The sequence below is a fragment of the Barbus barbus genome (assembly GCF_936440315.1).
Source record: "Barbus barbus genome assembly, chromosome: 1".
In the NCBI taxonomy this organism is placed as follows: Eukaryota; Metazoa; Chordata; class Actinopteri; order Cypriniformes; family Cyprinidae; genus Barbus; species Barbus barbus.
In genome coordinates this window covers 3,494,692-3,566,780 of record NC_136729.1, presented here as the reverse complement: position 1 = coordinate 3,566,780, position 72,089 = coordinate 3,494,692, and the positions used below count along the sequence as shown (strand labels likewise).

The 72,089-nt window shown below is 40.0% G+C and overlaps 3 protein-coding genes and 2 long non-coding RNA genes across 5 annotated transcripts; 3 read left to right on the top strand and 2 right to left on the bottom strand.

Annotated features, from left to right (window-relative positions):
• The first annotated feature begins 6,453 nt into the window (after positions 1–6,453).
• LOC306878628 (coagulation factor XIII A chain-like) lies at positions 6,454–21,843 on the top strand. The gene is made up of 15 exons (XM_079431074.1): positions 6,454–6,562; positions 8,863–9,137; positions 9,983–10,171; positions 11,338–11,586; positions 11,978–12,096; positions 12,633–12,740; positions 13,468–13,645; positions 13,723–13,861; positions 15,929–16,032; positions 16,127–16,215; positions 17,590–17,743; positions 17,831–18,106; positions 18,196–18,356; positions 20,806–20,942; positions 21,477–21,843. Exons 2-15 carry the CDS (start codon positions 8,909–8,911, stop codon positions 21,616–21,618), a joined length of 2,274 nt encoding a protein of 757 aa, XP_079287200.1. The 5' UTR covers positions 6,454–6,562; positions 8,863–8,908; the 3' UTR covers positions 21,619–21,843.
• Positions 21,844–34,814: 12,971 nt separating this feature from the next.
• Positions 34,815–37,871, top strand: LOC306876652 (low affinity immunoglobulin gamma Fc region receptor III-like). Its single transcript, XM_079427986.1, has 6 exons — positions 34,815–34,918; positions 35,795–35,830; positions 35,999–36,238; positions 36,353–36,625; positions 36,976–37,092; positions 37,201–37,871. Exons 1-6 carry the CDS (start codon positions 34,888–34,890, stop codon positions 37,239–37,241), a joined length of 738 nt encoding a protein of 245 aa, XP_079284112.1. The 5' UTR covers positions 34,815–34,887; the 3' UTR covers positions 37,242–37,871.
• A 1,091-nt stretch (positions 37,872–38,962) lies between these two features.
• Positions 38,963–43,439, top strand: LOC306856479. The gene is made up of 3 exons (XR_013783020.1): positions 38,963–39,152; positions 39,666–39,700; positions 40,087–43,439. It is a non-coding gene; the product is annotated as an uncharacterized lncRNA (long non-coding RNA).
• Positions 43,440–52,121: 8,682 nt separating this feature from the next.
• LOC306876623 (protein mono-ADP-ribosyltransferase PARP15-like) lies at positions 52,122–55,402 on the bottom strand (the record flags this gene model as incomplete). The annotated part of the gene is made up of 6 exons (XM_079427936.1): positions 52,122–52,890; positions 53,320–53,500; positions 53,819–53,955; positions 54,287–54,332; positions 54,696–54,915; positions 55,341–55,402. The coding sequence occupies 6 exons, from the start codon at positions 55,400–55,402 to the stop codon at positions 52,610–52,612; spliced, it is 927 nt and encodes a 308-aa protein (XP_079284062.1). The 3' UTR covers positions 52,122–52,609.
• Positions 55,403–65,370: 9,968 nt separating this feature from the next.
• On the bottom strand, positions 65,371–69,349 carry LOC306868683. Its single transcript, XR_013784118.1, has 3 exons — positions 69,148–69,349; positions 68,602–68,636; positions 65,371–68,212 (listed from the first exon to the last, which is right to left on the bottom strand). It is a non-coding gene; the product is annotated as an uncharacterized lncRNA (long non-coding RNA).
• Between the last annotated feature and the right edge of the window lie 2,740 nt (positions 69,350–72,089).

Sequence of the window (72,089 nt, the reverse complement as noted above, 5' to 3'; positions counted from 1 at the left end):
TACAACACAACTGAAGTAGTTCAAGCCTTTTATTGTTTTAATATTGATGATTTTGGCATACAGCTCATGAAAACCCAAATCTCAAAAAATTAGCATATTTCACCCGACCATTAAAAGAATGGCCATTATGTTCAGTTATGCACTAAATACTTGGTCGGGAATCCTTTTGCAGAAATGACTGCTTCAATGCGGCGTGGCATGGAGGCAATCAGCCTGTGGCACTGCTGAGGTGTTATGGAGGCCCAGGATGCTTCGATAGCGGCCTTAAGCTCATCCAGAGTGTTGGGTCTTGCGTCTCTCAACTTTCTCTTCACAATATCCCACAGATTCTCTATGGGGTTCAGGTCAGGAGAGTTGGCAGGCCAATTGAGCACAGTAATACCATGGTCAGTAAACCATTTACCAGTGGTTTTGGCACTGTGAGCAGGTGCCAGGTCGTGCTGAAAAATGAAATCTTCATCTCCATAAAGCTTTTCAGCAGATGGAAGCATGAAGTGCTCCAAAATCTCCTGATAGCTAGCTGCATTGACCCTGCCCTTGATAAAACACAGTGGACCAACACCAGCATCACTGACTGTGGGTACTTGACACTGGACTTCAGGCATTTTGGCATTTCCCTCTCCCCAGTCTTCCTCCAGACTCTGGCACCTTGATTTCCGAATGACATGCAAAATTTGCTTTCATCCGAAAAAAGTACTTTGGACCACTGAGCAACAGTCCAGTGCTGCTTCTCTGTAGCCCAGGTCAGGCGCTTCTGCCGCTGTTTCTGGTTCAAAAGTGGCTTGACCTGGGGAATGCGGCACCTGTAGCCCATTTCCTGCACACGCCTGTACACGGTGGCTCTGGATGTTTCTACTCCAGACTCAGTCCACTGCTTCCGAAGGTCCCCCAAGGTCTGGAATCGGTCCTTCTCCACAATCTTCCTCAGGGTCCGGTCACCTCTTCTCGTTGTGCTGCGTTTTCTGCCACACTTTTTCCTTCCCACAGACTTCCCACTGAGGTGCCTTGATACAGCACTCTGGGAACAGCCTATTCGTTCAGAAATTTCTTTCTGTGTCTTACCCTCTTGCTTGAGGGTGTCAATGATGGCCTTCTGGACAGCAGTCAGGTCAGCAGTCTTACCCATGATTGCGGTTTTGAGTAATGAACCAGGCTGGGAGTTTTTAAAAGCCTCAGGAATCTTTTGCAGGTGTTTAGAGTTAATTAGTTGATTCAGATGATTAGGTTAATAGCTCGTTTAGAGAACCTTTTCATGATATGCTAATTTTTTGAGATAGGAATTTTGGGTTTTCATGAGCTGTATGCCAAAATCATCAATATTAAAACAATAAAAGGCTTGAACTACTTCAGTTGTGTTGTAATGAATCTAAAATATATGAAAGTCTAATGTTTATCAGTACATTACAGAAAATAATGAACTTTATCACAATATGCTAATTGTTTGAGAAGGACCTGTATATATACAATATACACTGAACAAAATTGAGCTGAACTCAAAGATCTAAGACTTTTTCTATGTACACAAAAGGCCTATTTCTCTCAAATATTGTTCACAAATCTGTCTAAATCTGTGTTAGTGAGCACTTCTCCTTTGCCGAGATAATCCATCCACCTCACAGGTGTGGCATATCAAGATACTGATTAGACAGCATGATTATTGGACAGGTGTGCCTTTGGCTGGCCACAATAAAAGGCCACTCTAAAATGTGCAGTTTTACTGTATTGGGAGGTCCGAAGACCAGTCAGTATCTGGTGTGACCTCCATTTGCCATCTCCTTCGCATAGAGTTGATCAGGTTGTTGATTGTGGCCTGTGGAATGTTGGTCCACTCCTCTTCAATGGCTGTGTGAAGTTGCTGGATATTGGCAGGAACTGGAACACGCTGTCGTATATGCCGATCCAAAGCATCCCAAACATGCTCAATGGGTGACATGTCCAGTGAGTATGCTGGCCATGCAAGAACTGGGATGTTTTCAGCTTCCAGGAATTGTGTACAGATCCTTGCAACATGGGGCCATGCATTTTCATGCTGCAACATGAGGTGATGGTCGTGGATGAATGGCACAACAATGGGCCTCAGGATCTCGTCACGGTATCTCTGTGCATTTAAAATTCCATCAATAAAATGTACCTGTGTTCGTTGTCCATAACATACGCCTGCCCATACCATAACCCCACTGCCACCATGGGCCACTCGATCCACAACGTTGACATCAGCAAACCGCTCACCCACACAATGCCATACATGCTGACTGCCATCTGCCCTGTACAGTGAAAACCGGGATTCATCCGTGAAGAGAACACCTCTCCAAAGTGCCAGACGCCATCGAATGTGAGCACTTGCCCACTCAAGTCGGTTACGATGACGAACTGCAGTCAGGTCAAGACCCCGATGAGGACGACGAGCATGCAGATGAGCTTCCCTGAGACGGTTTCTGATAGTTTGTGCAGAAATTCTTTGGTTATGCAAACCTATTTTTGCAGCTGCTATCCGGGTAGCTGGTCTCAGACGATCTTGGAGGTGAAGATGCTGGATGTGGAGGTCCTGGGCTGGTGTGGTTACATGTGGTCTGCGGTTGTGAGGCCGGTTGGATGTACTGCCAAATTCTCTGAAACGCCTTTGGAGAAGGCTTATGGTAAACTCTAAAGAGTTTGGACTCCACAAATCCACAGTCAGACGGATTGTGTACAAATGGAGGAAATTCAAGATCACTGTTACCTTCCTGAGAAGTGGTCGACCAACAAAGATCACTCCAAAAGCAAGACATCTAATAGTCCGCGAGGTTGCAAAGGAACCAAGGGTAACTTCTAAGCAACTAAAGGCCTTTCTCACATTGGCTAATGTTAATGTTCATGAGTTCATCATCAGGAGAACACTGAACAACCAAGATGTGCATGGCAGAGTTGCAAGAAGAAAGCCACTGCTCTCCAAAAAGCAGTTTGCTAAAGATAATGTGGACAAGCTAGAGGGCTAATGGATAAATGTTTTGTGGACAGATGAGACCAAAATATACCTTTTTGTTTTAAATGAGAAGCTTTATGTTTGGAAAACAAAAAAAAATAAACAACAAAAAAACACTGTCTTCCAGCAAAAGAAACCTATCCCATCTGTGAAACATGGTGGTCCTAGTATCATGGTTTGGGCCTGTTTTGCTGCATCTTGGCCAGGACAGCCTGCCATCATTGATGGAACAATGAATTCTGAATTATACCAGCAAATTCTAAAGGAAAACATCAGGACATCTGTCCCAGAACTGAGTCTCAAGAGAAAGTGGGCCATGCAGCAAGGCAACGACCTTAAGCATACAAGTCGTTTTACCAAAGAATTGAAGGACAAAATTAATGTTTTGGAATGGCCGAGTCAAAGTTTGGACCTTAATCCAATTGAAATGATGTGGAAGGAGCTGAAGCAAGCAGTACAAAGGCAGAAACCCACCAGCATCACAGAGTTGAAGTGGTTCTGTACTGAGGAATGGGCTAAAAGTCCTACAAGATATTGTGCAGGACTGATCAGCTGTTGAAAGAAACTTTACCTGCAGTTCTTGCTGAAAAATGGGGTCACACCAGATACTGAAAGCAAAGATTCACATACTTTTGCAACGCACAGATATGTAACAATGGATAATTTTTCTCAATAAATAATAAAAAAAATAAAAAAAAATTTTTTGTCTCGTTTGTTTGATTGGGTTCTCTTTGTCTACTTTCAGGATTGTTTTGGGTCATACTGATGCAGAAATAGAAAATTGTAAATTGGGTTCACAAACTTTCAAACAGCACTATATATATATATATATATATATATATATATATATATAAAGACCTGGGTAGATTAATTACAAATTGTAATCCATTACTGATTCCAAATAACATGATAAAAATTGTAGACAGTAACGTAATCCATTACATTACACATTTTAGGTAATATAATCAGATTACTTTTGGATTACTTTTGACCTAACTCGTTTATCAAATTGATTTAAACAGGATAATCTTGTAACATAAAAGTGAGAAAATATATTCCTTTCATTGTAATTAACAACATGAAGTGCATTAAACATTATATTGGATCAAGGTTTCCCAAACTGGGGTTCGTAAAGGAACTGCAGGGAGTTTGTGAGTTTAATGAAAGGCAAAAATGTTATTAAATCATAAAAGTGTAAAATTAAAATATATAATTTTAAAATAACAATTAAAATAATTAACTTCTTAAAAAAGAATAAATATTTTATGTTTAATAATTATTAAAATATTTATTTTAAAATCTCAGGGGTACTTAAAGGGGTCATTGATTATGATTTCACTTTTTAAACGTTAGTTAGTGTGTAATGTTGCTGTTTGAGCATAAACAACATCTGCAAAGTTACGATGCTCAAAGTTCAATGCAAAGGGAGATATTGTCTTTTACAGAGCTGCTGATTGACCACCCGTTTAAAGTAAATATATTAGGTGAAAGAGGTTCAGATGACAAAAAGTTTGAGAATGTCTGCAAATAAGAAATAACAAGAATTTGTGCATTTTAATGAGTTTGAAGACAAAAGCCTTTAAAAACAAACATAATAATACTTGGTTTAATAATTTACTGAGTGATCATTTAAAAAAAAAAAAAGAATGTGTTTATCAATAGTTGATGCAATGTTGAAACACTTCTTAAACCTGGAAGGATTTTTGTAAATCCAGCGGTCAAATGCTGAGTCGCCACCTGACTAATGACTAGTCTATGTGTGAATGTCCACAAAACTGGACTTTCTGAATGCATATAAGTGGTAGACTATTTTAGAAAGGAAAATTTAAAATATACAAAAGAGGAATTAGGGAGAATCAATAAATGATGAATAATTTATTGCAATTGTGTGAATAATATGTAATCATGTAATCAATAAAAAAATAACTGTACGAGTTTTTAAAATGTAACTTGCTCTGATTACAAGTACTTACATTTTGGAATCTGTTACTACCCAGCTCTGTATATATATATATATATAAACACACACACACACACACACACACACACACACACACACACACACGTGTACGTATGACCTGCAAGTCCCATCAAACATTTTTATGAAAAGCCCATTTATAAGATGTAGACTGTGTCCAACCTGTGTTATGCAAGTAGATTTGACTTGCTTGTTAATCTGCTTTGACAAGCTCTCATATTGTAGCAAGGCATTACATCTTCTGCGTTAAAGTTCATGGTGAAAGAAAGTTGCCTGTTATCCAGTGCTTCTGCTCAATCTAAAGGTGAGCTCATGACTGTGACTCATACTCTCCCAAAGCATCTGAAGGGGTCCGAAAATCATGTTTCCCCGTAGAAACTTTGGCAAAACAAGATATTTCCATATAGAACGCCTGAAGCAATGATGCAAACTGCCAAGATGCTCTATAATGCCATGCAATAAATAGTCATTTGAGAGTGGAACAAGACTAAATGCATTTAAAATAAATTAATATCTTATTTAACATCTGTTGCCCCTCATGTAAATCGATCTTGTTTTAAGGATGTTTACTGGAAAGCAAACATACTGAAAAAAGATTCTCATTTTTACTGTTTAAATAGTGGGATATGTTTGCTGTAATAACCTCTATCTCTACTTATTCTGCCTTACAAATGCAATATGCATAACGTCCGTCAAGACTGTAACTGAGGCAAAAGTAGCTCAAGTGTTATTCGAGTGAATGATGATTTGAGAGAATTTGACTCATTTGATATCAGTTTTCATGGAGCCACAACCGTCCGTCACAGGCCATAATTCAATTTTGAAAGTTACTGTTTTGCTATATGCAAGCTTTAAAACAAAGAAACCTTGATGTGTGCATCCCACATTGCATGTTGTGAATCAGTGCCTTTATGCATATCACGGTTTTAAGAGCTCTACAAAAAGTCCATTAATCAGTTAAGTGTTATGGATTATGGACTCATATTTTGGCCAGAGGCAAAGGTTTAAAGTTAAAACATCTAAATGATGGATTAGTTTCTTACAAACATGCAGCTTCTGGCTTCATAAGACATTAACTGTTAGACTGGAGTGGTGTGGATTATTGTGATGTTTTTATCAGCTGTTTGGACTCTCATTCTGACGGCACCCATTCACTGCAGAGCATCCATTGGTGATGTAATGCTACATTTCTCCAAATCTGTTCTGAGTAAGAAACAAACTCATTTACATCTTCAATGGTCTGAGGGTGAGTACATTTTCAGCGTATTTTCATTTCTGGGTGAACTATTCCTTTAAATCTGCTCTGCCCAGGCAGAAGAGACGGACATGATACATTCCACACTTGTGTCTTTATTCGGCCACATTTCTGTTCACCACAAGCGACACAAACGCGGTAGTTTGCACTTCCACTCTAATATCACACATACACACCCTCTGCTTTTATAGTGCTAATCTGCATACATAGACACGCCCACCATGATGTGTGATGCAGCTCTTACACATATGCAGGGTTATTCCAGCCCTATATATAAATTAAGGCAGAAACTGTCTTGACGTTCTCCCAGACTCCAGGTTCCAGTGTCTGCAGACCAGGGCCACCGTTCTATCTCAAAATAAACCAGGTTAGTGCACCTTAACATGTTTAATACTGTAAAGTTCACACTGGAAGATGGAAATTGTCAACTACTGTTCAAAAGTTTAAGTGCTCACCAAGACAGCATTTATTAATATTGTGAAATATTATTGCAATATAAAATAACTGTTTTCTATTTGTATATGTGTTAAAATGTAATTTATTCCTGCCATGCAAATCTGTATTTTCAGCATCATTACTCCAGTCTTCAGAGTCACATGATCTTCAGAAATCATTCTAATATACTGATTTGCTGATCAAGAACATCTCCTATAATTATCAATGTTGAAAATAGTTGTGCTGCTTCATTTTTTTGTGGAAACCATAATGCATTTTATTTTTAGGATTGTTTGAATGGAAAGTTCAAAAGAAAATCATTTATTTGAAATGGAAATCTTTTATAACATTATAAATGTCTTTGGATCAATTTAATGCATAATTGTTGAATAGAAGTATTAATTTCCTTGGGAAGGAAATCTTACTGACATTAACAATTAAAATGGTTATGTATATTTGCACTTATCCAATTGCCTTCAACTAACATTTTGTGAAGAGCTTAGTTGTATGTGCATGTGTATAATACATACTCCCAACTAAATTTGTTGGGATCTAATTGCAAATAACAAGTGTAGGTTAAGTGTGTACGTGTTTGAATATTGCAGTTATTTTAAGTGATTGGTATATTTATATTTTGGTTTTGGTGCAGATTTGTGTTTGTGTTTGCAAATGCATATTTGTTAAAGTAAATCTGTGAGTGTTTACATGCAGAGCCAACTTTCTGTGTAGTTTGCAAAACGTAACTATTTCAATATGTGCCACCATCTGTTTTATATAGATGTGGTAACCACAGAAAACAAAATCTTAATAGACATTTTTTTCTTTTTAAATCATCGGCAGCAATATATTTTTTCCATCTAGTTGATCTCGCCAGTGGTTAAGTGTGGAAAAGTGAGATCAGCAGTGTCTTTAAGTGCTTTAAATGTGAACAGAGACCTCACTGTGTTCCTGGAGTTACTCACTGCTCCGGTGGGCCAAACATCCCCTCAAACTTCACACCTCATTCAAGGAGACGCCCTTTATGTAATCCATCACACAGGTGTTTGTGTGTCTGCGGTGACACATTTAGCCAGAGTAAAAGCAGGCATTGTGTAGCCTATCATAAAAATACGTTTTCCACATTTAAATGCCAGGAAATGCTATTGGAAGGACAATTTGCCTGGATTTTATTTTGATCTCCTCCTGGAGTATTGAAATATCCAAAGAGGTGTAGTGTAAAAACTCACATTATTCCCACATGTTTGTGTTCTCACACACACACACACACACACACTCTCTCTCTCTCTCTCTCTCTCTCACACACACTCTCTCTCTCTCTCTCTCTCTCTCTCTCTCACACACACACACACACACACACACTCTCTCTCTCTCTCTCTCTCTCTCTCACACACACACACACACACACACACTCTCTCTCTCTCTCTCTCTCTCTCTCACACACACACACACACACACTCTCTCTCTCTCTCTCTCTCTCTCTCTCACACACACACACACACACGCACACAATCATTCTGTTTTTTTAATTAGATTTATTTTTAATTGGTAATTTCATCAAGTTTAATAGTTTCAGAAATTTATAGATTTGAAAATAAAGAAGACAAAACTCATTTCGATGCTAAGAATGACAAGGACAGAAAAGCTGTACTGCGTTTTTCTCATTAGCTTACGCTTCTACATTGGACTCTTCATGCAGCAATAAATTAACGGAAGAAAGGCAAAATCCTGCAGTAAAACTGTGCTTCAGCACATGCTTTGAGTTTGAGCACATGCTGCACTACATCCTCAATGCAAACAGATTCCTGTGTAGCAGCCCATGTATAAAAATGCAGGCATGTGTAAACAAAACAAGACTCTTTATCATGATAGGCTGTATGTATGCAATGTGTGTCACGTTGCACTCGAGCAAGGAGACACAGAGATTTCCAAAAGCCAGGTTTATTTAATCCAAAACAGGGAACATGGCGCTTGGGTTATCAACGAACACATATTATGTTTAATACCGGACACAGGGGCAGGGAAACACAGGTCTTATAAACATGGAGAAATCAACAAGGAAGAACAGAAACAGGTGCGGGGCAATTACACACAGGGCTAGGGACTAATTAACTAATGAGCAGGGAACGAGGACAGGAACAGAAAGGCCAAATATGGACACGAGAGGCGGGGGAACACGAGACACAGACTGACAATGTGGGCATCATGATGTCTGTGTGTTGTTTCTGAGTTTAGCATCTGAAGCGCAGCAGTTTAAGTGGTCACTGCACCAGTAGCTGCCATGGCTGATCAAGAGGCTCGAGAGAACCCGATCCCTGCCACCACACCGGCTGACACACCTGCTGCACCTGCAGCCACACCTGCCGCCCCACCAGCCGCCGTGCGCCCCAAACGCATATCCCACCGCGGACGCACCGCAGGAGCCAGAGTCAGCTCCAATCAACAGGAGGGGAAAGTGGAGGAGTTCGAGCCCTTCATGTTAATGCCCCGAGGACCACCACCGCTGAAGGGTGAGACGGAGAAAATGTGTACATTTGATCTTTTTATTTCATGTGGAAGATGATTTTTTTTTTGTAACTATTAGCCACCATTACTACATAGTTACAGCCTTGCAAAATGCCAATAGACAGTTATAGTTATTAACCCTAAAGTGGTAAATTTTTTCAATCTTGTCATAGTATTTGTTTAGAATAAATTCTGGTAGTATCATATTTGGTGTGCCTTTTTGTGATTTTATAAATTGTAATTATATAATAGTTTTGAGGTTGAATATATTGGAGTTGAATGCCTGATCTAGTAAATATTATTGGAATACACCATATTATTTATAGCCTTTTATCTGTGTACAACTGATCTACAAGTGTATATGTAAGTGTAAACTTAAAAAAGAGAAATATTGTAATAGAAGCGTAATTTTAAAAATAAATAAAAAATTTAAAAAAGTCACTCCCTTAAGTATGAGAATGAAAGTCATAATGATCAGTAAATGAAAGTAGTAACACTGGTCATTGGCGAATATGTGCCAATATCACACACACATATTTATTTATATATATATATATATATATATATATATATATATATATATATATATATATATAGCAACGGTTTTGTTTAATTATTTGCCAAGTTGGTCTTATCTACTCAAAAAGCTATCTACTCATATTTTCCGTCTCCGCCAAATAACACAGAGCTCTTGTCCCAATGATAACATTTATTGCAGGAAATTGTAACTTGTCTTTCGTTATCCTGTTCCTGTCAAACCCCCAGAGATAAAGGGATGAAAGGCATCCTGTGTGAGAGGGCCATGCCACTGTTTTTCTGATGCGATGACAGTCATGTTTCTGTCCCTCAGAGTTTCTCGATATCTGGGATGTCGATGTTCTCAAACGACCTCAAGATATCAATAAACAAGGGCACCACACGCACCTGTACTCCAGCGACTCCCTCATCGTGCGTCGTGCTCAGGAGTTTCAGATCAAGATCATTTTTGATCGGCCCTACAAACCGGCCGAAGACAAGTTTGCAGTGGAGTTTGTCATCGGTGAGTTTCTTATTTAGGTGAACTTTAGCAGTTTTCTTCACAATGTTTAGTTTTATAAAATCCTCATTGTTGGTTTCGAAGTAAATTATTTACGAGTCCAAATTCAGTACCGTGAAAATGAGCAGCAACATATCACTCAAATTGGTAAACCAAATGTCTTTCGGTGTTTTTGAAGCACACCGCATTTTTTTTTTTTTTTAAAGCCTCCTTCTGCTTAAATGATCAGTTTCTCCCTTTTTGCAATACCTAAAATGTATTTAAAGAGGCAAATTGTCCAGCACAGCAATAATTGTAATTCAGTGTGCATTTTCAGCATGTATTCGACACTAAAATTTCACAAGAGATGCCATTATTCTGCCATCATCACTTTTCCTTCTCGTTGGCACACTTCCCTTTAGCGCACTTCTCATTTTCCTGATAATATTTACCAAGTCCAGTTGTTAATGCACATGCACATCTGGGCACTGATATTTAAGGAAACTGAGCATGCGATTTGTGCACAAAGGGAAGGATCTAAAGTTGCGTAAGATGCTTTTTACTGGAAAATGAGTTCACAAACGGGCAATGCAAACAATCAGAGTTATCCTAGTTGTACAGAACAGACTGTGCTATACAGTACCAATTAAAAGTGTAGCATTAGTATGACAACAATTTGTGATACTTTTATTCAGCAAGTATGCATTAAGTAAATAAAGTCACAGTAAAGACATTTGTTACTGAAGATTTCTATTTCAAAGAAATGCTGCTCTTTTGAACTTTCTGTTCATCAACCAATGCTGAAATAAAAATGAATCATGATTTCCACAAAAATATTACAACACCGATTGCTGCAAATCAGCACATTAGAGTGATTTCTGAAGGATCATGTGACACTGAAGACTGGAATAACGATCCTGAAAAATCAGATTTGCATCACAGAAATAAATTACATTTTAAAATATATTCAAATAGAAAAAACATTTATTTTAAATTATAACAATATTTCACAATATTGCTAATTTTGCTGTATTTTTCATCAAATAAATGCAGCACTGCTAAGCAGAAAAGGCTTTAAAAAATCACACCGACCTCAGATTTTTTTTAACAGTAGTGTATATTTGTGCACAAAAGTGAAGCTATGAGTACTAAACATTGCCCTGTGATGAGTTGTTGTTGTTGTGCACTAGGGCCGAGTCCTCAGTACAGTAAGGGCACCTACATTCCCGTTTTCCCAACTGAGGATCGACAGAGTGTTTGGAGAGGCCGGATCGTAGAGACCAGTGACAATGCCGTCACAATGGGCATCACAGCCTCGCCAGAGTGCATTGTCGGAAAATACATGATATATATCGGTGTGGTGACCCCCTATGGCATCCGTAGGACCAGGAGAGACCCGAGCACAGACATCTACATCCTCTTTAACCCATGGTCACCAGGTCTGACTTTTCTTCCTTTCTAGGAGAAGCTACCATATGTGACCCTGGACCACAAAACCAGTCATAAGGGTACATTTTTCTTTAATGTTGTTCAAATGAAGTTCTTGGCAATGCATATTACTAATCAAAAATTAAGTTTTGATATATTTACGTTACAAAATATCTTGATGCTTAATATTCTAATGATTTTTGGCATAAAATAAAAATCTATAATTTTGACCCATACAATGTATTTTTGGCTATTGCTACAAATATACCCCAGCGACTTAAGACTGGTTTTGTGGTCCAGGGTCACATATAATATATACTCTCTTAGTCTCAATACATCTTTTTAAATTGTGTGCATGGGGGGGAAAAAAGATATGAGCCATTGCTGATGTTATTTGCAAAGCTGATGCTGTGTTCCTGGATGATGAGGAGGAGCGTGAAGAGTGTGTTATGAATGAGCTGGGGATCATCTATCATGGAGCGTATGACGATGTGTCTGAACGTGCATGGAACTACGGACAGGTGTGAGGAACTTGATCACAAAAAATGACCAGCCTTTTAAAAATTGCTTGTAAATCTCACATTATGCTGCATTATCACCTTGGATTCAATTATTTATTTATTTTTTTTCAGTTAGCACGTTATAAATTTATTTATGAAACAGAGCTTATTCACCTAATTTTTGAGTGAAAATTAATTTTGAATAATGTTGGCATTGTTCACTCAAACTGAGGTAAATAAGATTTTTTTCTGGATTAATTAATATCTTTCATAATGAATAAAAAATAATAAATAATGGATTAATTTTAAGGTTTGCTAAGTTACATGTAATAGTGTCAATAAGTATGATTGTTTTTAATGATGAAGATTAGGTGAATATTAAATTGTCAATGGTAATCTAAATGTAAAAAAGGAAAAATGAGCATGGCTAGTTAAATGTTAAAATACCATGCTATGCTGATAAACTAAAAACCGATGTAGTGCATTCCCAATAATTAGAGCTAAAAGTCTGTAATAAAATATTTACAAAATGCATTTAGTTTTCTCTTTGTTGTTAGTTTGAGTTTGGTGTCCTGGATGCCTGTCTGTTCATCATGGATAAAGCAGATATGCCGCTGTCCAACCGTGGGGATGTCATTAAAGTGACCCGCGTCGCTTCAGCCATGGTGAGAAACCAAACAAAGACAAACTGTGATAGCTATTTCCAAAAAGCTGAGTTTTGCCCTACACTTATTTTTTTTTAACCCTTTTAAGAGGAACTGAGCTTCACTGTGCCAGAATTGCACAAAACATTTTGACAGACAATTAACACCTTTATTCAGCAGTGATGAATTGATCAAACGTGAGGGTAAAGACTTTTTTTATAATGTTACTATTACTTTAAAAGATTTGCTGTTCTTTTGAACTTTCTGTTCATCAAATAATGTGTCTTGAGCAGCAAATCAGCATATTAGAATGATTTCTGAAGAATCATGCGACACTGAAGACTGGAGAACTGATGCTGAAAATACAGCTTTGATCACAGGAATAATTTAGATTTTAAAATATATTCAAATTGAAAACTGTTACTTTAATTTGTTATAATGTTTCTTTAAAAACATGAAATAATCTTACTGCACCCTAACTTTGTCTACTGCAATATGTGTGTACAAGTATTTTATGTTTAAAAAATGCAGTACATTTTTTAATATAACTTTTGAATATTGTTTATTTGTGCACAAAATTGAAGTGTTTAATTCCAAAAACGCATAGCTTATTGAATTTTTCACATGATGTTATAGTACGTGTCTGCCAAATGACTAAATGTAAATGTGTGCTGTTGGTGAAACAACACATCTTTTCCAGCTTTCATAAACCTGTTGTTGACTTCACCTCTGCCCTGTTTCCTAACAGCTGAACTCACGTGATGATGATGGTGTGTTGGTGGGGAACTGGAGTGGTGATTACACATATGGTGTCCCGCCGACGTCCTGGACCGGCAGCGTGGAGATCCTCCTGGACTACGCCGGCAGCAAGGGAACGCCCGTCTGCTACGCCCAGTGCTGGGTCTATGCCGCTGTCTTCAACACCTGTGAGAACCAGAACAAGACATTCATTAATACGTCACATGATCAGAGTCTATAGGATTTTACTTCTCCTTCCCCACAGTCTTGCGTTGCCTCGGGATCCCCGGCAGGGTTGTGACAAACTTCTTCTCTGCCCATGACAATGACGGCAACCTTAAGATGGACATCATCCTGGATGAAAATGGAAAACTGGACCGGAACCGCACCAAGGACTCCATCTGGTTTGTGATCTTTTATGGAAAGATTTTATTTTTTAATAAATTAGACAGAATAGAATAGAATAGAATAGGTAAGTGCTAGTATTAATTGGTCAGGTGATGGCGAAAAAGATGTCTTTTAGATGTTTTTTTGAAAATGGCTAAAGACTCAGCTGCTCTGATTGAGATAGGCAGGTTGTTCCACCAGCTGGGAAAGAAAGAAAGAAACACTATCTTGAGTTTGTGTCTCACAATTAAATTTTTTTTTATCTGCAATCATTTTCTTTCTAATTCTGTTTTTTATTTCTGCCACAAGAAGTTTGATAATTGTGACTCTCTTTATATAACAATTCTGACATTTTTCTCACAATTGCAAGTTATGTTTATATTATTGTTATTATTATTGTCTCACAATTCTGACTTTATATCTTGTGATTCTGCATTTATCTATTTATTTATTTATTTATTTATATATATATATATATATATATATATACACACACACATACAGTCGTGGTCAGAATTATTGGCACCCTTGGTAAATATGATCAAAGAAGACTCTGAAAATAAACCTGCATTATTAATCCTTTTGATCTTTTATTTAAAAAAATCACAAAAATCTAACCTTTTGTCACGAATCTGGTCCGTGCAACTTCCATTTGTTCACCACCAGAGGTCACCCGCTTACCACATGGACTTTCACACTACACAGCACATTGGACTTCATTTCCCATCATACATTGCACTGACAACACACAGCTGTTCACACTTATCACGCTTGCACCTGAGAACCATCTCACAATCACCATCACACACACTACATAAGCTTGGGACATTCTCTTGCTCTCTGCCGAGTATTGTTTAGTGTGTGTGATTGGGTGATGGTGATTGTGAGATGGTTCTCAGGTGCAAGCGTGATCAGTGTGAACAGCTGTGTGTTGTCAGTGCAATGTATGATGGGAAATGAAGTCCAATGTGCTGTGTAGTGTGAAAGTCCATGTGGTAAGCGGGTGACCTCTGGTGGTGAACAAATGGAAGTTGCACGGACCAGATTCGTGACACCTTTCATTGAATTAAAAAATTGAAAATGGGGGAAATCTATAAAAATAAAAATAAAAGTTTTTCTCAAATACGCGTTGGACACAAATATTGGCACCACTGGAATTTCTTATGAGTAAAATATCTCTGAAGTATATTCCCATTCATATTCACAATTTTGAGCACTCCAGGGTGATTATGAACATGAAATTATCCAGCCATGGCTTCCTGTTTCACAGAAATATAAATAGGAGGAAAAACAAAGTCCAAATTCCCTTAATCATCCATCACAATGAGAAAAACCAAAGCATATATTTCTGATGTGCAGCAAACGATAATTGAGCTTCACAAATTAGTGAAGTGGCTTTAAGAAAAGAGCTAGAGCAGTGAAAATTCCCATTTCCACCATCAGGGCAATAATTAAGAATTTCCAATCAACAGAAAATGTTATGAATCTGCCTGGAAGAGGACGTGTGTCTATATCGTCCTAATGCACGGTGAGGAGGAGAGTTTGAGTGGCTAAAGACTGGAGAATTGCAGAAAATAGTTGAGTCTCGGGGTCAGAAAACCTTAAAAAAAAATTTGTTAAACAGCACCTATATCAGCATGTTGTTTGGGAGGGATTCAAGAAAAATTCCCCTAGCTCATCCAAAAACAAACTCCAGTATATTCAGTTGTCAGACACGACTAGAACTTCAAAGGAGACTGGCTTCTATGGTCAGATGAAACTAAAAAAAATAGCTTTTTAGCAGCAAAGATGGGGTTGGTAAATATAGGGATAAAAAGTACCCCATGTGTACAATGAAATATACTGCTGTATTTTTTATGTTGTGGGCCTATATTTCTGCTGGAGGTCCTGGACATCTTGTTTAGACACATGGCATCATGGATTCTATCAAATACCAACAGATAAAAAAATCAATAAGTGACTGACTCTGTTAACTCTTATAATGGGCCATGTTTGGATCTTCCAACCGGACAATAATTCAAACACAAACCTCAAAAACAACACAAGCTTCCATAGTTGATGAATTGCTCTATCTTCATCTGCAGGAATTATCATTGCTGGAACGAGTGCTTCATGACGAGGTCTGATCTGCCTCCTGGCTTCGGAGGATGGCAGGTTGTAGATGCTACACCACAGGAGACGAGCGATGGTAGGACAAGCGCATGAACGCGCGCACACACACACACACACACACAGAGTATCTTTGCTGTTCTGTGATGTTACTGAGGCTGGTCTTCTGTCAGGTATGTTCAGGTGTGGACCTGCATCAGTAGCTGCCGTAAAACACGGCCAGATCTGCTACCCGTTTGATGCCCCTTTTGTGTTTGCTGAGGTAAAAAAGAAAAATAATGTCTTTGAGCTTTTAATCCTCAGAGTTAAAACAATACAGTTTTTAGTAAATGTTAAAATTTAAAATGACATACAAGAAGACATGATAACCTGGTTAGGGGGAACTAATTTTCTACAAATTGACTACTACAACAACAAAAACACCAATAATAATAGTAGATACGGGCTACATTTGATCCAAAATATGCTTTGTTTTGTTACGGTATGTTGTGTAATATAATTTTAGAAAGTTACAGTATTTCTAACACAAAAATAAATTATTACTAATAATAATAATAATATTGCTGTTGTTATCACTGTTATTAATAATAATAATGTCACGAATCCGGGCCCTGCGCTTCTCCCTGTCGCCACCAGAGGTCACCATCTCCCTTCCTCCCAGACTCACCTCACGTAATCACGTACACCTGTCACATTACACATACCTGTTACACTCATGACACCCGCAGCTGTTCCCCATTGCCACAGACTATTTAGTCTCCCCTCTCCCACCACTCTGCCTGGTTGCGTTATTGTTATTCAGTTTTGGTATGTGTAATGCTGTTTCGAGTGTTTGCTCTGGGCTGGGATACACGCACCTCGTTGCCGTTTTGGTATCCCAGTCGTTTTCTGTTTTGTTTTTTGTGCCGTGTTGGCCTTTCTGTTTGTTTGATTAAAGTAGTCCTTACCTGCACTTGGACCCTGACCTCGAGACAAATAATAATTCATAGTCACATAAAAGAATACATTTAGTGATAGAAAAAATAAAATAAAAACATTTTTCCTGAATAATGCAGAAAAGCAAAAGTAGGTATTTTTTGCATTATTTTATTCAAGGCCCAATCGGTAAATAAACCCAGGTACAATAAACTCCTTAAAATGATTTTTAGTGTGGCCTACTGAAACCAAAGAGTGCCAAAAGATGTTCTAACATTAACATATACTGGGAGGATATTTATAGAGATCAAAGTATTATCTTTTATTATGTAAATTATCCAAATATGTATTTTCAGGTGCTATTTTTGAACATCAGTGAGATAAAACTTCAGAAAGTAGCAGAGGAAAGCTCTGAGATCCAGAACACATCCAAATTTCAGAGGAAAAAAGGTCAGAGACTATAGGATTGCAACCTTAAACTCATCATTGCAACCCAAAATTCACTCCAAAACAATAAACAATATACATCATGATATGAATGAGTGAAAACAAACTAAGAACAAACAGGAAGAAAAGTAAATGCATCAGTTTTCAAGGTTTGTGTCTCTGAGGATTAAAGACTCAAATATGACAAAATCTGTATAAATTTATTTTTTTCAGTTTATAATTTAGGAGCTATATAAACGTTTATACATCTCACTCCTTCTATTTATTTTTGCAGGTGAACAGTGACGTGATTTTTTATCGTAGACAAAAAGATGGCACCCTGGAAGTAGCGAAGGTGAATCCCACTCATGTGGGCCGCATGGTGTTGACCAAAGCTGTGCTGCACGATGGACGTCGAGACATCACTGTGCAATACAAGTTCCCTGAAGGTGAGAGAAGTTGCTGTTGGACATAAAGGGTCACATAAATATCACACAACCAGGATCTGCTTTCATTTGAACCTGTTATTTACTCAGGGAGCCCAGAGGAGCGGCGTGTGCTGGAGAAGGCCGAGGAGTTCGGCTGTCAAAGAGAGAAAGCCACTCTTCCTCAGGGTGATGTGGATGTGGAGATCCTCAATCTGGACGTTCGTGTGGGGGACAACTTTGACGTGACGCTGCAGTTTAAGAATCGCAGCGAGCAGCGCCGGACTGCCGATGTGTACGTCACCGGGACCGTGGTGTATTATACTGGAGTCCCAAGCGCAGAGGTGGTGTTTAAAACTCCCAAAGTCAAACTAGATTCACTGCAGGGTGAGTAAATGATGTTGGTGACAGTGTAAAATATGATGTTGCTGCATCTATATTCATGCATTAAATGCTCCCCCTGCTGGTGACGATAGGTAAGGATGAGAAAGTGCTGGTGCGAGGCGAGGACTACATGCAGAAACTGGTGGAACAGGCAAACATCCACTTCATCGCTACGGGGAAGATTAAAGAGACGGGACAGATCATTACAGCCATGAAAGTTATCACAATGCACAACCCCAAACTCATTGTGAAGGTCAGACTTTATTCATTACTATTACTGTACCTCTGACTTACATTAAAAAAACAGGGTTTCCCAAACTGGGCTTGATGAGGGAACTGAAAAAGCTGATAAATAACAAAAGAAAAGAAATACTTTAGAAGTAAAAACCTCAAAAAGAGGCTACTTCAAGTAATTATTTTAGGTTAAAGAGCAGGCAAAGAAAGTTTAAACAAATTAAAACCCGTCCTAATATAGTTTATTAATGTTAAAGTTATTATTAAATAACTTTTAAGCTTCAGTATATTATTAGATAAAAAAATTATACAATTAATTAATTTTTACTATTGTTAAACTTTAATAACTATAAACATGTTATTAAACATAGTATAAATTTATATTATTTATAGGCAAGGCAAGTTTATTTATATAGCACATTTCATACAGAGTGGTAATTCAAAGTGCTTTACATAAAAGAAATTAAAATAGACATTAAAAATCAATAAAAACATGGAAATAAAAATAATAAAAACAAGGAATTTTAAAATGATATAGAAATTGATTTAAAATGAATTTAAATAAAATTATTATACATAAAATGTATTGCAGTCAGTTCGGACATATACCACAGTGCTCATTCAACAAATGCACAGTTAAACAGATGAGTTTTGAGTCTTGATTTAAATGAGGCTAATGTTTTAGCACATCTGATCTCTTCTGGAAGCTGGTTCCAACTGCGGGCCGCATAATAGCTAAAAGCAGACTCCCCTTGTTTTGTGTGAACCCTTGGTATTTCTAACTGACTCGATCTTAATGATCTGAGTGGTCTGTTCGGTTTATATTCAGTGAGCATATCAGCAATATATTTAGGTCCTGGTCCATTGAGTGACTTATAAACAAGTAAAAGTACTTTAAAATCAATCCTAAATGTAACTGGAAGCCAGTGTAAGGACCTGAGGACTGGTGTGATATGCTCAGATTTTCTGGTTCTAGTCAGAATCCTGGCAGCAGTATTCTGGATGAGCTGCAGCTGTCTAATGGTCTTCTTGGGAAGGCCGGTGAGGAGACCATTACAGTAATCCACCCTGCTGGTGATAAAGGCATGAACAAGTTTCTCCAAGTCTTGACTGGAAACAAAACATCTAATTCTTGCAATGTTTTTGAGATGATATATGCTGATTTAGTTACTGCTTTGACATGACTACTGAAACTAAGATATGTCTCCAGAATCACCCCAAGATTTCTGACTTGATTTTTAGTTGTTTGACCCCTAGAGTCAAGGTATGCATTCACCTTGAGAACTTCATCTTTGTTTCCAAATGCAACGACTTCAGTTTTCTCCTTGTTTAACTGAAGAAAGTTCTGGCACATCCCATTTATAAAATAGGAGTCGGTTTCAAAATATTTTAAGTTTAATTATATTAAACTGCATTAGGAATGTTTAGGTTTCTATATAATATATACGTATATATTAGGGGTGGCACGGTACATGTATTCGTACCGAACCCTCACGGTACGGACAGCTCGGTTCGGTGCATGAGGCCCGTGCGCTCCGGCACGATCACTTCAACTGTTCCTTATACCAGTGGAATCAACTTTAAACACTTATTGTCTTATTAATAATCACTGTATAAAGGTCTGCTTTTATTTGTGTACACTCACAACGAAAACAGATTATGTATATATAACGTAATAATATTTAGTATTTTCACATCTAGGTGGAAAAAATTGCAATTTGCACTACTGTCTGTTCAAATTTTCAAAAAAGAAACCGAGCATAGTAGATTTTATTTTTCTTTTTATTATTTTTTTTCCTGTTGTACCGAAATCGTATCGAACCGTGACCCCCGAACGGAGTACCGAACCGTGACATCTGTGTACCGTGCCACCCCTAATATATATATATATATATAGTGCTGTCAAACGATTAATCGCATCCAAAATAAAAGTTTTTGTTTACATAATATATGTGTGTGTACTGTGTATATTTATTGTTTCTATAAATACACACACATGCAGTATATATTTAAGAAAAATTTGAAGTTTATATATTAAATGTTTATATATGATAAAGTTTATATAAATATAGACATTTACATGTAAATAAATATAAATATTAAAAATATATATGCTGTATGTATCTTTTATTATATATATATATATATATATATATATATATATATATATATATATATATATATATATATATATATATAATTATTTTTTATTTTTTTTCTTGTCAACCAAATCCATTTGATCTTAAATATTTACTTGAAGTTCCCCTGATATTTTAAGAATTTTTCAATATTTGTTTTAGGCTGAGAACACACACATTCCCAGGGGAACCCACATACTAACAAAATCTTTCGTTTGAATTGACTGCGAGTTCCTTTTATTAAAAGTGTCTGAATATAAAGGAGTTTGCTGCCCTCTACTAGTAGTTTTGACTTCTTTCTCTCGGGTGTTTTTGCCGTCTCTCTTGTAGGTCACTGGTTCTCCAAGAGTGAGTGAGGAAATGTTTGTGTCTGTTGAGTTCACAAACCAGTTTAAGTTCAATCTGGAGAATGTGGATCTGCGTATGGAGGGTCCTGGAATCATGCCCTTGAAACACAAGCAGTACAGGTGAATGCCGTCAGACCGATGCTATTACACTGAAACGTTCTACTACAGTATATTTGCTATTATAGAAATTTAAGACTTGATGTGGGACAAAAATATTATGAAACTTTTGTTCTTTTCAAATTTAGAGCAGTCAAATTCCAATAATAATCAAGTGCATTTTAAGGAAGAACAGTGTACATTCTTTCTTTAAAAAAGCTTTTAAAAATACTATATATAAAGGTAAAATTTCCTTTATATATTACTATTTTATATATCTGTAAACTTTATATACTACTACTTATTACTATTTAAGAGTTGTTATTATGTGATATTAACATGCTTTTGGTGAGATTCACCCTTCTTAATAGCAACACCAAGGTCATGGGATCGATTCCCATGAACTGCATTTATCAATCAAATGTGTACAGTATCTTGAATGCAGTGCAAGTTTCCTTGGATAAAAGCACCTGTCAAATGTATGAATGAAAGTCTGTTCTACATGATTTTTGATGTGTGTGTGTGTGTGTGTGTGTGTGTGCGTGATGCGTTTTCCAGTCTGATTGCTCCAGGCACCTCTATAACGTGGACGGAGACATTCAGTCCCAGACGGGCCGGCTCTACTAAACTGATAGCCAGTCTAGACTGCGCTGCTCTCAGACAGGTGTATGGAGAGTCTGACCTCACCATCCAGCAATAAACCACAGAGAATGAAGCTGAGAAACAGATCGCTGTAGTCTTTGACCAAAGAGAAATACTATGTAAACTCCAGCACAGCATGTACTCTATAAACATACTGAAGCATGTGACCAGTGCATTATATTGATTTATCAAAAATAATTCCAATTAATACTTTACCCTATCCATGTTTTCACTTGTGTAATGATTCTGTGTCATATATAAAATAAATAATCATCAAAATGTCTGATGTTTTCTGTCTTGAGTGGGGTATTTTTTTTATTTTTTTTATTTGTAGTGAATCAAGCTGCTTTTCTCGCATGTAAAGAGTAGGCCTGGTAATGTTATACTTCTATGCAATTCTGAATCAGGTTATTTAGTACGAAGTCAACAGTTGTTTTGTTATTTGTATGAAAATACCTCCATTTTTAAGTTCATGTAGTGTGTAGGTTAATGCTTTTCTTTTTGCAGGTTAGTCTGATTCAGAAGCTCCACTCTGAACTCAGTTTTCTACTGGTTGCTCAAATATTACAGAGTTCAAGGTGACATACTGTTCATTACTATGAACCTATTATGTTTCATTTTAGATCAGATCAGCTTCATTTAGATTTACACATTTGATTGTAGTGAAAGTGACGTGACACGTGGCCAAATATCATATACCAAATAATATACACGTGGCCATGAAATCATTTGAAAGACGGACCCCCTTACTGGACCCCCTGCAGTTTGCCTACAGAGCAAACAGGTCTGTGGATGTTGCACTTCATCCTGATCTGGACAGACCAGGGACTTACGTGAGGATCCTGTTTGTGGATTTCAGCTCCGCTTTTAACACCATCATCATGGAAACCCAGCTCTCCGTCCCCACCTCCGTCTGTCAGTGGATCACCAGCTTCCTGACAGACAGACAGCAGTTAGTAAGGCTTGGTAAAATCACATCCAGCACTCGTACCATCAGCACTGGAGCTCCTCAGGGCTGCGTACTCTCCCCACTGCTCTTCTCCCTCTACACCAATGACTGCACATCTAAAGACCCCTCTGGCAAGCTCCTGAAGTTTGCAGACAACACCACACTGATCGGCCTCATCCAGGACGGTGACGAGTCTGCTTACAGACAGGAGGTTAAGGAGCTGGCTGACTTGGTGCAGTCTTAACAACCTGGAGCTCACGCTCAAAACTGTGGAGATGATTGTGGACTTCAGGAGAAACCCCCCTGCTCTCCCCCCACTCACCATCATGAATAGCACTGTGACTGCAGTGGAGTCATTCAGATTCCTGGGCACCACCATCTCTCAGGACCTGAAGTGGGACACTCACATAGACTCCATTGTTAAAAAGGCCCAGCAGAGGTTGTACTTTCTTCGCCAGCTGAGGAAGTTCAATCTGCCACAGGAGCTGCTGAAACCGTTCTACTCCGCATCATTGAATCCATCCTCTGCACTTCTATAACTGTCTGGTTCAGCTCAGCTACCAAATCTGACCTCAGAAGACTACGGAGGGTAGTCCGGACTGCTGAGCGAATCATTGGTACAACCCTCCCCACTCTCCAAGAACTGTACTTATCCAGAGTGAGCAAAAGGGCTGGTAAAATCACTCTGGACCCCTCACATCCAGCACACAACCTCTTTGAACTGTTACCGTCTGGTCGACGCTACAGGGCTCTGTGCACCAGAACGACCAGACACAGAAACAGTTTCTTCCCTCAGGCAATCCATCTCATGAACACTTGACAATAAACGTGGAACACACAACTAATACTTTATCCATTCACCACACTCACTTATTTTATTTTTATTTTCTCATTTCTAATTTGCACATACTTGACCTGTACATACATAGTTGTCTATATTATATATTGTGTTTTTGCTGCTTCGTACATTGCCTATTTGGATATTTGTATATTATTCTTTTATTATCTGTGTCCTATCCTGTTTCTGTTGCACTGTGGAGCTTCTGTCACTACAACAAATTCCTTGTATGTGTAAACATACTTGGCCAATAAAGCTCATTCTGATTCTGATATGGTGTCCCATGCTTGGAATTTGTTCTCTGCATTTAACCCGCCCAAGTGCACACACAGCAGTGAGTAATGAACAAACACATACCTGGAGCAGTGGACAGACATTATTTTTCTGCAGCGTCTGGGGATTAGTTGGGGGTGCCATGCATACATCTTTACACATTATGTTGTTGTGATTCCTGTGAATCCTTCCAGGGCCCGTTTCAGAAAGGAGGTTAAGTGAAAACTATGTATGTTAACCCTGAAATGAGGGAAAAACTGGGTTTTCCGTTTCAAAATGGGAGGTTTGTCAAACCTGGGAAAGCAGGGTAAGTCAAGCCCTTTCTAAAAGAGAGGTAACTTAGACTCAGAGTCAGTTACCGTGGTAACTTACTCTGTGAACCTAACCTGGGGTGCGTTTCCCAAAAGCAACTATGGTCACAAGTACCGTCGTTACCATTAGAGTTCAATGGGACTTAACACCATAGTTAGTTAACGATGCTTTTGGGAAATGCACCCCTGGTTGGGAGCAGGTTTTATTCGCTAGGCCCAGAGTTTCTTTTGGTCTCCACCCCCGTTTTAAAGCGTAAGCGATGTTTAAATACCTTATTCCTTCATTCACGCTGCAAAAATGCTTTTCTTACTGAGTATTTAGTCTTGTTTCCTGGGGGATTTTCGTTTTAAATGCATTTTACGTAAAACAAGTAAAATTGTTTGCCATAGGGTAAAAAAAATAAAATAATGCAAACGGAGACAAGAATATTTTTAATTTCTTACCCCACTGACAGATAATTATCAAAATAAGAAAAATGCACTTTAATACATCGGAGATGAGCACATTATAAGTCCGCTGTATACAGATTCTAAGGAAAGTGTGCATCCCTCTCACACTCATTATGAATTTTTTTTCCTGGGCACAAATCCGTCAAAGAAGAGTTTAACAGGACTGTAAATCAGTGGTGTAAAAAAACGGTTTAAATGAGGCTAATCTGATAAATAACGTTCACTTGATAACATCTTTCTGTGACCTCTGGAAGTAACCCAATAATCAGAATTTCCTTCAGAATTTCCAGTGTGGTTGGATGCATTGATGACAAGCATATCTCCACCATAGCACCTTCTGAAAATGAAACTAATTACTGTATGGAATGGAAGGCTGCCAGATGGAGAAGTAGTAGCTACCAGATGCCGTAACCACAGCTGTTAAATCAACACAAATTATTAAATTTTTTTGGTCATATTTATTATTTACAAATACAAAAGCAAAAGTCATTATTTTTACTTTTGGATTTTAACTAAACTAAACTAAACTACTTGTCCATCTCCTCTTCATCTGTCAGTGCGGTGCTGGTGCAGGTTCTCCCTCTGCCTTCTTGCTGTCAACAAGTCAGTAGTTAATTGTATTACTCCAATTAAGAAATGTAACAGGTTGGATTAGAGAATATTTAATTATGTGAAAAGTGTGTTAGACTATGTGGAAAAAGCTGCAGCGCATTGAAATAGACACTGAATGATATTTAATGCCAAATGTTTGTAAAGTCATTTAGCCTGCACACATGGACCTTTTATGCTTAAAGCTTTACCTGGATTGAATAGTTTTTATACTTCATTTTTAGCTGCTGCCACGTTCTTGTTTCTTTTTTCTGTCTTTTTCCCTTTTTTGGGGGGGCATGGGATACCATTAAAATTAATATTAGTTCAATAATTTACAGTTTTCACCTCTGATATTATGATATAATATTATAGTTATTGACAGTTATTAAGAATCAAAGTTAGCATTGACTCGGAAGTACCCGAACGTATTTTTGGAGGGAGCTGTTGCCATGGTGAATCATAATTTTGGAGCTCCACTGATCATGACTTTTCATAGCCGTGGTGCACGCGCTTAACTCAGACTCAGCCTACTTCGAGTTGAATAAACAAACACAATTCAGCTGTTCTGAAACTGAAAACTCTTGAGTTTCCCATCTCAGGGTAAGTCAACTCAGAGTTCAAGTTTAAACTCAAGAGTTGTTGACCCTCCCGGCCTTGTGTTTGCCAATATACCGACAGCGACATCGGAAAACTTTTTATGAAGAATACCATGACAGCGCCTATTGACAACTAGGGCTGTCGCGATAACTGCAATACCGTGCTATTGACAAGCATAACCGCAGAGAAATGAAACAACCACAGCAACCGCAATATTTCCGTGTTTTCTTTTTCGGAAGATTACGTCCTTCCTTTTACATTTCGTGCATGTGTGGCGGCTGGTGCAAAAAAAATAATATTGGGGGGGGGGGGGGGGGGGGGCAAACAAAGTGAAAAATTAAACCGCTAGTAATTGACTGTAAATAGCCATTTATTAGGTGATTATGTATCATTACTGCTAGATAAAATATTGAAAATTTTCATGTTAAAGTGAACTTAAAGAATGCAATAAATGTACCATGAATCAGTGAATTTGATTTCAATGTGGGTTTATTATCAGTAATTAAGTAAAAAAGGTAATCATAAAACACACACATACACACAATGTAAAGTTACCTAATCACTGGCCATTTGCACTATTTGAAAAGAAATGTTGCTCTCCTTTCTTTCTGGCTTGCAAATTTCTCAATGACCTCTTTTCCATTGACACCATGGCCAATGCATTCCGCTTCTCCTGGGTCATACTATTTCTCAGAAAAGGCTTAATTCTTTTCAAGGTTAAGAAGTGCCTCTCAGCTTCTGCTGTGGTCATGGTTGTGGTGATGAGGATCTTTAGGAGAGTGACAGTCTCTGAAAAGACTTCTTCAAGATTGTTATCCGAGTAGGTCCAAAGCAACACAACAGGTTCTGAACTCCTCCTCGCAGTAGATGAGACTAAGCTTCTCAAGTTGAGATTCTCAACTTTTTGTTGTATAAACTTAAAACAACAAGTTGAGAAAACTTTTTCTTTTTTCAGTGATAAAATAAGTGCTATTCACCAACATCTGGCCTCTTCGGCTAATCCATATTGTAATCCATTACACAGTGTTTGAACTGCTACCTCTCTTATTGTTTTTTCTTCTTTTACCATGCCATCTGAACTAGAAATTTCTAATATCATTTACAAATCTAATTCCTCCACGTTTGCTTGACCCAATACCAACTCACCTGGCCTGTCTTCCTTTTCTTTCTCCTCTCATAACTCGTATTGTTCAATCTTCACTTAGTTCCGGAATTGTTCCATCAGTTTTTATAAAACCTGCTATAACCCCAATTCTTAAGAAACCTGGTGCAGACCCCAACAATCTTGATAACTTCCGTCCCATTTCAAATCTTCCTTTCACTTCCAAAATCCTTGAAAAAGCAGTTGCAGCACAGGTTCAGGATCACCTCAGTAACAATAACTTATATGAGTGTTTTCAGTCAGGATTTCGTTCCAAGCATAGTATGGAAACCTCCTTGGTGAGAGTAACTAACAATCTGTTAATAGCTGCTGATCGTTTTGCTTGATCTGAGCGCAGCTTTTGACACCATCTCACACAATATTTTGGTATTTCTGGTATTCCTCTCACCTGGTTCACTTCTAACTTTTCTAACTGTACACAGTACGTACAACTAAAAAGTTTTCATTCCCAACCCTTTCCTGTTAGCTGTGGCGTTCCTCAAGGCTCTGTACTAGGTCCTCTATTGTTCCTAATCTATCTCCTCCCACTTGGTAATATCTTTTCTAAATTTGGTGTTTATTTTCACTGTTATGCTGATGATATGCAGCTCTATGTATCGACTAAGCCTGACTCCATTCTTCCACCTGTCTGTCTTACCGACTGTCTCCTCAAAATAAAAATTTGGTTCTCTGCTAATTTTCTTAAACTTAATGCCAGTAAGACTGAAGTACTTCTTATACAGTGGCGGCTGCTGGTCTTTCAAAGAGGGGAAGCTCATTTTCGGCCTACATCATAAAATTCTGCCCTACGTTCCTCGTGTGCAGTTTGCTAGCTCACCCCTACGACGCTAGCCTAACCTACTGTATGAATTCATACTACCGTCTAGTTTTGAAGCACTGAAAAAAAAAAACTGTTAAAAGCAGCCCCATTGAAGTCAATGGACGCTAGGCTTCAACAGGAAAACGCTACGGGAATGTATGAAAAGGAAATCGAGTCAGCCGACCTGCTATATGTAGCTGATTCTGAACGAACTCGTCTTCGAGATGAACATGTTCTAACGCATTTTTAGTCAATAAAATGTTTAACCATTATTTTTTTGATATTATAGGGGTGTTACGGAAGCAGACGGACACACAGGAATATATAAAAGGTAAGGTTTATTGTACAATGAGTATGGTCAAGGGATTTCCAGGGTGAGTAACAGTAGTATTAATCTTGAACTTGGGCAGGGACACAGGGGAAGCCTCCAGGGTGGATCCAGGGACTCGGGAGACCATGGCGGATCAGGAGACTCAGGGAGCCATGGCGGGTCTCCTGATCCGGCACGGATTTCCGAGCTCCCAGACCTGCCATGGCTCCCTGAATCGCCTGATCCGCCACGGCTTTCCCAGCACCCAGTCTCGCCATGGCTCCCTGAGTTTCCGGTCCCGCCATGGCTCTCCGAGCTCGGAAATCCGTGGCGGATCAGGAGGCCCGGGGAGCCACGGTGGGATAGGAGGCCTGGGAGGCCAAGGCAGGACTGAAGACTTGGATGGCCATGGTGGATCAGGGGGTTTGGACGCCCGTGGCGGATCCGGGAGCTTGGACGCCCATGGTGACTCAGGGATCTTGGATGGCCATGGTGGCTCAGGGATCTTGGATGGCCACGGTGGCTTAGGGAGCTTGGACGGCCATGGTGGATCAGGGATCTTGGATGGCCGTGGTGGCTTAGGGATCTTGGACGGCCGTGGTGGCTCAGGGATCTTAGCTGGCCATGGTGGCTTGGGGATCTTGGATGGGCGTGGTAGCTCAAGGATCTTGAGCAGCCATGGCGGGACTGGAGGCTCGGGGAGCCATGGCGGATCGGGGGGCTTGGACGCCCGTGGCGGATCCGAGAGCTACCGATTATCATTTTATGATTTCAAAATGTTTCATCTCTTTCTTGTTTGTTATTTGAAGGTAACAGTAACTTTTTGTCATGCCTTCATTTGTTTTTGTGACTTGTCAAATGTAGGACTCTCTTTTATGCTAGATATATAGATTTCATTGTTTTAACATTTTCTCCAACCCTTAAGCTATGAAAATCCACCATGAAAATATGAATGATTAAATATTTTAAACTAACAGCCTGAAGTAAACCATTTCAGTTCTTAATGTAAGAAAATTATTTATTGAATTGAGATTATCTCTGTTGTAACACCTTGTATTTAAAAAACAATATTATTTTTTTAAATATACAATGTTTAGAATTTAATTCATGTTTAATCCTGCCAATATGTAATAATTGTTTTCAACACATTTAAAATGTGGTTTTTGCATTTTTAATAATAATAATAATAATAAAATTGAGGTAAGTTTTTTTTTTTTTTTTTATTGATTGACTGGACTGAATTGTTCATTTATTTCAGGTCATGATGGTCAGCGAACTGTAGTTCTAGTTTAGGTTGTTTGTTTGGTAATGAATGTTATTCTCACATCCATCAGAGAGTCATTACAAATTAAGCATTTCTTGTGGAGAACTAATTATGTGGTAAAGTGTATTAGGAAGTGTTGATTCTTTAACACAATCTGTGTGTTTAGAGGTGTGTCATTAATGGATCATGCCACTCTGAAAACACTATGAAAAGCACACAATCTTGAAAAGAGGTAAACTCTTCGGTGGTCAGTGTGAATTAGAGCCAAACTGCATCATCATCATCTACTGCTGTTCACTCAGTAAACCTGCTGCTGCTGCCATCTCACACTAACTGGATGAGTTCCCATGTCTTATTTATGATAAATTTATGACACTATGACAATTTTCCCACTTTTGGTGAGGCTCTGAATTGATTAAATCCAATGAGTCAGGTTTGGTGGTGATTCAATTACGTATAAGAACCTTTTTTTTTTTTGTGAAATCATTCAGAAATTCTTAGAAACATTGCGTCTTCACACTTCCTTATCTCAGACTCAGAGTAAGTCAACATTTGATAAAACTACTGTCCTTGTCCAGTGTAACGCGTGTTGTGGTGCAAGTGTAACCCTCCCTCTCAAACAGTGAATAACGGAAATGAGCGTGAAGGGAGTGCACTATTTCTAGATTTGGACCAGTGACCAGAAGATTAGACTCGCTCAAGAGACAGTGCCAACAAGAGGAAGGGCAATAGTGAATACACTGGCTGCGTTAGAAACAGGTAAGATGTATTTGGAGAAAAAAAAAATGAATACAAAAATAAAATAAGGCAGTGAATTTCAAAACATCACAACGTGACACAAAAGAAAATTAATGGCAAAAATTAAGACAAAGACTTGTTCCAAACAAGTTAAATTTTACCTTACTATAACCCTTATGTATATTTATATTTTCTATTTAGTTTGTGACTATTATTGATTGTTTATCTCTTTCTTTTTTTTGTTGACCTATTTAGAGTCGAGCTAATAAAGTTAATTCACCTATTTATTCAATGTGTTTCTAATTGGCTTATTTGATGTAGAGAATAACTTTAAATTTCAAAACAATCCTTCCAAATGATAACCCTTTGAAATACCTTTTTCACCCTTGTTTTCCAGGAAAATAAATATAGAACCAAATAATTAGATGAAATAAAATACAGTAGAATTTAAAAAGATTAAAAAACCTGTAGAAAAATAAAAATCACAATAAATCAAATTAACTGCTCACAATAGCAGACTCGATATGAATTAAGATTTCACTGAATCTCATTCCTCTACAGCACATCAGAGAGTATTTCATCTTCACACACGGATGGATTTGATACTCTGCCACAGATTATCAGCAGAATGAATAATATGAAATTTGTACCACATTATCGATCACAGTATCAATCATAAATTGAATCAAATATCTATTTGTATTAAATATTTCCAAGTTTTCTCTTCTCTGTATGTGTTTGTGCAGGAAGTGCTGAGTCTATAACAGACTGTGTGTTTGACAGCGTGTCATTAATAGATCAGTATGGAGCTCGGTCAACTTCATCTAATACTCTGTGAGTACTGTTGTGTAATGATGCAGTGAATATGTGTTAATTTGTATTTATATTTAATTATATCTATTTCATGCCATTCGGGTTTAATGGTTCATGGGTTCAATCAGACATGCAGTTATATTCTAAAATCCTGTGTTTTTTGTTAGTTCACAGTTACTTCAGTAGCTCTTGGATCTAGATCAGCAGTAGTTAGAGCATCTACAAACATTATTTGTGGAACTTAGATGCTCAGTTTGTTGGTTTAATGTCAAGTTTTGTTGGAATTGTTGAATAGATCAGCAATAGGATAATTATATATAGATAATGCTGTGTGGTCTGACAGTAACACAAACTCTGAACAGACGTTACTGACACAGTGATGCCACTTCCCACACCAATCACTGATGACACAGAAAATAAGATCTGCATTCAGACTAACTTATACTGACTTAAGATTTATTATTGACTTAATTTGTATCGTGACAGCATTAGATGCATAAATGTTTTCATCCTCCTTCTGTCACCTCAAACCGTCCATTTGTTATTGATTACAACCTAGATAACTCTGAAGCAAAAGAGAATCAAAGAGTTGAGCAATTTCTGCTTTGTGGCTTTAAACAGTTCAAGGGAATCCGTTATGCCATTTTTATGACGCATTTTGCTGCTGTAACAGCCTGCTGACCAAACAGTGTTTGTCTGAATGTGTTAAACCATTTAATTCAGTGTAGCCTGACTATGACTCTGTTGTTAATGTGCTGTAAATCAGTACTATATTTTCTCAAGAATAAAATCCAGATGTAATGTAATCTCAACATAAACACAAGATCAGAACATTTATCAAAAGAAATTTGCTACTTGTTTTACAATAACATTTACACAATTATTAGCAAATTAGTGTTCTGGTGAGCCTATTTTCCACCTCATAATAAACTTAAACTCTTCAAACTATGTATTTATGTATTAAAATCAATGTTTTGACAGATATTCAGATCATCTATGAATCAGTGTGATTTGCCTCTTTTTGCTTTTTTAGTGATGATTTCAAAAATTCACCTTGGACAAACTCAAGGTAATTTATGTATATTTCTTCACACACATAAAAGTGGAACTGGAGGAAGTGTTTATAGAGTGTATCATTTACAGTGTGAGTTTGTGCATTTGTTATGTATTTTATTTGGTCCTTAATAACATAAATGAGGTGTGTATAAAACATTTGTTTTGTATTGGATTATAAATATCAGCATGAGAGTTCAACTTTAGAAACTCACTGTAGATCAGCTGAATCCAAGCCATCTTTTCAATCTCCTTTCTATTCCTTACAAATATTGTTGAATTAAACATCAGACGAGGTCTCCAAACCTGTCCCAGTATTGATCAAGAACATGCGATCCCTTATCTTAAAGGCTGATACCTTGTTTTGTTTTTTGGTACAAATATTACAGTCTGAAATGCCAATGTAATAATTATAATAATTTCTTCTTTAGTTGTAACATACATGTTAGGAGCTACTTTTCCTTTATTAAACACAATTGTACATAATCTGCAATCTGTCCATACAGCAACAATAATATCACAAAACCATAACCAACTTTAACATTTAAAAACCATTTAAACTTATAAAAATGTATATTGCATGATACATGTTTGCCTTGTTTAGATCAAATGGAAATAGAGATGGTCTTCTTTGAGCATTTAAGAATGAATTGTTTAAAGAGCTCTTGTTTTGTGTCCTCGTGCTCCTTCAGTATGATAATTTAATATTCACATGAACCTATTATGTTAAATTAACATAAAGACATAGGAATCAAATTATTCATAATGCCTGAAGGTGAAAGCTAAAGAAAATTGAAAACATCATTAATATAAATGATAGAAGTCATAAGTGAAAGACAATCACTGAAGATTTACAGTACTAACTCAAGACTGCATCGTGAAATATTTACAGACAAACCCAAATTAACTGTAAAACCCCAGAGTTCAGTGTTCACTGGAGACACAATCACTCTGAGCTGTGATGTGGGACAGTCAGTTGGACAGAGGATTATCTGGTACAAAGACATGGCTATAATAAAACCTGGTGATCAAAAAGAAATAATGAGAGATGTGAGAGTCTCTGATGGAGGAAAATATGCATGTGCTGTAGAAGAACAGACAGCAGTCAGTCAAGGACTCGTGCTCACAGTAAGAGGTAAGTGCTGTTTTTAAAGGGCAATCTGATTTTGAGTTTACTGTAGAATTATAAAACTCAACAGCATGCATCAACAGTATCATGTGCTGTCTATAAAATTACTTTTCCCACAGAGAGACCCAAGCCTGTAGTGCGTGTGCAGCCTGATGGACGTGTGTTCAGAGGACAGACGGTCACTCTCACATGTCACATACAGCAGACAGACGTCAGCAGCTGGACATACAGCTGGAAAAAATATGATTCAGTGATTCATGTCAGTCAATCACAGGAATACCGAATCAGTTCTGTTAATGAATCTCACACGGGTCATTACAGCTGTACTGGAAACGAGACCCAAGGATCACGATACTCACACACCAGTGATGAAGTTACACTGACCGTATCAGGTGAGAGTCAGAATCTCATCAATCTGACTACATTCAGACACAATCAACTTTTGATCAACGGAAAAACTACCTCTCATATCAGTGTATATTTTATTTATTTATTTATTACATTTTCCTACTTTCAGAAAACAACAAGTGCTAATAAAACTCCTTGAAAGAATATGTGCATTACATTGATGGATATAAAAATTTAAATTCTAGAAATTCAAATAAATACATTTTAAAAGTTACAAGCAATTTCAAGCAGCTGGTCACATTCATTTTTATCACAAGTAAGAAAATCTAAGTTTTGAAGAAGATCATGAAATTGTTCAGTCGTGTTTATTTGTTTAAGGTTCAGAAGCTCCATTGCTGGATCTCTCGGTTCTCAAACTGCTCAGTTTTCTGCTGGCAGCTTCTCCATATCTGCTAGTGTCCATCATACTGGGAGTCAAATGCTACAGAGCTCATGGTAAGATCTCTCTCTTTCTCATCCATTCTAATACAGATAGGTTTAACCTAACCTGTCATTGTTATCAGTAATTTAAAGGTCACTTATTACATATTTTGTGTGTTTTACAGTTCAGTCTGATGAGATCAATCATTTTGCTGTTACAGGGGAGTAAAAGACTCTTGATTTTCTTTCTACTGTTTTTCTGTTTTCAATGTGTAGAGGCAAATTGTCAAATGTGTATCTTCATTATGGTTTGCTGAATATATATATATACATATGTATATATATATATTTGTATTTCATGTGAAGCTATCATTGTAATTTCAGAACAACTCTTGGAGAGTCATGTTTTGTTTCACTGTCTCTTGAATTTCTGCTCTGTTTAACTGGTTGATAAACTTTATGCATCTTCAACAAACAGTAAAAAATGTCTCATGTTTCCCAAATATATCTTAAAATCCATGACTGATGTGCAGTGTTGGGGAAGTGACTATAAATGTTTTTCAAGGGAAAGGGAAGTGGTGTGTGGCCAAGTATGGTGACCCATTCTCGGAATTTGTGCTCTGCATTTAACCCAACCAAGTGTACACTCAGTAGTGAACATACACCCGGAGCAGTGGGCAGCCAACGCTGCGGTGCCCGGGGAGCAGTTGGGGGTTCAGTGCCTTGCTCAAGGGTCTCACCTCAGTCGTGGTATTGATGATGGAGAGAGTGTTGGTTATTCACTCCAATACACCTACAATCCCTGCCGGACCTGAGACTCGAACTCACGACCTTCAGGTTACAAGTCCAACTCTCTATCCATTAGGCCACGACCAAGCCCGGATTAACCATACGGGCAACTGGGAAATTGCCCAGGGGCCCACGACATCTAAAGGGCCCAGGACAGCAAGGGCACGAGCAAAATACTGTATCTGTAATCTCCCGCTTTATATTTAACAAACTGTCCACCCGGGCTTTTGCGCTGCACAGAGATATGCTGCCCTGCCTATGACTTTAAACTTGAGTTGAGAGCGGTTGAGAGTCAGTCTCATGCGGCCACGGGGACCCCCTCAAGCACGGGGCCGCACCAGTTGCACTGCTCTAAGGACAGCCCTGCTCATCACATTGACATATGTCCACCAAACAGAGACAGAGGGGAGAGTTTCTTTTGTTCATGTGTTTGCACAAGAACTGTTGAGTCTATAACAGACTGTGTGGTTGACAGCATCATTAATAGATCAGTATGGAGCTCAGTCCACTTCCTCTAATACTCTGTGAGTACTATTTTCTCATTTTCATAATGATGTAGTAAATCAGTGTATTGTATTTAATCTTACCTATTTCACTTTTTTGTTTTTTTTATCCATGCTGCTAATAAGCTGTGGCAGAGTATCAAATCCATCTGTAGCTCATGATATCTGCGTGTGAAGATAAAATACTCTCTGATGTGCTGTCTTTGTTTTCTTCAGTTGATCTTCACTAACAGTTGTGTGTCTACATTTAGTCTTTACTTGTGATGTATAACTCATGTGCTGAGATTGTTGATTAAACATCAGATTTTGTTGTTCTGGGAATTGGTTTGTTGAATAGTTCAGCGGTATAATAACCATATATGATGCTGTGAGATGGCAAACTCTGACTACAATGTCACTTCCCACATGAATCACTCATGTCATGGAAAATAAGATCTGCACTCAACTTTGGCTTAATTTGTATCATGACACCATTACATAGATATTCTTATAGTACACATAAATGTTTTCTTCACACTTCCTCTGTCACCTCAAACTTTCCATTTGTTATCGACTGCTGTATAGATCTGAAGGAAAATGAAGTTCAGATGAATTGTGAGGACGCATCAGATGTCTTTTTATATCTCCAGTGCTGCTCAACACTACAACAGAGATACAATAGATGCTACTTGTCTTACAGTACACAATTTGGCAAACTAGTGTTCTGTTAATGTGTTTTCATTTTCGTCTTCCACCTTATAATCAACATAAACTGTTCAGATGGTGATTTAAAATGAATGAAATGAATAATTAATGTTGAATTTCTAATGTTTTCACAGATATGTACATAGTTCTGTTCTATATATTTATAGCAACAACATCTATTAATCAATGTGATTTGTCTATTTTGCTTTTTAGTGCTGATTTCTAACATCCGCCCTGGACAAACTCAAGGTGATTTACATATATTTCTGAACATCTTCACACATATAACACAGTGGATTCTTATTCATATAAGTACATATATATATATATATATATATATGTATAAGTTATAAGTAGTGAAAGATAATCACTCAAGAATATTTATTAACTCAAGATTGTATCATGAAATATTTACAGACAAACCCAAATTAACTGTAAAGCCCCAGAGTTCAGTGTTCACTGGAGACACAGTCACGCTGAGCTGTGATGTGGGACAGTTAGTTGGACAGAGGATTATCTGGTACAAAGACTTCATGAGAGAAAAAACTGGTGATGAAACAAAAACACTAAGAGATGTGAGAGTCTCTGATGGAGGAAAATATTTGTGTTCTGTAGGAGAGAGCATACAAAGACAAGGACTCGTGCTAACAGTAAGAGGCAAGTGCTGTTTTTAATCTGTTTTCAATCTGATTTTGAGTTTACTGTACAATTATGAAAATGAACATCATGCATCAACAGTATCATGTGCTGTCTTAAATTAATTTCCCACAGAGAGACCCAAGCCTGTAGTGCGTGTGCAGCCTGATGGACGTGTGTTCAGAGGACAGACGGTCACTCTCACATGTCACATACAGCAGACAGACGTCAGCAGCTGGATATACAGCTGGAATAAAGATGATTCAGTGATTCATGTCAGTCAATCACAGGAATACCGAATCAGTTCTGTTAATGAATCTCACACGGGTCATTACAGCTGTACTGGAAACGAGACCCAAGGATCACGATACTCACACACCAGTGATGAAGTTACACTGACCGTATCAGGTGAGAGTCAGAATCTCATCAATCTGACTACATTCAGACACAATCAACTTTTACATATATTAAAATTATGTGGTTAAATTAATAAATAAATATATGATGCTTGAGTGTTGATGGCAGATTGTCAGTGTCAGACATGAATGTAAAAAAACTCAAGGCTATGTTAAATACAGGCAAACCAAACCAAACCAACTCTATAATTGGCAAAATGTTATACAGTATCATTTTCAGTTTGGCATGTAATTGTTTTTTACTTTATGGCAGCATTTCAGAAGCAGAAAAAAATAAGCTAAATCAGAGCAGTTGGTTGTGCTAGAGTGTGTGAAAAGTTTTTGTTTGTTTGTTTTTTTAAGGTTCAGAAGCTCCATTGCTGGATCTCTCGGTTCTCAAACTGCTGAGTTTTCTACTGGCAGCTTCTCCATATCTGCTGGTGTCCATCATACTGGGAGTCAAATGCTACAGAGCTCATGGTGAGATCTCTCTCTTTCTTATCCATTCTTCTACAGATAGGTTTAACCAGATCTATCATTGGTATCACTAATTAAAATATCACATTCCATATTTTGTGTGTTTTGCAGTTCAGTCTGATGAGATCAAATATACTGTTACAGAGGAATAAATGTCTACAGTCGTGATGAATAAAACACAATGTTTTTCTCCTTTTCAACATTATTCTGTTAAATTTAGCCTAATAATAAAGGCTCAAATGAACTCTGCCTAAACTACTGCAGCTTCCCTTTGAATCATCTTTCTTTTCTTTCTTCTGTTTTTCCTTCTTTTTATACACTGAGCAAAATTATAAACGCAACACTTTTGTTTTTGCCCCCATTTTTCATGAGCAGAACTCAAAGATCTAAGACTTTTTCCATGTACACAAAAGGCCTATTTCTCTCAAATATTGTTCACAAATCTGTCTAAATCTGTGTTAGTGAGCACTTCTCCTTTGCAGAGATAATCCATCCACCTCACAGGTGTAGCATATCAAGATGCTGATTAGACAGCATGATTATAGCACAGGTGTGCCTTTGGCTGGCCACAATAAAAGGCCACACTGTAATGTATAATATAAACAGCTCTAATCTGTTGAATGTGACTGTAAGACATAAAGATGTTAATAGTCTGTATTATTAACGTAACGTTCATAATTTTCTGTAAAGCTGCTTTGAAACGGCACATTGTAAAAAGCGTGAGTGCGCATGCCTGAATATTGTATTGTTTACAGTCATGCCAATAAAGCAATATTGAATTGAATTGAGTCAAATGAAAACTTACACTAGCATTAGGTTTTAAATGGGATATGGGTAACAGAATTCCTGTGAAGCAACTGTGATGTTTCTACAAAACAACAAGCTTTTTTAAACACATTTTCTTGCTGCTGAAAATTTGATATTTTACTAGAAATCAGTTTTCTCTCAGATACATCACCAGTGTATCTGGGTGGGGGGGGGGGTGGGGGGGGGGTATGGAAGTATGCTATAAGATATTGATTGATCGTCTGCCGAAAACTGATTGCCGCCTGTAATTTTTGGCAAGTGTATAACTGTTTTTATATGGGTTTTATTGGTCATTTAAAGGGATTTCAAAAGGACTGAATGAGCTATAATCTATCAAATATAACAACCATGAATGAAATCAAGTAATTTTGAGGCACAAAGAACGGTTCACTGAGTAAGCAGAAGGGAAGGAGATGGGAGGAAAGTGTTTGCTCGGAGACACCAGCATATGGCAGTAATGCAGTAATAAGTGCCAAAAAATGATTGTCATTTGTGTTATTGTTTGTTTTATTGTTTTATTGTCATTTGTGTTATTGGTTCCCAACCATTATGCGCAAACAACGACATGAGCTTAATTGTTAATCTAAGTAAGAGTGAAATCAAGAGTATTATTAAGAAAAGCCTGAAGGAAAGGTGGCAAAAACAGTGGGATATGGTTCAGAATTCAAAGGAAAGTGGGAGAGATGAGAAGTGCAGGGAAAAACAGAAGAGATGAAATAGTAATATCAAGAATGAGATTTGGACACACGAGATTAAATAGTGCACTTTATAAAATGGGTAAACATGATACGGGAAGGTGTGAATTGTGTGGGCAAGAAGATCAGTGGCACATGTTATTTTGTCAGAAATACGAAACTGAAAGAGGGATTCAAATGCAAAATTTAGAAAACATAAAAATGTAATTTAAACTGAGAAATATATTACAGAAATGAATGCTATAGTTTTATTTTTCAGTACCTTTAAATAACAAAATTATGGGAGAGAATATAAAAAGAAAAAAGGGGGAAGGTAATAATTAATCCTATCCAGTAGGTGGCGGAAATGCGCTCAGTTTGATCTGCCAACCGCCATTAACACCAGAAGAAGAAGAAACAACTGCGCACGCCTTTGTAAATACGAAAGTAGGACCGTTGTCGTCTTTGTGAGTGAGAGCTGCTGCTCGTTGATATTGCTCGGTCCAGAATTATTTTATATTTGCCTGTTAAATTGTTATTTTGATCGAAGTTGAGTTACATGTCAACGGATAACAAAAACTGGTATGTGAACCTGCGAGGTCCTGCAAACATACGGGCACAATCAAGAAAATCGCTATCTTTATCACCTTTTAAAGATAGTAAGGTATACAAGAGTTTACAAATGGGCATGTAACGTTAACCTGCTGAACCTGTGTGTGTGTGTGTGTGTGTGTGTGTGTGTGTGTGTGTGTGTGTGTGTGTGTGTGTGTGTGTGTGTGTGTGTGTGTGTGTGTGTGTGTGTGTGTGTGTGTGTGTGTGGTCACAGATGATAAAGTTAGATGCTAATCGCAATTAGCGTAGCACATTTTCATCTGATGGTGTTGTATGTTGCTGGTTAATGTCTGTCTTTTAGAAGATTAACATTTTTCTGATGTGAATGCCATGCAATAAAATGTTATCATATAATAACAGTCGCAAAGATGACATTTGTGAATATCATATAATGGCAATTAAGATTGTTTAAAGGAATGGTATAAAACGAAATCCTGCTTTTCAAGAACTTGTCAGTAAACCATTTCTTATTTCCCCTTGTAGAGTCATCAAGGTTCCAGATAATTATTGGCAATTTGGTAAGGAATTGTTTATCTGTTTTAGATTCATTGACCTTCTCTGATGGGCTTTGATTTTACTTAATTTAATAAAAAATGTACTTAATTTGATTTTATTTGTTTTACTGCACTGTATAGTTAGGATTCTGATTAAAACAGTGTAACTGGGGGCTCTGAAAAACCGCTTGTGAATATTTGGTTAATACTGTAAACTTTCTTTAAATACATAAGTGTTTAATAAACAGTGTTGTGCACTTTGTTTCCAACCCCACTGTTATTGAACTGTAAAGTGAGAATATTGTACGTTATTTGTTTTGCATTCAGTTTTCTGTTAAAGATATTTCACAATATCAAAGTTTATATTTTCTGAGTATTTATTTTTGGTGTTTTTGTTTTTATTTATACAGGACAGTACAGAGAGTGCACAAGTGGGAGAGAGAGGAGGGGGCAGCATCAGAAAGGACCTAGAGCTGGGACTCTTTCAAGGATCACCCGGAGCACAAACACGCTATATGTTGGAGCACTACACAAGGCTGTTGGTTCTGACGTTTTATCACAATTTGAAGAAACATTTCTACTTAAAATATTAAATTCATTTCATTTAAGGCAGGGTTTTTCCTGCCAAAAGAATTTCAAGGTGACTGTCTCCGTGAAATTTAGTGCTGCCTCTGGCTGTCGACAAAATTCAAACAGGTGGTTACATGCTCTTTAGAATATCGTGGAAAAGTTCTTTATTTTTTATAATTCAAGTTAATTCAATTTTGTTTTTTATTACAACTTACAGCTTGGGAAAATTTAAAATTCATTATCTCAAATTTGAATATTCCATTTTGAGCTTGATTAGTTTGATTAATTTTGAGTATAAATACTGGGTACGTCCTGGGCTAGTTTAGAACAAGTAACCACAATTATGGGGAAGACTACTGACTTGACAGTTGTCCAGAAGACGATCATCGACACCCTCCACAAGGAGGGTAAGCCACAGAAGGTCATCGCTGAAAGGGCTGGCTGTTCACAGAGTGCTGTATCGAGATATATTCATAGAAAGTTGACCGGAAGGAAAAAGTGTGGTAGGAAAAGGTGCACAAGCAACAGGGATGACAGCAGCCTTGGGAAGATTGTGAGGAAAAGCCGATTCAAGACCTTGGGAGAACTTCACAAGGAGTGGACTGAAGGTGGAGTCAGTGCATCAAGAGCCACCGCACACAGACGTCTTCAGGAAATGGGCTACAGCTGTAACATTCCTACAACAAAGCCACTCCTGAACCAGAAACAACGTAAGAAGCGTCTCACCTGAGCTAAGGAGAAAAAGAACTGGGGCCTCATTTATAACCGTTGCGTACGCACAAAAAATGCCCTGCAAGAGGCGTACACCACTTCCTATGACATTTACATTTATTCATTTACCTGACGCTTTTATCCAAAGCGACTTGCAATTGCTATATATGTCAGAGGTCGCACGCCTCTGGAGCAACTAGGGGTTAAGTGTCTTGCTCAGGGACACATTGGTGTCTCACAGTGGATTCGAACCCGGGTCTCTCACACCAAAGGCATGTGTCTTATCCACTGCGCCATCACCACCCCTTATGAATGAAAAAGGTGGGATTTGTAAAAACAGACTTGACGGGGAAAATTTTCTCACCTGCAAGCAAACTCAGACCCATGCGTACGGACTTTTTGGAGACAGAGCAGTTTGGCGACACCCGATAGTGATTCGAGGGACAGATGCCAGATGATGGAAATGAAACTTATTGAACTTGAAAAGTTGAAAAGTCCCTATTACCATAAACAGACAAATCAATTTTTAATCCTTATTATGCATCCTAATCATAAATGCATGCATGTTCACAATACCAATTTAAATAAATAAAAGGCAACAAATAATAAAATAGAGATGCATCAATTGAATTACCTTAACTTTCATTTTCTAGGTGTTTCTGATTTGTATGACAAGGTGTAAAGGATTGAATCTGATAGCTTGAATTCTGCGGTGACACTTCTGCTTATACAGTGGAGAGAAAAATAACTTGATCCCCTGCTGATTTTGTACGTTTGCCCAAATGACAAAGAAATTATCAGTCTATAATTTTAATGGTAGGTTTATTTGAACAGTGAGAGACAGAATGATGAAAAAAAAGAAAAATGCATTTCAAAAAAGCCTTCAGCTCCCTCCACCGATTTTCTATGGGATTAAGGTCTGGAGACTGGCTAGGCCACTCCAGGGCCTTAATGTGCTTCTTCTTGAGCCACTCCTTTGTTGCCTTGGCCGTGTGTTTTGGGTCATTGTCATGCTGGAATACCCATCCACGACCCATTTTCAATGCCCTGGCCCTGACGGTACATGGCCCCGTCTATCGTCTCTTTAATGCCGTGCAGTTGTCCTGTCCTCTTAACAGAAAAAAAGCCCCAAGGCATAATGTTTCCACCGTGTTCTTGGGGTCATGGGCAGCATTCCTCCTCCAAACGCGGCGAGTTGAGTTGATGACAAAGAGCTGGATTTTGGTCTCATCTAGCCACAACACTTTCACCCAGTTCTCCTCTGAATCATTGGTAAACTTCAGACTGGCTGTACGTGTCCTTTCTTGAGCAGAGGGACCTTGCGGGCGCTGCAGGATTTCAGTCCTTCACAGCGTAGTGTGTTACCATGGTGGAGAGTTTGGAATCTGATTGATTGATTGCTTCTATGGACAGGTTGTCTTTTATACAGGTAACAAACTTTAAGAGAGTGCTCCTAATCTCAGTTCCTTACCTGTATAAAAGGCACCTGGGAGCCAGAAATCTCACTGATTGATAGGGGATCAAATACTTATTTCACTCATTAAAATGCAAATCAATTTATAACTTTTTTTTTTAAATGCGTTTTTCTGGATTTTTTGTTTGTTTGTTTGTTATTCTGTCTCTCACTGTTTAAATAGACCTTCCATTAAAATTATAGACTGATCATTTCATTGTCAGTGGGCAAACAAACAGATTTAATATATGCATTCACCTGTGTGTTTTATTTTAATTTATATCATGACAGCATAACCTACATATACACACAGATGTTTTCTTCATCCTTTGTCACCTCAAACTTTCCATGTGTTATTGACTGCTATAAAGAAATAGTGAATGATAGTTAAGCTGTTTTTTTTTTTTTTTTTTTTTGTGGCTTTAAAAAGTGTCAGAATCAGTTACTTAATTTTCTGATGAATTTTACTGCTGACCCAACAACACAACCCAGCAGTGTTCGTCTGAAATGTCTTAAACCATTTGATGCGGTGTAGCCTGACTGTGACTCTGTTGTTAATGTGCTTAAATCAGTACAGTATTTTCTCAAGAATGAAAAAAACATTTTGCTGTTTGTACGTATACACACTTATTAGCAAACTAGTGTTCTGTTAATAAGCCTGTTTTAATTTTGGTCGTCCACATTATAATCAGCTTAAACTGTTCAGAAGGTGATTTGAAATGAATGATTAACGTTGAATTTCTAACCACTGTTTTGAGAGATATTCATGTGGTCCATGTATATTTATAGCAACAACATCTGTAAATCAATGTGATTTGTCTATTTTTGTTTTGTAGTGCTGCTTTCAAACATTCGCCCTGGACAAACTCAAGTTGATTTATGTATTTCTTCAAAGCATCAGACATGTAACACAGTGGAACAGAAAGGGAAAGTTTCTATAGCATGTGTGCAGTCTGCATTTGTTATTTATGTAATATATTGGGACCTTAATGACATAAATGAGCTGTGAATAAAACTAATGTATAGGCTACATCTGAGTGTTTATGTGAAGACGTTAAAGGGACAGCTCACCCGAAAAACAAACATTTTAGGATCCTCACATAAGTCCCTGGTCTGTCCAGATGCTGCAGGATGAAGTGCAGTCCCATGTTGACAGCATCATCCACAGACCTGTTTGCTCTGTAGGCAAACTGTAGGGGGTCCAGTAAGGGTCCAGTGATGTCCTTCAGATAGGCCAAAACCAGTCTTTCAAATGATTTCATGGCCACGGACGTTAGAGCCACAGGTCTGTAGTCATTAAGTCCAGTAATTGTCGGTTTCTTTGGGATGGGGATGATGGTGGAGCGTTTGAAGCATGAGGGGACTTCACACAGCTCCAGTGATCTATTGAAGATCTGTGTGAAGATGGGGGCCAGCTGAACAGCACAGATTTTTAGGCAGGCTGGTGACACACCGTCTGTTGGGGTTGGGGTTGCTGGACGTGTGAATGGTTGTGTGAAGAGGTGTTCAGGGCGGGTGTGGGTTGTGACCTGCGCTTTAAATGGAGTCGAACGCACTTTAGGCACATAACCTTTTCTAGGCTTCAAGGTGAGTCTGCAATCACCTGGCCCGAATTCAATACACGAGTCGTCAGTTGAAAGTGCTTGTAGAACTCGCTTAACAGAGGCCAGCGTGAGCAGGAGCGCTGTATTGAGAGAGAGCGCTCGCAAGCTCGCTGATTGTATGGGCTCGAACGGGGGTCCCGTGAGAGCGTCAAGCACTAGCGCCAAGTCCCAAGTGGGTAGAGTAGAAGGGTTCAGCCTTCTTGCTCCTTTTAAAAACCGTATGATCAGCCGATCGGGCGATTTTCGACGTGCGTGTGAAAGGCTGTTATAGCGGCCACATACACTTTCAATGTGGATGGCATACGACCGCTATCAAATCGCTCTTGAAGGAAGACAAGGATTATTGATATTGGGCAGCTGATTGGGTCTTCGCCCCGCGATCCGCACCAACTTGAAAAAACTATCCATTTATGTGCGTAGAGACGCCTTGTGGAGGGAGCCCTAGCCTCAGATATAGTGTTCAGCACGCGCTGAGGAAGCGCATCTGTTACTGGCAAGCTCCGTCGAGAGGCCAGACATGAAGGCTCCATGACTCCGGATTTGGGTGCCAAATCGTCCCTTGTGCTTGAGAGAGAAGGTCCCTCTTCAGTGGGATAGTCCACGGGGGGGCTACCAGCATCTCCACCAGTTCTGGGAACCACGGCTGATTGGGCCATTTCGGTGCCACTAGCAGAACAGATTCCTTTTCCTCTCTGATTTTGCAAAGCACGCGAGGCAGAAGTTTCACCGGAAGAAAGGCATACTTGCGTACTTTCGGCCAGCTGTGAGCTAGTGCATCCACTCCCAGGGGAGAGTGTGTCAGTGAATAAAACAGCGGGCAGTGAGTGTTCTCCGCTGATGCGAAGAGATCCACCTCCGCCCTGCCGAATACACTCCAAATCATTTTGACTGTCAAAGGGTGTAATCTCCACTCCCCGTGGACTATCCCGCCCCTCGACAGTAAATCCGCGCCGTAGTTCAGGCGTCTTTTTTTCCATGCATTCTGTGGCACCCGGCTCTTTAGCCAGAGCTGAAGCGGATGCATATGTAGGAGCCCTAGATTGCACACTGTCGAGGCGGCAGCCATCTGGCCGAGCGTCCTCTGAAAGCATTTCAGCGGGGGAGAACGCCCTAGTTTGAAGACTGCGAGAGAACTGATCAGTTTTCGTGAGCGCTCCTCCGACAGACTCGCATTTTGATTGAGTTCAGCTCTACTCCTAAAAAGGAGATGTTCTGGCTCGGTACCAGCATGCTCTTTTGCATATTTACAGTCAGTCCTAAGCTCTGAACGTGAGCGAGGAGTCTGAGTTTGTCGCTGAGCAGCGCGCTCTCTGACTGGGCTAACACTAGCCAGTCGTCGAGATAGAGCAGCATTCATGCATTTCGTAAACGTACGAGGGGCCAGACATAAGCCAAAGGGCAGGACCGTGAATTGGTACGCTATCCCTTCGAATGCAACTCTCGGGGGCGGGGGGCTACCTGAATGTGAAAATAAGCATCCTTTAAATCCACTGAGATACACCAATCTCCCGTTCTGATATGTGAGAGGATTTGTCTCAGCGTAATCATTTTGAACGAGCGCTTTGAAAGCGCGCGATTCAGCGGTCTCAGGTCCAAGATTGGGCGGGGCCCGCCGTCTTTCTTTGGCACCAGAAAATAACGACTGTAGAAGCCGCTCTCGCGGTCTGTGAGGGGGACGGCCTCTACAGCGCGCTTTGCGAGAAGGTTGTGAATTTCCTCTCGCAGAACTGAGACATTCTGCTCCCGTACAGTGGACATTAACACACCGTTAAAACGGGGCGGTCTGAGGAAGAACTGAAGCGTGTAGCCGTTCTTTATTGATTTCATAACCCACTCTGATACCCCTGGCAGTGCCTGCCACGCTTCTGTGAACTGTGACAGCGGGCGAGGCGGACTGCACACCGTGAGGGATAACTCGCCATTGGGGGGCGGGGAGTTTAATACCACACGAGTGTGAGAGTGAGTGATGGGGGACAGGGGAGTGAGAGGAGGAAAATTGCCCTGATATTGAGGTGATTTTTGTATTTTTTATTACTTTATTGCACTGCACTGTGGAACAGTCAAAACACAAACATGACAATCGTTCTCGCCGCCCGCCACAGGCAAGGGGGCGTGGTGAACACACACAGCGGAGCGAGCAGACTTTCTCAGTGGCTTGTCTTCGGCGCTGAGTGTAGCTATCCTCCTCCGAGAGACAACATCAGGAATGCGGCTTTAATTCCGTAGCCGGTGGCCTGCTGTCTCTGTCAGGGCGGGGTCTCTGGCCCTTCGAGCCCTGGCGGTGCTTCGGCCAAGGCTGTCTTGGCCTCACCGCCGGCTCATGCTCGCGCCGAACCGCAGTAGGAGGTGCGAACGGTCTTCCCGCGCGCTGCGCTGAGGATGAGCGGGAACGCGCAGGAGGGATCGCGCCAGCGCGCTTTGGTAAGAAGTGGCTAATGGCCTTCGATTGCTTCTGTGCTTCAACGAAGCGCTCCGTGAACGTCTCTACCGCCGCTCCAAAGAGACCTGAGGGATTCACGGGAGCGTCTTCTCTGAATATTTCAACTCGGTCAGAGTCAGCCACAGGTGACGATCCAGCACCACAAGATTCCCCATATTGTGGCCGATCGCTCGAGCTGTCACCTTCGTCGCTCTGAGGGCCAGATCTGTGGCGCGTCGGAGCTCTTTGAAGACTTCAGGGTCCGGGCCACCTTCATCCAGGGACTGAAGAAGCTTGGCCTGATACACCTGAAGTATTACCATCACATGCAGTGTTGAAGCTGCCTGGCCCGCCGCCGAGAAAGCCTTGCCAGCGAAGTTTGCGGTGGCGCGGCAAGGTTTAGAGGGGAGAGACGCGTTGTTTCTAACCCTCCAGTTCGCCGCGGCTGCAGGACAGAGGTGGGCAGCGACGGCTTCCTCCACGGGGGGAAGTTTAACATACCCCGCTCGGTCAGCGCCGTCCACTGACGACAGAAGGGAGGATCCCGGATTGTGCACCCGACTGGTGAGCGGTGCGTTCCACGACTTCTCCGTGGGGTGTCCTTTCGGCCGCGGTCCGACTGGAGGAACCACTCGTCCAGACGGCTTCTGGCCGGCTCGGTAGGAGGCGCCTACTCCAGACCGAGCTCATCAACCGCCTTGGTCAGGACGCGTAGGAGCTCAACATCACTGTGATGGAGGTCCCCAGCGTCACTGCTGGGCGCAGTGTAATCCAGTGGGCTGTTGGACCACTCCTCTCTCGCAGACGCTGCCACCGAGATGGCATCATCCTCATCCTCCTCCATGGCTCCGAAAGACACCACATCTTGCGCGCTGGGGGAGGGGCGGAGATCAGCGGCCATGAAGCGCACTGGAAGGGGACCTGCAGCAGGGGGGTGAGAAGCGTGTGGGCACTGAGCCGGCGCGGTCTCGTCACCCGACCCGGACAGATCCGCATCAGAAACTCGCGCCACTTTACTCTTTGGCTCAGAGGAAGAGCGCGGCAGAGCTAGTTGGGCGAGTTCATCGCCTTGGACGATGGCCACACGGAGCCTGAGAGTCCGGAGACTCATATCTCCGCAGTGGGGGCAGTCCGACCCTCCAAGCGCCGCCTCTGCGGGGCGCGACCCAGGCAGAAGACGCACGATTCGTGGCCATCAGAGGGTTCGATTGGCTCTACACAGGAGAGGCAATCGCGAGAGGTCATCTTTGTTCGTCCGAAGCTCACTTACCAGAACACAGCAGGGGAAGAAGGCGTGTACGCTGCAGCGTGTAGATCACGGTGAGTAGTAGATTCTTTGATAGGCTTCTTGCTGAAGGAAAAAATTCTGAATGGATGACGTACAAGCGCTGCTTTATATAGTGACGAGCCCCCTCATATTCCGCGCGCTTGAACGCCATTGGCCAGTTTCACTGGCGTGATTCAATAAGGCTTCAGTAATATTCGAGGAAAATGTATTTCCCAAAGCAATGTAGAGTGACCGAATTGAAGGGGAACACTAGACATTCCGTCCCCCCCACTTTTGAAATGATGGCTACGCCCCTGCTCTGAATATACGTAAGTATCCCCTGAATGATTACATTTAAATGTAAAATCCACTATATAACTAAGTGTTGGGCTAGTTACTCAAAGAATGTGATGTATTACTCATTAGTAGTTAATTACTTTCTGGCAACAGTAATTAGTTATATTACTAGTTACATTACCTTTTCTTCACGCCCTACAGAAGTTGTAACTGTGTATCTTCCACATAAAATTCTTCTAGAATGTTACTAATAACATATTTCTGCCTCATCATTTGACCAAAATCCACATTGGATCGCAGCCAGAAGTTATTGCAAACACTCAGTAGTGGCTGATAGTGACATTCAAGCAGAAGTGTTGTAATAAGTGTTGTATTTTATCAAATCACATAAGTTTGTAAGAAACTGTTTAATTTTCCAGAAATATTTTTTAATTATAGTAATATAATGTAGCACATGCTGATCAGAGAGATGTGGGTGGGATGTAATACCAGAGTAAAGTAAAGCCACAATTTACACAACAGTGTTCAGATCATCTTTTTTCCTGACAAAATCAATATAATGCAATATTTCTATCTGCTGAATGTAAGCTTTTCCATATTCCAAGCTTTCCTGCTGCACTGGGGACATCACATGCATGTGTGAGTCGTGAAAATTATGAAAATAAATCTAGGAATTATTTAATTTTTGGATTTTAAAACAGCGGGGTTGAGGCATCAAAAGTAACTAACTAAGCTATTTAATGGATGGTAACAGTAATATTATTACTGAAATCTTATTAGTAACACTACTACCCAGCCAACATTCTATCACGGGTCCCGTGTGGGCCCCATATGGGCTGTAAATATGGGCCCTACATGGGTTTGTCCATGGGTTCCATGTGGGCCCCATCTGAAGTAGCCCATATGAATCTCATATGGGGCCTGACTGGGACTAATGTGGGGCCCAACTGGGCAACACATATAAGACCCATATTGGTCCCACTTATGACCCAGCTAACAATCCAAGGTGGGGCCAATATGGGGCCTAGATGGGTTTGTCCGCAGGTTCCACTTGGGCCCTTTATGAATTAGCCCACATAAATCTCATATAGAACCTGAATGGGGCCCAACTGGGCAACATAAGTTTTGAAACCCATATGGCATACACCCAGTATATGTGCCTGTTCTTATGAGTTTTTTTGACGCATCAAGCCTGAACAGTATTTATAATTATCAATTCTAATTTACCTGTGATATAAGAAAAATAAATGAATAATTGATAAAAGCAAAATCTGTATTTTAGTTAGGTAAATGTCAGTTTTGCTTGAATATTCCACTGTTATTAATCTACAAAATCTCAACACATGAAAGGTGTAATTTAAAAAATAAATAAATCAGAAATTAAAATGTAAAAATACAGTATATCAAATACTTTATTATAATTCAGACATTTTCAATAAAACTTGAAGTTTTTGTAAAGTGTTAAACACCAACGTTACCAGTTTAATTTAAAACAGGGTGATACTATCCCAACAGTTGATTTCACATAACCAAACTTATTTAACAATTAAAAAAATATTAATAAAAAAAAATAAATAAATAAAAAAATCAGTCAAGAAAAGAAAACTAGTGTTATTCCAAACCCATAAGAAATTATTTCATTTTTTAATTCAAGTGGTCTGAAAAGTCATGAATAGACTTTCAATGGAGAGACAGAAATGTCTTAATTTCATTAAAAAAATAAAATAAAAATTGCGTTTGGTCTCATACTGTATCGTGTATCTTATCAGTGTCTGCACTTGCTTGGCCATTTTTTGTGATTAATAGGAAAGTGGGTTCAAGCGCCAGCAGAAGGCAGTGTAATGAAATAGTCTTTAAGAGATGCAGTCTATCAGCGGAAGTTCAAATCAGCTCGTAAGTGTATTTAATTGTCTCAGTGTTTAGCCGTTGCTAGGAAACGCTTATTTTTTTTACTGTGTTGAGAGTTGCTGAAATCGCGTCCTGTAGCGGTGACTCTCTGAGCGGCAGGTCCTGCAGCGGTGACTCTCTGAGCGGCAGGTCCTGCAGCGGTGACTCTCTGAGCGGCAGGTCCTGCAGCGGGGACTCTCTGAGCGGCAGGTCCTGCAGCGGTGACTCTCTGAGCGGCAGGTCCTGCAGCGGTGACTCTCTGAGCGGCAGGTCCTGCAGCGGTGACTCTCTGAGCGGCAGGTCCTGTAGCGGTGACTCTCTGAGCGGCAGGTCCTGCAGCGGTGACTCTCTGAGCGGCAGGTCCTGTAGCGGTGACTCTCTGAGCGGCAGGTCCTGCAGCGGTGACTCTCTGAGCGGCAGGTCCTGCAGCGGTGACTCTCTGAGCGGCAGGTCCTGCAGCGGTGACTCTCTGAGCGGCAGGTCCTGCAGCGGTGACTCTCTGAGCGGCAGGTCCTGCAGCGGTGACTCTCTGAGCGGCAGGTCCTGCAGCGGTGACTCTCTGAGCGGCAGGTCCTGTAGCGGTGACTCTCTGAGCGGCAGGTCCTGCAGCGGTGACTCTCTGAGCGGCAGGTCCTGCAGCGGTGACTCTCTGAGCGGCAGGTCCTGCAGCGGTGACTCTCTGAGCGGCAGGTCCTGCAGCGGTGACTCTCTGAGCGGCAGGTCCTGCAGCGGCAGGTCCTGTAGCGGTGACTCTCTGAGCGGCAGGTCCTGTAGCGGTGACTCTCTGAGCGGCAGGTCCTGTAGCGGTGACTCTCTGAGCGGCAGGTCCTGTAGCGGTGACTCTCTGAGCGGCAGGTCCTGTAGCAATCGATGTATAAAATCATGTATAAATGTGGCTGACATCAATGTATAAATTCATTTATAATCCTTTATAAATTGCTTAAGAGCACTATCAAATTTCTAACTGCAGTACATACACGAAAACGTATAGCTGCTACGTTACTTAAATATACTTAAAAAGATTTGTATGTGTGTATTACAGTTTAAAGCGTCTGTTAGAGATTGTCATCTTTTGATATAGTTTATTTTGCTGTATTTTCATATACATGCGTAGCACAGTACTACTCAAAGAAACATGCATGAATGAGAAAGTGAAGTGTTGATGTTAATTAGGCTAGTCATTTAGCCCCAATATGCTGAAAAATAGCTGTGGGCTCATTGAGGTGTTCACGCATGCGCGAGGCGCGCGCACAGAAAGGCCTAAAGAGAACGGTGGTCTCAAAACTGTTTGAAATCCACCCTACCTGGCGTTCGAAAGCAGCATTTGTCCGCTTTTAGGAGCAAGTTATGTCAGATACTTTAAAAACTCAGTATTTTGCCATTCAAACACGGTTATTATAATAAATTGTGTGGAAATTCCGTTTTCCCTCAGATGAAAAAATGGCGGCTAGACGGCCACAAAATGCATCAGTAAAGCATTAAATAAACAACAATTGAGATTCCTACTTCATTAACATCAGGCAAAAAACAAAACTACACCTTACCGTCAACGAAAAAGACATGTTTTAAGATTATGCAGACATTTTAGCGAGTACGCGGCCAGAAAAACAAAAATACAACATCATTATTTTAAAGGCTACATTACTTTAAAGGTAATTTATACTGTCAAAACAATGTTTACAATACTTGCAAACGTGGATAATAAAATCATTTCTTGAAAATATGCATTTTACCTGCTTATTTTCGCTCCGCTTGGTCCTCTGTGAACTGATAAAAGTGACTCTGGTCGTGCTGTCGCTCCACTGTGCTTAGAAGAGACTGTATCCTTGCGCCAGAGCGGGAATTTTTTTCTAATATTTAAAATCTTTACAGTTATAAATTTAAATGTACGCTTATTTTCAGTAAAGATCAATGACATATATTATGATATGATACTATGTGAAAAAAAAAAATCCAAACTAAAAACTGAATGTAACAGGACTACTTTGTCAAGCGGAAGGTGTTGTCAGAAGATCATTTGAGAGTGTAGGTCCTGTTTGAGACCGATATAAGTCCAGAGTTTGGAATTTGTAAAAACAAATAATAAAAAAAATTCTAGAGTTTGTTTGTAATTGTCCCTGCTAAACTGTGCGCAGTAAAAGAAAAGTGCATTTTGATAAATGCACAGGGTACATTGTAATATTGATAATTCACACATTTTCATTTGAAAAAATGAGCTATTTTGATCAGATCCATAAAATATTAAACAGTTATATTTCTTGTTTAAAAAGTGACCATTAACCAAAAGTTTAGAGGTGTAAAGATGTTTTTAAGTGTGAAATCATTTTGCCCACATAGATCCCACGATGGTCCCATATGTTCAAATCTATATGGGTCCCACATTGTGAAAAACATATGGGACCCACATAAATTGCCCATTTTCAGCCCATGCCCACATAGATCCCATGAAGGTCCCATATGTCCAAACCTATATGGGTCCCACATTGTGAAAAACATATGGGACCCACATAAATTGCCCATTTTCAGCCCATGCCCACATGGAACCCATGCTGCCCGGGTATAACCTACATGGGGCCCACATATCAATGTTGGCTGGGTAGTTACTGCAAAAAGTATTATTATTACAGTAACTAAGTTATTAGTGACTAGTTACTGCCCAACATTGATAACTAATAACTGTTTATAAATCTTCTAGATCTCAAGACAAGTTGGTCTTTGTTGAAGTTCATTTGAACGTGATGAGGTAGTCTGGATAAGCCTGGCAGTCGTGGAAAACCACAAACATGGAGGGATTCTGCTCATTATCCACCACACTGTCATAATAGAGGTCAGGTGTCACACGAACAGGGGGTGTCCTCATGGTCGACTGACCCAGAGCGTAATAACCCGTGAGCACATGAGCCACAAACATGAGCTGAGTCCCGTCTGCTGCAGGAACTGCATAGATAGGATTGGCAGAGTAGCTGGCGTTCACAGCGAAGTACGTCCCATGACCGTAGACGGTGGCTGAGAAAGGTATAAAAGTCATCAGTATCAATTAGTCTGCAAACTGAACAATTAACAAGACCATCAGTAGCTGACTGGGAATATATTAGACTGTTAAACTATAAAGAGGAAGTTTCTCCAATGGAATAAAGATATTGTTCACCCAAAAATTACAATTCTGTCATCACTTGCTGTTGGGTTTGTTACTCCTACAGTTATTGCATGACTTCAGAAGACTGGGAGTGAGTCAGATGAACTTTACTTTATGATGCTTTTTTGACATTTTTGGACTTGATAGTCATAGTCACTATGAATCAAGCTGTTAGCAAACAGTTTGGAACAAATTGCCAAACATCAGCTTTGGCGATATATATTGGTCACAAACAAATATTGACAGAATTTCCATTTTTAGGCGGACTATTAATTTAATCAACCTTAAAAAGCAGTTACCATTTTGCCCAGCACAATTGCGATTAAAGTTTGACTTCATGATTAATGAGCAGGACGTCTCTGACGTGCCATGATAAAGGATCTTCTCTCCTGCTTCCACACGGGGATCATTTCTGTTCTCCAGCTCTATTTTACGCCCCTCATATAAGCGTCGAAGATTCATGTTCTGGATGCGCTGGATCTGTTGAAATACATTTGCACTCTAACAGCCATTTACAAATAAATTTGATGGACTTCACATTCACATCTGTTGTTCTTCATAGAAGCAAACTATAAAGACTATACTGCCATACAAAATCATAACATGGTACAATAACTAGATCAACACTTTCAAAAGGTTAAAAACAAAACAAAATTGAACAGTAGGTGCTTTTAGTGCAGTCCTATAATAAGCCCTTGTTGTAGACTAACTCTAATCCTAGATATAAATTAACACATTATGTAGCTAGTTCTTTAAAATCTTTTTTTGAATGTCTTTAGATGATGTTAGGTGTCAAACCTTGATTACTGTTTTTCTGACAGTCGTCTTAAAGTCTTTCTTCACAGTCTTGTACTCCGTGGATGACTGATCTAGGTCAATCACCTTTAAGGGGTCACTTTGACTCATGTTGTCCCAGTAGATTGGCAAAGTGAAATCTAAAACACCAGATAGTAAGGGTTTTGACTTAGTTGGATTATTATGTATCAATTTATAATATAGATGTAGATCAGTGGTTTTCAACTGGACAAAGATTTTATCGGACACAGTATCGGATATTTATTTAACATAATCATATATTTTCATATACTATGAAAGTGGTTCCTCACCTGAACGATTCTCCAGTCATTTGAGAGCGGTCACCTGTCTCGAATTACGTGCTGTGGCCTTCATATTTCTCAAATCCACAGTCCATTTCACACCCTGTGCATCTACAATACCATCTTTCACATCTCCTCTCTCAAGCTTAAAATTAATGTCTTTTGGTACCTTCTGCCAAATACACTGTGGTCCCAGAATGCACCACGTGACTTGCCTGAAGAGGAAGATTTGGTCCTTACCTTAGAGTTTAAGAGAGAGAGAGAGAAAAAAAAAGTTAGGCTTTGCATATGAATAAATAAATAAAAAATATTGAAAAGCAATATGATTTCATGATTTTATTGCATTCATCATTTTCACCAAAACACCCAAAAAGATTAGTATATCATATATAAGTGCAGTGTGTGTGTTTATATATGTATATAAATCGGGACACTCATAGCACAATGGCACTATATGTTAGCGCGCTGCCCACAAGGCTATCAGCATCAACTATTATATGCAAATTATATGCATTATGTGCTGAGGCAATTGTATGGAGAGCTAATTATTTTTAATGTCAATTCAATGTTATTCTCACCTGTCTGCAAAGTGCATCTCGTATTAGTCCAACCACCTCATTCACTCCATCCTTCAGCCCTTTTACTACCCATCTATCAGAGCTGCGCTGTTCTATCTGCAGGTGCAGTGAGTTCACTTTAGAGAGCAGCTGGTCTTTCTCATTCTGAGTGAGGCGCTCAATCTCATCAGGAGAGAAAGTTTGTGTGGAGCACAGGTTATCATATGCCCGCTGAATTTCTCTACAGGCATCAGACACTTCATTACTGGTGTGACCAATGACTAGAAATGTTGCTATGCTCTCTGTGTCAGGCAAAGATGTCACTAGAGAACTCAAATCCAAAGCAACTGATAAGGGTAAGGAATGGGATCTTGATCTAGTTGATCCACCGTTCCCACTGGTGGTTACACTGGTAGGTACAAGTGATCCAGGAGCTGAAAATGGTGAATGTGCAAAATTGACAATGAATGTCTTGAATTACATTTTATAATGCATGAGATGGGCAAGTAATAAAATGTCTCTGCATTACACATATTTACTCACCTGTTAACTGTATATTACCACCAAAGATTTGCTTTGCCGTTGCTTGGAATGCCAAGAAAACGTTAATCTTCAGCAGAATGATGCAAATATTTTTGAGATGTTGAAGATCCGCTCCTTGTATACCCTCCTTTACTCCCTCTAGAATGGACTTGGCCACCACCAGGGCTGGACTGGTAATCTGGCATACCGGGCAAATGCCCGGTGGGCCGACGCACTTGGGGGCCGGTCCATATAATATGTTTTTTTTTTTTTTTTAATTGGCCAACGACCGGCCCATAAAGCAGGGGCCATTGGTTCATTTTCCATACTGACACTGGGATGGCCCAATCATCTCTTAGCAAGCTCCACCCCTCCCCCTCTGTTTCTTGTGTCAGATGCAGTCAGTGGCTCAGAGCCAGAAATCAGTGGATTTAGGATGGAGAAGCAAAAGCGCAAGGGCAAGGGGGGTGCGGAGAAGTTGCGGCCAAAAAAATAAAAATTGTAGGGGTTGATGCCTCAACATGTGCAAAAATAACCGACATGTTTAGTGCTGTAGCTTCAGTTTCCAAGCCAACAGTACCTGACGACACTTTGCAAAAACAGGTGAACATAGCACATGGAGGAGAGGTGACTAGCCATGGCGGCGCCGGCGGCACCCAGGCAGAGGAGCAGGTGTCTGACAGTGAAGTCAAGGAGGGACAGAGTGAGCAGGAGAGTGTAATTGAAACGGTAAGCATGGTAGCTACATGATTTAACAGGGAGGGAGTGTTAATCAGGGCGGATGCAGGAGGATAGTGTGTGTGGGCCTAGCTGGGCCACGACGAAGATGATGATGATTTACCTAAATTAATGAATATTATAATAAGACAACATAATCGTTGTTGCTATTATAAAGTCTGTCAGATTGTCACCTACTGCACTAGCCACTCAGTCAGCTAAAGTCAAATAACACAGCATAAGCTATTTTGCATTGTTTTTGTAGCTAGGTTAGCAGAGTTAACTTATTCAATTGCAACTTCGGATGACTATTCTAATGTTAACCCTTTAAAACCCATAACGGCCGTCGAAGGCCCTTCTCTAGAAAAACTTAGATGATGCCATTTGATTATTTTAATTATTAAATCATCTCTCTGTAATAGACAGAGTTGCAGAGAAGAGCAAGCTACTGAGGAAACTGCTGCTATTGTAAGGTGAGATGAGATTATTGATATTATTATTAAAAAAAATATTCATAATATTGTAGACTGAAAATGTGACTCATTATTCCCCTATCTCCCTCTCCCTCTCTCTCTCTCTCTCTCTCTCTCTCTTTTAGGATGTCCTCACTTTTGAAGTTCATTGTTTTTGAGGATGTTCAGAGCACCATGGAGCCATTTCCACTAAGTAAGTATAGAATATGTGCAACCATCTCTCTACATTGTTATATATTAAAGATACTTGTATGGTGATCATTTTGCTCATTCAGTTATCATTCTTGTCCCTCTCTCTCTCTCTCTCAGGATGCCCTCACTTTGTGTAGGCCCTACTCCACTGTCACCTTTGATCACCACCAGGGAGTAAAGAGAGAGTGAGTACACTGGTCCATGGCACTTAGTTCTCAGCTTTGTAGGGGTTTTTGGGAATGGAACAGTAGATATGCATATCTACAGGGACCACAAGGATGGTGTACTTGTTGGTTGTGTCCGACCGATTGTGGTGGGCCGGTCTGAGCAAAAATGCCAGGGCCCTTTTTTTGTCCCAGTCCAGCCCTGGCCACCACATTTGGATCTAAACCTCCTTGTCCTGCAAAGCCCACAAATTTACCTTGACATGGCCATTTATGATGCCAAAACATTCCTGCATATTTCTAATCCGAAAATTTAGCATATTTCACATGAGTGTCATGTGCTCATGAAAGCAAAAACAAAATCAGGATTTTTCAGCTGTTAAAATTTATGGATATATGTCACAATTTGACATTAAATGTTTTCAAATTACAGTATTTTTTTGCTGTGAGGTGGAAACAGACCTTCATTGTTATAGAAGATAGTAAATGGGGGAAAAAAACAACCATAAAACAAACTGCCTTACAAGACATCCATTTTTGTTTTCATTGTAAGAAATAATGAAGCTACTGACCAGCAAAGATGGCAGGAATGGCCACAGACCTGTAGCGGCCCTGCTCACATTGAACCACTATTTCTTATGCCAAGGTCTTGATAACATCAGGGTTTCTCTCTCCACAAACATGCATGATAGTCTTACATGGGAAGCCTCCTGGTGGGGTTGTGAAGATCTGCCCACTCGCTACCTGAGCTGCAGATTATATGTTATATGAGGGATTGTGTTTGATGACATACTGCATGTATATATTTCATTATTTAAATCATTTATCTATTTTTTTTAAAGTGTCATTTGGCACATTTTTTATTTTTATTTGTTATAATGCCTAAAGAAGGTTGCCATTTGTGCATTTCTAACTATTTTTACAAACGGGTTCAGTTAAGTGTATGTACGTCTTGAGCCTTTCTAAAACTCTAAAGTCTATCAAACCTATAAAACTTTGTTAAAAATACTTTCGATGTTTGTATACAGAGGTATTTTCTTAGTTCATCCAAATATACCTGACAAAAGTCTTTTCATATGTTACAAAATCAGAAGATAATGTTATAAAAGAGGCTGTAGTTTATTTTTCTTACCCCCTGTTAGTTGAGCCTGGATTTGAGGTCCTGCCTTAGTAAGGATGTCCTTACACACTCCTGTGATGGATAGGATAAAAAACATTCTCTCATGGTCTAAACTGTGTATCAAGAATGTTTTGGTTATCATTTAGAAATCTGCATGAATACCAGCTGTCTGGAAGTCCTTAAAGTGGTGTTCACGATGGCATCAGTAGTCTCATTAGTGATGTCTCCAAACACTAGATGGAGTTCAATCCCATGTACTGGCATGATGATCTCATCAAGGTCAGAGGTCAGTGAGTGAAACAGAGCTGTGGTGACAGTGAAAGACGTCTGAAAAGATGCAGATATAAGAAACCTTGGCAGGTTTGGTATTTTGAATCTGATTCTGATAATTGATTCTCATCATACTTTTGACGTCATAGTGTCAAAATGTGCTGTGGCATGTCCATGCGCTATTATATTTGACTTGTAAGTGATCAAATATATTTGATCTTGATAATCTTAGACGGTGCCAAAATAACAAGGCTCAATGAATATTGCTGCAAGCAGCAAATAAGAGGCCAGGCACTACAGAGGCAATGCAGACAGCGAGTGTCAGACTAACTGCAAATGTAGTTATGTAATTAAAATGTAATTAAATACATTTTAATTTGATTTGTCAAAATGTCTGAAAAATTATAAATACAAGCACAAGTAATATGATTTAATGGTTTATCACATTTGACCAATAGGTGGCGTTGTTACCAAATTGAATTGTGTGAAGTGATGATGACTCACATTAAGTTTGATGCCATTGGTTGCATCTGAAATCGCATACTTCTTTACTATATAGTAGGTGAAAAACAGTATTTGACAAATGTATGTCTGAATTCACAGTAGCCATAAAAGAGTATGCAAAAAGTACCCGGATGAGCTACAACTTCCTTATGTCAGGATCCTGTTTATGGACTTCAGCTCCGCTTTTAACACCATCATCCCGGACACCCTTCAGAATAAACTAACCCAGCTCTCCGTCCCCACCTCCGTCTGCCAGTGGATCACCAGCTTCCTGACAGACAGACAGCAGTTAGTAAAGCTTGGTAAATGATGACAAAAATGTTTGTTTTTCGGGTGAGCTGTCCCTTTAACGTCTTCACATAAACACTCAGATGTAGCCTATACATTAGTTTTATTCACAGCTCATTTATGTCATTAAGGTCCCAATATATTACATAAATAACAAATGCAGACTGCACACATGCTATAGAAACTTTCCCTTTCTGTTCCACTGTGTTACATGTCTGATGCTTTGAGGAAATACATAAATCAACTTGAGTTTGTCCAGGGCGGATGTTTGAAAGCAGCACTACAAAACAAAAATAGACAAATCACATTGATTTACAGATGTTGTTGCTATAAATATACATGGACCACATGAATATCTCTCAAAACATCCATCCATCCATCCATCTTCTTCCGCTTATCCGGGGCCGGGTCGCGGGGGCAGCAGTCTAAGCAGAGATGCCCAGACTTCCCTCTCCCTAGACACTTCCTCCAGCTCTTCCGGGGGGACACCGAGGCGTTCCCAGGCCAGCCGGGAGACATAGTCTCTCCAGCGTGTCCTAGGTCTTCCCCGGGGTCTTCTCCCAGTGGGATGCGCCCGGAACACCTTCCCGGGAAGGCGTCCAGGAGGCATCCGGAACAGATGCCCGAGCCACCTCAGCTGACCCCTCTCAATGTGAAGGAGCAGCGGCTCTACTCTGAGCTCCTCCCGAGTGACCGAGCTTCTCACCCTATCTCTAAGGGATCGCCCAGCCACCCTGCAGAGAAAGCTCATTTCAGCCGCCTGTATCCGGGATCTTGTCCTTTCGGTCATGACCCAAAGCTCATGACCATAGGTGAGAGTAGGAACGTAGATTGACCGGTAAATCGAGAGCTTCGCCTTGCGGCTCAGCTCTTTCTTCACCACGACAGACCGGTACATCGACCGCATTACTGCAGAAGATGCACCGATCCATCTGTCAATCTCCCGTTCCATCCTTCCCTCACTCGTGAACAAAACCCCAAGATACTTAAACTCCTCCACTTGAGGCAGGAACTCTCCACCAACCTGAAGTGGGCAAACCACCCTTTTCCGACTGAGGACCATGGCCTCGGATTTGGAGGTGCTGATTCTCATCCCAGCCGCTTCACACTCGGCTGCAAACCGTCCCAGTGCCTGCTGAAGGTCCTGGCTTGATGAAGCCAACACGACAACGTCATCTGCAAAAAGCAGAGACGAAATCGTGTGGTCACCAAACCTGACACCCTCCGGCCCCTGGCTGCGCCTAGAAATTCTGTCCATAAAACTTATGAACAGAACCGGCGACAAAGGGCAGCCCTGCCGGAGTCCAACATGCACCGGGAACAAGTCTGACTTACTGCCGGCAATGCGAACCAAGCTCCTGCTTCGGTCATACAGGGACCGGACAGCCCTTAGTAAAGGACCCCGGACCCCATACTCCCGGAGCACCCTCCACAGGCCGCCGCGAGGGACACAGTCGAATGCCTTCTCCAAATCCACAAAACACATGTGGACTGGTTGGGCAAACTCCCATGAACCCTCCAGCACCCTGTAGAGGGTATAGAGCTGGTCCAGTGTTCCACGGCCCGGACGAAAACCACACTGTTCCTCCTGAATCCGAGGTTCTACTATCGGCCGTATTCTCCTCTCCAGTACCCTGGCATAGACTTTCCCAGGGAGGCTGAGAAGTGTGATCCCCCTGTAGTTGGAACACACCCTCCGGTCCCCCTTCTTAAAAAGAGGGACCACCACCCGGTCTGCCACCCCAGAGGCACTGTCCCCAACCGCCACGCGATGCTGCAGAGGCGTGTCAGCCAAGACAGCCCCACAACATCCAGAGACTTTAGGTACTCAGGGCGGATCTCATCCACCCCCGGTGCCCTGCCACCGAGGAGTTTCTTGACTACCTCGGTGACTTCAGCTTGGGTGATGGACGAGTCCACCTCTGAGCCCTCAGCCTCTGCTTCCTCAATGGAAGACATGACGGCGGGATTGAGGAGATCCTCGAAGTATTCCTTCCACCGTCCAACGATATCCCCAGTCGAGGTCAGCAGGTCCCCAAATCAACTGTAAACAGCGTTGGTAGGGCACTGCTTCCCTCTCCTGAGGCGCCGGACGGTTTGCCAGAATCTCTTCGAGGCCAGCCGATAGTCCTTCTCCATGGCCTCACCGAACTCCTCCCAGGCCCGAGTTTTTGCCTCCACAACCACCCGGGCTGCAGTTCGCTTGGCCTGTCGGTACCCGTCAGCTGCCTCAGGAGTCCCACAAGCCAGCCAGGCCTGATAGGACTCCTTCTTCAGCTTGACGGCATCCCTTACTTCCGGTGTCCACCACCTGGTTCGGGGATTGCCGCCTCGACAGGCACCAGAGACCTTACGGCCACAGCTCCGAGCGGCCGCTTCGACAATGGAGGTGGAGAACATGGTCCACTCGGACTCAATATCTCCAGCCTCCCTCGGGATTCGGTCGAAGCTCCGCCGGAGGTGGGAGTTGAAGATCTCTCTGACAGGAGACTCTGCCAAACGTTCCCAGCAGACCCTCACAGTACGCTTGGGTCTGCCGAGTCTGTCCAGCTTCCTCCCCCGCCATCGGATCCAACTCACCACCAGGTGGTGATCAGTTGACAGCTCCGCCCCTCTCTTTACCCGAGTGTCCAAGACATACGGCCGCAGGTCAGATGAAACGACCACAAAGTCGATCATCGACCTACGGCCTAGGGTGTCCTGGTGCCACGTGCACTGATGGACACCCTTATGCTTGAACATGGTGTTCGTTATGGACAAACTGTAACTAGCACAGAAGTCCTATAACTGAACACCACTCGGGTTCAGATCAGAGGGGCCGTTCCTCCCAATCACGCCCCTCCAGGTGTCACTGTCGCTACCCACGTGGGCATTGAAGTCCCCCAGTAGAACGACGGAGTCCCCGGTTGGAGCACTTTCCAGCACCCCTCCCAGAGACCCCAAGAAGGCCGGGTACTCTGCACTGCCGTTCGGCCCGTAGGCACACACGACAGTGAGAGACCTATCCCTTACCCGTAGGCGCAGGGAAACGACCCTCTCGTTCACCGGGGTGAACTCCAACACATGGCGGCTGAGCTGGGGGGCTATAAGCAAACCCACACCAGCCCGCCGCCTCTCACCATGGGCAACTCCAGAGTGGTGAAGAGTCCATCCTCTCTCGAGGAGTGTGGTTCCAGAGCCCAAGCCGTGCGTAGAGGTGATCCCGACTATCTCTAGTCGGAACCTCTCAACCTCACGCACAATCTCAGGCTCCTTCCCCGCCAGCGAGGTGACATTCCACGTCCCTAGAGCTAGCTTCTGTGTCCAGGGATCGGGTCGTCGAGGCCCCCGCCTTCGACTGCTGCCCAATCCTCTTTGCACCGGCCCCTTACGGTCCCTCCTGTAGGTGGTGAGCCCACGGGAAGGTGGCCCCACGTCGCTCCTTCGGGCTGAGCCCGGCCGGACCCCATGGGGGGAGGCCCAGCCACCAGGCGCTCGCATACGAGCCCCAACCCTGGGCCTGGCTCCAGGGTGGGGCCCCGGCTGCGCCATACCGGGCGACGTCACGGTCCTCTCATTTTTCTCTATCATAAGGGGTTTTTGAACCGCTCTTAGTCTGACCCGTCGCCTAGGACCTGTTTGCCTTGGGAGACCCTACCAGGGGCATATAGCCCCGGACAACATAGCTCCTAGGTTCATTCGGGTACTCAAACCCCTCCACCACGTTAAGGTGGCAGTTCAAGGAGGAGTGGCAGTTCAAGGAGGAGTAACAGTGGTTAGAAATTCAACGTTATCTCAAAACAGTGGTTAGAAATTCAACGTTAATCATTCATTTCAAATCACCATCTGAACAATTTAAGCTGATTATAATGTGGACGACCAAAATTAAAACAGGCTTATTAACAGAACACTAGTTTGCTAATAAGTGTGTATACGTAAGACAAACAGCAAAATGTTGTTTTTTTTCATTCTTGAGAAAATACTGTACTGATTTAAGCACATTAACAACAGAGTCACAGTCAGGCTACACCGCATCAAATGGTTTAAGACATTTCAGACGAACACTGCTGGGTTGTCTTGTTGGGTCAGCAAGATGGTTACAGCAGTAAAATTAATCAGAAAATGAAGTAACTGATTCTTTGACACTTTTTAAAGCCACACACACACAAAAAAAAACAGCTTAACTATCATTCACTATTTCTTTATAGCAGTCAATAACAAATGGAAAGTTTGAGGTGACAAAGGATGAAGAAAACATCTGTGTGTATTACTAAGAATATGTAGGTTATGCTGTCATGATATAAATTAACACACAGGTGAATGCATATATTATTTTGCCATCAGTGTCTCATATGGGAAGTGGCATCATTGTGGTCAGTAACACCACTGGTCAGAGTTTGCATTACTGCAGGACCACAAGTCTCATAAGATCACCTATACATGGATATTATACTGCTGAACTATTCAACAAATAAATTTCCATAACAAAATTGGACTGAATCTGAGCATATGAGTTACATCATAAGTAAAGACTAAATGTAGGTGCACAGAACTGCCAGTGAAGTTCAACTGAAGAAAACAAAAACAGTAATTGTGAAAAAAAATTATACAGAAATTGACAATAATGTCCAATTCAACTGATGAACCAATGCAAACCCTAAACTGAATGACTAAAGATCAATACACTGAACTCGTTCATCTACAGCACATCAGAGTATTTGAAGAGTTCAGATGCAAAAGCCTCTTAGTGCCGTCTGAAGCATTCTTCTACAATTAGCATTTTTGTTTTTCAGGTTGGTATATTTATGTTCAGTTATTTCACTTTAATTGTATAGAAAAGGACCTATACATTGCCATTACAGTAAAATTACTGAACCTTAACATAGGAGCCTGATAAAAGTGCTCAGATTATTTCTTCCTCACACACAGATATCATGAGCTACAGATGGATTTGATACTCTGCCATAATTATCAAGCAGCATGAATAATAAAAAAACAAAGTGAAATCGGTAAGATTCATTACAAAACACTGATTCATTATTACTGTCATTACAAAAAATAGTGCAAAACTCAAAAATGATACTCACAGAGTATTAGAGGAAGTGGACTGAGCTCCATACTGATCTATTAATGACACACTGTCAAACACATAATCTGTGTTATAGACTCGAAACTTCCTGCACAAACACATAAAGACGACACCCTCTCTTCTGTCTGTTTGGTGGACATATGTCAATGTGATGAGATAATCTGGATAGGGGAGATCATAATCATGAGAGGACTCCACACACACTGTGTTTTAGTGTATTATGTCTTTAGTGTATTGTAGCTCGTGTTAGAATCTACCAGCTCCAGATGAACCACCGAATCCACACAGACAACCAGCTGAATAAGAGGATGTACTGCCACAGTCCTCAATATGTCACTGCATGTGGCTTGAACATTCACCACCAGACAGAAATTGCACCCCTTTTACTTAAATATTGATAGCAAACTGAAGGGGAGATCAGTCTGCTGACTGGATGAAGATGTGGGGAGAAAAAATAAAAGGACACCATTTATTTGGAATCATGTCCTCCAGCAATACCAGTGGGGTTGTCATGCAATACTATACAGTGGGGGAAAAAATGTATTTGATCCCCTGCTGATTTTGTACGTTTGCCCACTGACAAAGAAATGATCAGTCTACAATTTTAATGGAAGGTTTATTTGAACAGTGAGAGACAGAATAACAAACAAAAACAAACAAAAAAATCCAGAAAAACACATTTCAAAAAAAGTTATAAATTGATTTGCATTTTAATGAGTGAAATAAGTATTTGATCCCCTATCAATCAGTGAGATTTCTGGCTCCCAGGTGCCTTTTATACAGGTAAGGAACTGAGATTAGGAGCACTCTCTTAAAGTTTGTTACCTGTATAAAAGACAACCTGTCCATAGAAGCAATCAATCAATCAGATTCCAAACTCTCCACCATGGTAACACACTACGCTGTGAAGGACTGAAATCCTGCAGTGCCCGCAAGGTCCCTCTGCTCAAGAAAGCACATGTACAGCCAGTCTGAAGTTTGCCAATGATTCAGAGAACTGGGTGAAAGTGTTGTGGTTAGATGAGACCAAAATCCAGCTCTTTGTCATCAACTCAACTCGCCGCGTTTGGAGGAGGAATGCTGCCTATGACCCCAAGAACACGGTGGAAACATTATGCCTTGGGGCATTTTTTCTGTTAAGAGGACAGCACAACTGCACGGCATTAAAGAGACGATAAATGGGGCCATGTACCGTCAGGGCCAGGGCATTGAAAATGGGTCGTGGATGGGTATTCCAGCATGACAATGACCCAAAACACACGGCCAAGGCAACAAAGGAGTGGCTCAAGAAGAAGCACATTAAGGCCCTGGAGTGGCCTAGCCAGTCTCCAGACCTTAATCCCATAGAAAATCGGTGGAGGGAGCTGAAGGCTTTTTTGAAATGCATTTTTCTTTTTTTTCATCATTCTGTCTCTCACTGTTCAAATAAACCTACCATTAAAATTATAGACTGATAATTTCTTTGTCATTTGGGCAAACGTACAAAATCAGCAGGGGATCAAGTTATTTTTCTCTCCACTGTATATGCAGAAGTGTCACCGCAGAATTCAAGCTATCAGATTCAATCCTTTACACCTTGTCATACAAATCAGAAACACCTAGAAAATGGAAGTTAAGGTAATTCAATTGATGCATCTCTATTTTATTATTTGTTGCCTTTTATTTATTTAAATTGGTATTGTGAACATGCATGCATTTATGATTAGGATGCATAATAAGGATTAAAAATTGATTTGTCTGTTTATGGTAATAGGGATCTATAAACAACTTTTCAAGTTCAATAAGTTTCATTTCCATCATCTGGCATGTCCCTCGAATCACTATCGGGTGTCGCCAAACTGCTCTGTCTCCAAAAAGTCTGTACGCATGGGTCCGAGTTTGCTTGCAGGTGAGAAAATTTAAATGTTTTTACAAATCCCACCTTTTTCATAGGAAGTGGTGTACGCCTCTTGCAGGGCAATTTTTGTGCGTACGTGTGGTGATTAATAAAAATAAAATAAAATGGAAAATAATCATTAATAAATAAAGGTGTAAAACGAAGACAAAAATATTAAATAAATTATGTTGGAGTAACACTGAACTTAAAACAAGTGAATGTATTTGTTGTGGGTGGTGATGGCGCAGTGGATAAGACACATGCCTTTGGTTCGAATCCACTGTGAGACACCAATGTGTCCCTGAGCAAGACACTTAACCCCTAGTTGCTCCAGAGGCGTGCGACCTCTGACATATATAGCAATTGTAAGTCGCTTTGGATAAAAGCGTCAGCTAAATGAGTAAATGTAAAATGAATGCACCTTATAGGGTTAACGTTCCCTGCTCAGCCTTGAATGGTTCATTGATTGCTCGATTGTTCTTCCCTGGGAAGTGTTCACCTGTTTGGGTGAACACTTCCCAGGGCGCGCTGCTCAGAAAATACAGAGACTCTGATGGTGAAGTAGCAGCTCCGTGTCCTGTGTTTTATTAAACTATTCACATCTCCCCTCATCAGGTATAAAAGTCTTGAACATGTCAAAAGAATGCCCTCTTGATGTGTAGACGTTAGGATAAATGCAAATGTTATCCCTTAAAGGATCAATATGTTGTTGTTTTCGGATATTTAAAAGTTTATCGAGTTCAGCGTGTGCTAATCACACATTCCATGCTAATGATGGAGACGACGTGTTCTCGAAGTCAATGACTGCGATTAAATGTATTTTAGCGAAATACAGATATAATACATTTGTGATAAATGTGACAAAAACGGTATCAGTTACAAATGTGTGTCCTAAAAGTTAAATAGTTGACTAAGTTTCATATACTCTCCTGTATTTAAAAAATGCAGATGGCATTCCGAAGAGCTTATCATTTAAAATGTGTTCACCGAATCGATTGTAACAGTTCATTAAGTCATGTTCTCATTATGTGAGTGTATATAAAATGAATCTATAAAATGATTATTTGTCTAAATTCAACTGTTATGAGTTCTCTGAAACCTAAAGGAAACTCTGAGAATATTCTAAAATTGGCAAAAAGGGTGTATAAAGTGTTTGAATACCTGCACTGTTCATGTGTTTGAAAGAACATTTTAAAGGAAAGTACCATGAACATGTTGCCAGTTTAAAAATATATTTCATGTAGTTTAAACACTCATGTTTCAGCTATGTTGAGATGGGAAAAAAATTGATAAAATGTGTTGCAATGCTTTATATGTTTGGAGAAAATACAGAGACTCTGATGGTGAAGCAGCAGCTCCGTGTCCTGTGTTTTATTAAACTATTCACATCTCCCCTCATCAGGCGGTGAGGGCGCTACATACGCAACAGTTATAAATGAGGCCCCAGTTACTTTTCTGGTGAGACGCTTCTTACGTTGTTTCTGGTTCAGAAGTGGCTTTGTTGTAGGAATGTTACAGCTGTAGCCCATTTCCTGAAGACGTCTGTGTGCGGTGGCTCTTGATGCACTGACTCCACCTTCAGTCCACTCCTTGTGAAGTTCTCCCAAGGTCTTGAATCGGCTTTTCCTCACAATCTTCCCAAGGCTGCTGTCATCCCTGTTGCTTGTGCACCTTTTCCTACCACACTTTTTCCTTCCGGTCAACTTTCTATGAATATATCTCGATACAGCACTCTGTGAACAGCCAGCCCTTTCAGCGATGACCTTCTGTGGCTTACCCTCCTTGTGGAGGGTGTCGATGATCGTCTTCTGGACAACTGTCAAGTCAGTAGTCTTCCCCATAATTGTGGTTACTTGTTCTAAACTAGCCCAGGACGTACCCAGTATTTATACTCAAAATTAATCAAACTAATCAAGCTCAAAATGGAATATTCAAATTTGAGATAATGAATTTTAAATTTTCCCAAGCTGCAAGTTGTAATAAAAAACAAAATTGAATTAACTTGAATTATAAAAAATAAAGAACTTTTCCACGATATTCTAAAGAGCATGTAACCACCTGTTTGAATTTTGTCGACAGCCAGAGGCAGCACTAAATTTCATGGAGACAGTCACCTTGAAATTCTTTTGGCAGGAAAAACCCTGCCTTAAATGAAATGAATTTAATATTTTAAGTAGAAATGTTTCTTCAAATTGTGATAAAACGTCAGAACCAACAGCCTTGTGTAGTGCTCCAACATATAGCGTGTTTGTGCTCCGGGTGATCCTTGAAAGAGTCCCAGCTCTAGGTCCTTTCTGATGCTGCCCCCTCCTCTCTCTCCCACTTGTGCACTCTCTGTACTGTCCTGTATAAATAAAAACAAAAACACCAAAAATAAATACTCAGAAAATATAAACTTTGATATTGTGAAATATCTTTAACAGAAAACTGAATGCAAAACAAATAACGTACAATATTCTCACTTTACAGTTCAATAACAGTGGGGTTGGAAACAAAGTGCACAACACTGTTTATTAAACACTTATGTATTTAAAGAAAGTTTACAGTATTATTAACCAAATATTCACAAGTGGTTTTTCAGACCCCCCAGTTACACTGTTTTAATCAGAATCCTAACTATACATTGCAGTAAAACAAATAAAATCAAATTAAGTACATTTTTTATTAAATTAAGTAAAATCAAAGCCCATCAGAGAAGGTCAATGAATCTAAAACAGATAAACAATTCCTTACCAAATTGCCAATAATTATCTGGAACCTTGATGACTCTACAAGGGGAAATAAGAAATGGTTTACTGACAAGTTCTTGAAAAGCAGGATTTCGTTTTATACCATTCCTTTAAACAATCTTAATTCACCGACATTTGCCATTATATGATATTCACAAATGTCATCTTTGCGACTGTTATTATATGATAACATTTTATTGCATGGCATTCACATCAGAAAAATGTTAATCTTCTAAAAGACAGACATTAACCAGCAACATACAACACCATCAGATGAAAATGTGCTACGCTAATTGCGATTAGCATCTAACTTTATCATCTGTGACCACACACACACACACACACACACACACACACACACACACACACACACACACACACACACACACACACACACACACACACACACACACACACACACACACACACGGGTTAAGCTTACGTGCCCATTTGTAAATTCTTGTATACCTTACTATCTTTAAAAGGTGATAAAGATAGCGATTTTCTTGATTGTGCCCGTATGTTTGCAGGACCTCACAGGTTCACATACCAGTTTTTGTTATCCGTTGACATGTAACTCAACTTCGATCAAAATAACAATTTAACAGGCAAATATAAAATAATTCTGGACCGAGCAATATCAACGAGCAGCAGCTCTCACTCACAAAGACGACAACGGTCCTACTTTCGTATTTACAAAGGCGTGCGCAGTTGTTTCTTCTTCTTCTGGTGTTAATGGCGGTTGGCAGATCAAACCGAGCGCATTTCCGCCACCTACTGGATAGGATTAATTATTACCTTCCCCCTTTTTTCTTTTTATATTCTCTCCCATAATTTTGTTATTTAAAGGTACTGAAAAATAAAACTATAGCATTCATTTCTGTAATATATTTCGCCACTGTATATTATATTATGTGCCACTGATCTTCTTGCCCACACAATTCACACCTTCCCGTATCATGTTTACCCATTTTATAAAGTGCACTATTTAATCTCGTGTGTCCAAATCTCATTCTTGATATTAGTATTTCATCTCTTCTGTTTTTCCCTGCACTTCTCATCTCTCCCACTTTCCTTTGAATTCTGAACCATATCCCACTGTTTTTGCCACCTTTCCTTCAGGCTTTTCTTAATAATACTCTTGATTTCACTCTTACTTAGATTAACAATTAAGCTCATGTCGTTGTTTGCGCATAATGGTTGGGAACCAATAACACAAATGACAATAAAACAATAAAACAAACAATAACACAAATGACAATCATTTTTTGGCATACCGCACTTATTACTGCATTACTGCCATATGCTGGTGTCTCCGAGCAAACACTTTCCTCCCATCTCCTTCCCTTCTGCTTACTCAGTGAACCGTTCTTTGTGCCTCAAAATTACTTGATTTCATTCATGGTTGTTATATTTGATAGATTATAGCTCATTCAGTCCTTTTGAAATACCTTTAAATGACCAATAAAACCCATATAAAAGCAGTTATACACTTGCCAAAAAGTGATTACAGGCGGCAATCAGTTTTCGGCAGACTGATTATATCTTATAGCATACTTCCATACCCCCCCCCCCCCCCCCCCCCCCCCCACACACCCAGATACACTGGTGATGTATCTGAGAGAAAACTGATTTCTAGTAAAATATCAAATTTTCAGCAGCAAGAAAATGTGTTTAAAAAAGCTTGTTGTTTTGTAGAAACATCACAGTTGCTTCACAGGAATTCTGTTACCCATATCCCATTTAAAACCTAATGCTAGTGTAAGTTTTCATTTGACTCAATTCAATTCAATATTGCTTTATTGGCATGACTGTAAAAAATACAATATTCAGGCATGCGCACTCACGCTTTTTACAATGTGCCGTTTCAAAGCAGCTTTACAGAAAATTATGAACTTAACGTTAATAATACAGACTATTAACATCTTTATTTCTTACAGTCACATTCAACAGATTAGAGCTGTTTATATTATACATTACAGTGTGGCCTTTTATTGTGGCCAGCCAAAGGCACACCTGTGCTATAATCATGCTGTCTAATCAGCATCTTGATATGCTACACCTGTGAGGTGGATGGATTATCTCTGCAAAGGAGAAGTGCTCACTAACACAGATTTAGACAGATTTGTGAACAATATTTGAGAGAAATAGGCCTTTTGTGTACATGGAAAAAGTCTTAGATCTTTGAGTTCAGCTCATGAAAAATGGGGGCAAAAACAAAAGTGTTGCGTTTATAATTTTGCTCAGTGTATAAAAAGAAGGAAAAACAGAAGAAAGAAAAGAAAGATGATTCAAAGGGAAGCTGCAGTAGTTTAGGCAGAGTTCATTTGAGCCTTTATTATTAGGCTAAATTTAACAGAATAATGTTGAAAAGGAGAAAAACATTGTGTTTTATTCATCACGACTGTAGACGTTTATTCCTCTGTAACAGTATATTTGATCTCATCAGACTGAACTGCAAAACACACAAAATATGGAATGTGATATTTTAATTAGTGATACCAATGATAGATCTGGTTAAACCCATCTGTATTAGAATGGATAAGAAAGAGAGAGATCTCACCATGAGCTCTGTAGAATTTGACTCCCAGTATGATGGACACCAGCAGATATGGAGAAGCTGCCAGCAGAAAACTCAGCAGTTTGAGAACTGAGAGATCCAGCAATGGAGCTTCTGAACCTTAAATAAACAAACAAACAAAAACTTTTCACACACTCTAGCACAACCAACTGCTCTGATTTAGCTTATTTTTTTCTGCTTCTGAAAAGCTGCCATAAAGTAAAAAACAATTACATGCCAAACTGAAAATGATACTGTATAACATTTTGCCAATTATAGAGTTGGTTTGGTTTGGTTTGCCTGTATTTAACACAGCCTTGAGTTTTTTTACATTCATGTCTGACACTGACAATCTGCCATCAACACTCAAGCATCATATAGTTATTTATTAATTTAACCACATAATTTTAATATATGCAAAAGTTGATTGTGTCTGAATGTAGTCAGATTGATGAGATTCTGACTCTCACCTGATACGGTCAGTGTAACTTCATCACTGGTGTGTGAGTATCGTGATCCTTGGGTCTCGTTTCCAGTACAGCTGTAATTACCCGTGTGAGATTCATTAACAGAACTGATTCGGTATTCCTGTGATTGACTGACATGAATCACTGAATCATCTTTATTCCAGCTGTATATCCAGCTGCTGACGTCTGTCTGCTGTATGTGACATGTGAGAGTGACCGTCTGTCCTCTGAACACACGTCCATCAGGCTGCACACGCACTACAGGCTTGGGTCTCTCTGTGGGAAATTAATTTAAGACAGCACATGATACTGTTGATGCATGATGTTCATTTTCATAATTGTACAGTAAACTCAAAATCAGATTGCCCTTTAAAAACAGCACTTACCTCTTACTGTTAGCACGAGTCCTTGACTGACTGCTGTCTGTTCTTCTACAGCACATGCATATTTTCCTCCATCAGAGAC

Coding starts and splice junctions, on each gene's coding strand:
- LOC306878628 (XM_079431074.1), top strand. CDS start 8,909: ATGGCTGATCAAGAGGCTCGAGAGAACCCGATCCCTGCCACCACACCG. Junction 10,172..11,337: donor TGCAGTGGAGTTTGTCATCG/GTGAGTTTCTTA, acceptor GTTGTGCACTAG/GGCCGAGTCCTCAGTACAGT. Junction 13,862..15,928: donor CGCACCAAGGACTCCATCTG/GTTTGTGATCTT, acceptor CTTCATCTGCAG/GAATTATCATTGCTGGAACG.
- LOC306876652 (XM_079427986.1), top strand. CDS start 34,888: ATGGAGCTCAGTCCACTTCCTCTAATACTCT. Junction 34,919..35,794: donor TCCACTTCCTCTAATACTCT/GTGAGTACTATT, acceptor TTTGCTTTTTAG/TGCTGATTTCTAACATCCGC. Junction 35,831..35,998: donor CCGCCCTGGACAAACTCAAG/GTGATTTACATA, acceptor AAATATTTACAG/ACAAACCCAAATTAACTGTA.